At 37.8% G+C, this 72,089-nt stretch overlaps 4 protein-coding genes across 4 annotated transcripts; 2 read left to right on the top strand and 2 right to left on the bottom strand.

The window, feature by feature from the left end:
* The first annotated feature begins 46,677 nt into the window (after positions 1 to 46,677).
* Positions 46,678 to 49,936, top strand: LOC114280761 (GTP-binding nuclear protein Ran-3). The gene is made up of 8 exons (XM_028223141.2): positions 46,678 to 46,928; positions 47,172 to 47,241; positions 48,154 to 48,210; positions 48,335 to 48,452; positions 48,788 to 48,877; positions 48,986 to 49,165; positions 49,244 to 49,321; positions 49,612 to 49,936. Exons 1-8 carry the CDS (start codon positions 46,860 to 46,862, stop codon positions 49,679 to 49,681), a joined length of 732 nt encoding a protein of 243 aa, XP_028078942.2. The 5' UTR covers positions 46,678 to 46,859; the 3' UTR covers positions 49,682 to 49,936.
* Positions 49,937 to 50,368: 432 nt separating this feature from the next.
* LOC114280759 (uncharacterized) lies at positions 50,369 to 61,325 on the bottom strand. Its single transcript, XM_028223136.2, has 5 exons — positions 61,180 to 61,325; positions 59,952 to 60,374; positions 59,408 to 59,672; positions 52,522 to 52,606; positions 50,369 to 52,005 (listed from the first exon to the last, which is right to left on the bottom strand). The coding sequence occupies exons 2-5, from the start codon at positions 60,345 to 60,347 to the stop codon at positions 51,807 to 51,809; spliced, it is 945 nt and encodes a 314-aa protein (XP_028078937.2). The 5' UTR covers positions 60,348 to 60,374; positions 61,180 to 61,325; the 3' UTR covers positions 50,369 to 51,806.
* Positions 61,326 to 62,567: 1,242 nt separating this feature from the next.
* LOC114306160 (uncharacterized) lies at positions 62,568 to 65,555 on the top strand. Its single transcript, XM_082901566.1, has 3 exons — positions 62,568 to 63,926; positions 64,215 to 64,611; positions 64,737 to 65,555. The coding sequence occupies exons 1-3, from the start codon at positions 62,654 to 62,656 to the stop codon at positions 65,398 to 65,400; spliced, it is 2,334 nt and encodes a 777-aa protein (XP_082757692.1). The 5' UTR covers positions 62,568 to 62,653; the 3' UTR covers positions 65,401 to 65,555.
* A 2,090-nt stretch (positions 65,556 to 67,645) lies between these two features.
* Positions 67,646 to 70,563, bottom strand: LOC114317952 (uncharacterized). The gene is made up of 6 exons (XM_082900290.1): positions 70,482 to 70,563; positions 69,606 to 70,402; positions 69,371 to 69,505; positions 67,969 to 69,278; positions 67,783 to 67,873; positions 67,646 to 67,669 (listed from the first exon to the last, which is right to left on the bottom strand). Exons 1-6 carry the CDS (start codon positions 70,561 to 70,563, stop codon positions 67,646 to 67,648), a joined length of 2,439 nt encoding a protein of 812 aa, XP_082756416.1.
* Positions 70,564 to 72,089: the final 1,526 nt, after the last annotated feature.

The following is a 72,089-nucleotide window of genomic DNA, read 5'->3' as shown; positions in this document are numbered from 1 at the left end:
GGGAGGTTGGCCGACCACCTAGGGATGTCACCAACCACTGGCCGACCACTTTCTGTGTTGAAAACTAGAAAAAGTGGTCGGCCAGCTAGTTTTTCTGGCTGGCCGACCAGTTGTTGCTGTATTTCTCCAGTTTGCCACAACAGAGAGCAAGAAAGGGCATGGCAATGTATTTGCAAGATATGTGTGTACAACCACCCTCCCTATCATTTCATGAGTTCAAAGGAGTGTAGTTCTCGACCCTCGGGCCACAAATCGCGCATTTCAATGCGTGATGGCCGAGAAGCCAAATTGCACAATTCAATATGAAAATGAATGCACAAGTAAACACATAAGGCCTAAAACTCTATCACGTATGATCAAGAGCGTCAGCGACCAAGAATTGAGGCACATTTCATCACTTCAAGTATGAAACGTCCCTCGTTTCTCGTGTTTGGACTAACACCTACTCCAAACACAATGCAACACATAACATGGCATGCACAATGCTATGTAACATGGAGTATGCAAAAATGCAATGCAACATAAGCATGCAATATGCAATACAACTTAAGCATGTAAACATGGAATGCAAGGTATGCAAAACACAATGCAACTATATGGCATACACAATGCGAAGAATAACATAGCATACTCAATGCAATGAACAATATGGCATACTTAATGCTATATAAGATGGCATACTCAATGCGATGAACTACATGACATACACAATGCTCAATGGACTTAAACCAAAATGGACAGACCTTCGCCATGTCCAAATCAGTGGCCATTAATGCTAAGAAAGATGGCATGAAATGTGAAACAAAGCATGCACATGCAAGGGCCCATCAACTAGGCCTAAGAGCGCAACTCTCAAGAGTGCCCAAGGAGTGACAAATGTGGAAGTGTAACAACACTAAGAGCACTGAAATTAAGTAAGAAATGATGCCAAATCATTCAAACAAAGCAAGTAAGGCATGCAAGAGTCCTTAAGCATTAAAGCTAGCAAAGAGGACTACAAAGGGGGCATACAATACATGGCACAAATGCATGAACCAATCATGGACAGAGCTTAAGTAGGTCAAAACAAATACCTAAACTTGTTGAGATGAGGGCTCAAAGACCTAGGCATGTAAGCATACAAGCTAAGCCATAAACTAGGCAACAATGTACAACACTCAAAGACACTTAAAGAGTGAATGAAGTGGGAACATGGCAATGCTAAAAGCTCTGAAATATCATGTTAGATGATGCCAAATCATATACATGATGCAAATGAAGCAGGCCATGGTGCCCAAAGCTTGAGGCTAGCAAGAGCACTTGTACTACAACTATGCAAAACATGAAGCATATGGAAAAGGCAACCTAAAACAGTCCTAGAACATGTCAAAATGATGCTAAAACATGCATGAAAGGAAGCCAAAATAAGCTAGCATAAAGGGCATAAGACATGATGAATGCAAGGCAAATAAGGTGGATTACACTATACCTATTAAAACCAAGCATGGAATGACTTAAGCAACAAAAATCAAAGTTATATCATGGCATAATAACCCCAAATACACACTGAAATGATAGCTCACAAGCTTAGGCATGAAGGCATACGCAATGACCTATTCTTAAGGCATAAATGATCAACCCTCCAACGCATTGAATAAGTGACAAATGTAAGTGTATGGCCACTAAACATGTACTAAAATCACATAACAAATGATGCCAAATCATTCAAATAGGCCAAGCAAAGCATGCTAGTGGACTTGATGCATAAAGCTAACAAGCTAGAATGCATTATAGCTATACAAAGCATGGCATGCATGACCAAAACAACACAAATCAGAGCTAGAGCATGGTAAAACATGGATAAAATCTTCTTGAAGTTAATCCAAAAGCATGCTAAAATGACATGTTAAAGCATGAGACATAATAGATTAATTCATGGAATTACACTACAAGTGTATGGAGCATGCAAGGGCCAACCAAGCCAAACCTTAACAGAGGTATGACATGGCAAAACATCACCAAAATATGCTGAAATGGACTGAAAACAAGCTAGAAAGACATGCTACTTCATGAAGCATACAAGACTAGTTTATGAAATTTACACTACAAGTGTACAAGGCATGCAAGAGCCAACTAAACCAACCCAAAACAGATCTAAGGTATGTTAAAAAAAACACCAAAAATCCACTAAGATGGCTCCAAAACAAGCTAGAAAGACATGCTTAAACATGAGGCACACAAAGCTAGTTTGTAAGATTTACACTACAAGTGTATAAGGCATGCATGGAATGACCAAACCAAGTCAAAACAGATCTGAGGCATGCTGAAATAATCCCAAATACATGCGAAGAACAAGCCAAAACAAGCTTAATAAACATGCTCAAACATGAGGCATATGAAGCAAATATACAAAACACAAGAAGAGGGAATGACCCTCTCCTATTAGGGACCTCAAAACCACCTTTCCACCACTGAAATTCTCTGAATTTCAGTGGTAGAAAGGTCATGCAAAGGCTACAACAAGAGCCTAAAGTGATGGCTCAAAAAAAGGCCTAACAAGGCCTAAGAGGGGGTAGACAACCCTCAATGCAAAAGTGACCTTAAACAAAGATCTTAAGGACTGAAAAACAGAACTTTTTGTAGTTGAAAGTTAAGCTTAAATCCGCATGAAAATAGGTCTAAAATCTTAAGGAAAATCAAGGGATTTAAGGGTTAGAAGCTCACCCTTGATGTACACCTTCAAAACCTCAACTCCAGCAGGTTTTCCAAGCTCAAACCAAACCAATAACACCAAAACTAGCTCCTAAGCACCTCAGCAACAAAAGGATGGTGTTTGAGTGTGTGTTTGTGTGTTAAAGTAAGACAAAATGACACTTCAAGGCACAAAAATGAAGAAGAAGAGCAATATAGAGACAAAGCTATATGTATAACTCTCAAGCCAATTTTCTGAACCTGGAGGAGGGAGAAGGAGCCTCCCTCTTATAGAGAACCAAAAGCTAAAGCTTCTCAAGGAAGCTAAGCTTCAAGGCCATCCCTCCATACACGTATGGAGGATGGTTCTAGTGCTCTCCAGCTGTGCCAGCTAGCCAAAAATATCTCTAAAAAGGTGACAAAAAGCAGCCGACCACTTGAAGTGGTCAGCCAACTACTTAAAGTGGTCGGCCAACCACTTTAAGTGGTCTCCCACAACAAAAACTGGTTGGCCAGGGGTAGGAGAAGTCTACACACTAAAAATAAGCAAGTGGTGTGGTGGCCGACCAGAAAATATGGCCCAAAGACCAAGAAAGCCAGTTATCCGACCAAAAAATTGGCTAGCAGGAGGAAAAATGGTCTCCAAGGGGAAAAACTGGTCTCCCACCCTTGTACCACCTTCCAAACAAGGAAAATAAGGTTTGTACCAAAAACAAACCAAAACGGATGCAAGACGAGAGATCGAGAGGCAAAGCACGCGGCCGAAAGCCTCGAAAACTAGTCTATTGGCATCAAAAGTGGTATACGACCACAAAAGTGGTCTCCCAAATCACAGTGTTCCTCTAGGCAGAGGCAACAAGGCATAGTTCAAAAATCACGCCAAACGGAGAACGTTAAGCGGTCCTGAGACAAAGCACGCGGCCGAAGGCTCCAAAAATTGAAAACTAGTTTCCAAACGGGAAAAGTGGCCCACGACCACAAAGAGATGGTCTATAAGACCCCTCCCTCCCTCCGGGAAGAGAAAACAAGATTCGGTCCACAGCCAAAGCACAAAGAGTTCAGAGGCCTGGAGGCAAGGCTCTCAGCCAAAACTCCGAAACCTTGAAACGAGCGCAACATGCACTATCACCGAGCGCTCAATCGATAACGTCTAAGTCTTAAGGTCGGTAAAAAATGGAGTGTCTACAAAGATGTGAACATTCACACAAACTTCAACATAAGAAAATAGATGTGAATGTTCACAGTTTATATTGTTTAGCACACGCAACACATCAACACCAAACACATAGGTGTGTGAGAAGTATATCATTGATTTATATATATATTGTCACGTATTTTCAACTACAAGTTATCAAAGTTACATTAAAAAAAAAAAAAAAAAAAAACTAGCACTGTATTCTGGTATAGTTAGTGTATGGTGGACAACCCCAAACATCGAACAACAGAGTTTGCCTCAAGTAGTCCAGCTGAAGATCCGAGAACTCGGTGCTTCTCATAAGTTTTACTAAACCTGTAATGTTTGATCAATAATTAACATGTCGCATGTCGATGTGGGTGTTGTTCTCTAGAGGCATGCTCTCTTATTTGACATGATACTCGTCCCTCTTCCTATTTGTGCAAAATTTAGATGCAACATCTGTTACATGGGCATGCACAAATAGTGAGTGGTTATATGAACATTAAATTTGATTTTAATAGAATTGGTAGGGTAGGCATGCACATTGACATCAGTGCATCATTAGTTAGTGTGGATGTTCATATTCAACGATATTCATATAAAAAAAAGCAACGAAGTGCTATTTAGGTAACAAACATAGTAATGCGAACATTCACATCATTGGAGATGTGAATATTCACATTACTGCTAGGGTACAAATAGTAGTGGTCACACCGAATGTTAATATTTACACATTCATATAATATTAGGTATGTCTATGTGTATAGAAGGGAATGTTAAAGTTCACATCAACATTTGGTTACAACAATTCACAGTAAGACAATAATTATATGTACACATTTATAAGCAAATAGCACCAATGTGAATATTCATAATAGCTATAAACAACCAAACAACATGACAACATCACCCATTCATTAACCACAAACCACATATTTTCAGTGTATATAACTGTGATGTAAATATTAAGTGGATAAATATGAACAACATTAATATTTACAATGTTAAGATGCATATCAAAATCAAACTATAAGTAGAAATAACGTTTTTATTTGGGGATTTGCTTCACACTATGTTCACAATCATATAACAAATTTATTCAGGACATTTTCCCCATGTGAATGTTGACATCATGCGAACAACAACAACAACATCCGAAATAACGACAATTTTCTGTTTTCTAGGAAAAACAACAAATTTGGGAGTTTACATCCTTTCAACAATACCAACAACAACAAAAAGAGGAAAAATAACAGTAAAATCATGAACAACAAGGACCAAAAATAATAATGGTAACATATGAAAAAGTATGCATTAGGACAAAAAAATAAATAAATGTAATTTGATTACACAAAAAAGGGAAAAAAAGTGCTTACATTTGGTTCTCATGTCGTGTTGATACACTCGGATATATGTGAATATTCACAGCGTTGTTTTTTTTTCGTTGGAGTATGGTTCTAGTAGTCGACAACGCTTCGATGACGGTGGAACGGTGGGACAACGGAAAGACACAAACGGTAGATTGATTTCGCGATGGTAGCGGTGAATCCATGTGAACTTCTAATTGCCAACGACGGTGGGAGGATGGTAGGATGGTGGGCGAAGCAATGTGAAACCTAGGATTAAGACGAGGTTCATGTGATTAAAATAGTGGCACAAATATGAACATTCACAACATTGGCATAGATGTGAATGTTCACAGTTGTGTGCATGGGTGTGAATGTCCACAGTTGTGTGCATGGATGTGAATATCCACATCTGTCCATGGATGTGGATGTTCAGTATGTCAGCAAAAACACAATGTGATAGATTTCAACACAATATAATGGCAATTGTAATGTTTTTGCATAGATGTCAACACAAAGACACAATGTGCATAGATTTCATGTGAATGTTCGCTATGGTTAATAACAACAATTAAATTGACCAAACATTTTCAATCCATGTGAATGTTCACAGCTTTCAACAATAATAATAATAACATCTATATAATAAGACACAATAGTTTTTGAAAATGTATAAAATGTATGAGAGATACATTTGGTATTAATGGTATAGATCTTTCCAAACAAAAATAAATGGATGAGATCAATTTTTTTCCCTTCCGTCTCTCTGTCTCCCCTCTTTCATCTCTGCCTAAATCCATCCTCTTTCATACGCTATTCTCTCTCTACCTCTCCTCTCACGATGACACTACCACTCACTGACTACCGATCATCTCTCCTCGCCTCTTGCTGTCCTTTCTCTCGACCACCGACTATCTTTTCTCACCCTCCTCTTTCGTCATTTTGGCGAAGGAATTAAAAAAAAATCTTCAATTAAGTGAAAAAAGAGAAAGAGGAGGACGTCGTCATCCTGCCCAGTCGACGCTGATGTTGATGCCTTGTCCCGTCGCCGCCGACAACGAAGCTGTTCTTCATAAGGTAAAAAGCCCCAATGATAGATTTGAAATAAATAGTTGTGCCAGAGAAGATGTCGCAGGAATCTGTGATGTTATGGGTTTCAATGGGTTTCATTTTTTAAATGGGTTTCCATGGGTTTCATTAGTTAAATCTGAAGATGCCCTAATTTAGATTCAGTTTAAATCAGTTTCATTTTTTAAATGGGTGTTTATTTCAGTTTGATTTCTGACATGGTTTTGATTCATGAAATGTTTGATTCTTTAATGGGAAATGGGTGCTAATTCATGAAATGGGTCCTAAATACTTTTGATTTTGCTAAATACTCTTGAAATACTGATATGGGAGTGACGATACACTCAATTTTCCTACTATTTTGAACAAATTACACCCACAACAAATTTAATGGGTGTTTGGACCATATGAACAAAGATCAGAATTTTTTAGGATTAAATAGATGAAATTGATAGTTTAGAGATGAAGTAGAAAAATAGTGATATTGTAAGGGGGATAAAAGTGAAATTAACCCTTGTATTATATTGATATTATTATTGGTTGCTAAATGTTGTTTCTTTTTGTTTGTTGAAATTGAAATGAATGTGATGACAGACAACTACGAGGGGGTGGAGGACTTGTGATGTGGAATTTCAACCATACTTCGTGCTCGGTGATTTGTGGAAGTCATTTAAGGAGTGGAGCGCTTATAGTGCATAAGTGCCATTAGTTTTGAATGACAGTGATGGTGTGGTTCAGTACTATCCAAATATATGGTGATCCTTCAAAGGGTTTGACAAAGTCAAGGTAATTATAATGCTGCACTAAGTTCTACTTGGAAATTAACTGAAGTAATAATACAGTGCCAATTGTATTTTAGCTTACTGTGTAATTATTGTTATGGTTTTCTTTGGTTCAGTTGAAATGTTTTACAAAGGCCCAACCTGTATTTTATGACCGTGATTTCTTTATAAAGTTGCTTCATGCTCTTTGGTTATTTCCAGACTAGGTGATTTTTCCATCTAATGTAATTGTGTTTTTATAGAAGGTCTTGCAAAAGATGGCCTTAGGGCTGTCAATAACGAGCACAAAATGCCAAATAATTTATAATTTCAACCCAATACACTTTTCACATATCCCAAAACATGTTCACATATTTATTTTTTGAGTTTGCTAATTCATGAAATAAATACTAATTTGAGTTTGCTAATTCATGAAATGTTTGATTCTTTGTGTTTTTCTATTCTTTCGTTCTTTTTTTTTTCTTTATTTGGGAGTGGGGATTGGTAAGCTGTGATAAAAAATAAATATAATTTCAGCATTGCCTATTACGTTTTTAAGACCCTGTAAACAATTGTCCCCTTACTGTATGTCGCTCATTTGTTGTTTTATCCATTGAATTTTATTGCATCAGTTTAGTCTTATAGTTTATTTAGTTTAAATCAAAATTTTGTTTTTGTTGTGGCAGGGGGTTGGCTACTGCCCATGAGCTAACCAAATGGATTCAAAATGGGGTTGATTTGATATTTTGCTTATTGGTCATGTATTGCTTAACAAATATTCCAAATTTTTTTAAGGTTGGAAGCAAAATGAATCTGAATGGGTGTAGGTGAAGATTGAAGAAGATGATGGAGTGTTACATACACAAAACTAATGGGACTAAACTGATATAATAAATGGGTTTAAAGTTCCAAGAAGAAAGAGTTGAAAAAAATAAAACCCTAGAAGAATATGGATTATTTTTGTAAATTAATGTTTTTATGAGTTATTAATTTGTATCTGTGTTGACAATGTGTTGTGTTTGTTGGTAGTGTTTGCATTGGGTAACCTATTATCATTGTGCAACAATGTTTATGTTTAGTTTGAATTAGTGTGACAATGCGTGTATTTGTTTTGAATTGGGTAGTCTATTTTAATTTTCATATCTTTTCTGTATTTTACGGGTGGATGAAGACTAGAAGCAAATTGTAATATCAGCTCCCTTTTTACAGGTCTACATTATTTTAAGTTTTTTTCTTATCTCTCTAAAGATTTTGTATTTATTGTTGTGGGAGTTAAAATATTGTTAGAGATGTCTAAACTAAACGTGCACTTTGTGCATTCTTTGTCTAAAATATTGAAAGAGTGGCAATCTTGAGTGAGCAATAAATTGTGCATACTTTGTTCAATTTGTTTGAAAGATATGATAATGTCTGAAAGTACATTTCTCTTTCATCTTTATCCTAAATAGCATTCTAAGTGGCACAGTTGTCTTAGAAGTTTAAATGAATTTTAATGTCTACTATTTGGGTGTTGTTTTTATATATTTTTGAAGAGTGACATTTTTGCCAAGTAAATTTTAAACTTTCTACTTTTTTCTAAGAAAATATGTCATGTTCCTTAATACTTCTATCTAGACTTTATATTCTTAAGTAATTTTTTGAAATATGTCATGTACCTAAAGTAATTTTGCTTTTTTAATCTTCTTCCTTATTCATGCTAAATACTTAACCACTATTGGTTGGATATGCTCATTTTCTTTGGAAAAATTCACATTGATTGAAGTTTGTAAATTTTTATTTACCAGTGTCGGCACTTCCAAATTGAGGCATGAGTTATGCTTATAAAGGTAAATTCATTATTTAATTATTAAGCTTCGTTGGAGAGTTTATTTAATATGATTTGAATTAGGACCATAAAATGATTACTGCTGTCCTATAGCTAAATTTAATTTTACAGTTTAGATTGATGGCAGTTAATTTGTGTATTGCGTTTGTTCCATATGTGGATTGATGGATTTAGTGTTAATACATTTACATTGATGAAAGTTTAGATTGATGGATTTAGTGTATGCCTGTGCTTGAAGGCACGGTGTAAATAATGTTAGGATTAGAGTATAATTGTAATCTCAACACTAAATTAAATTTACTTTTTAATTTGATAAATTCACAAATTTATTATAAAATTTTGGAGTTCTCACAAAACTCCTCACGAAAACTCGTTTTTGCTTATATAATATATAGCTAGATAGATGTTTTTGAGTTTGTTTCATGGTAGGTCACCAAAGCTCGGCAATCGTTGTTTGCCTATGCCATTTTCTTGGTATAGAAACAGGGATTTTAAAAAAATAAAATAATAGTATAATGATTAATAGTATAATGATGTTGGCTGGTTTTGTTTTTGATTAAATAGTATAATGATGTTTAATAGTGTTGCTTTTGATTGCAGCGGTTCCTATTGTAATATTTTTTTTTCATTTAAATTTCTTTTGATTAAAGGCATTGCAGTTTGGTTTCACATTCTGCTTATGGGTGGATTTGAATAGTTTGAGCTATTTGATTGTTTTATTTATTTATTTTTTTTTTATGTAGCTGTTGTTCTTAGGGAAGAGGTTGCAGTCCACCTGATGAATTTAGATTAAGTTTTGGAACTAAAATTTGACAATATTATATGTTATGTTATGTGATGTGTGTGTGTGTGTCTTTGACAGTATGTGATGGTTTCGATGGCTTCTACTGGGAATAAAAAAAAAAATTCAATCTATTTTTTTTTTTTTTTTTTGGTATTGTGTGGCAATGGTTTGGCTTGGCTGCTTCCCATGAGCAAATTAAATGGATTCAAAAGGTTGGTTTCATATTTTGCTTATGGGTGGATTTCAATAGTTTGAGCTATTTAATTATTTTATTTATTTATTTATTTTGCAACTGCTGTTCTTAGCATTTCAATGCACAATGTTATCCCATTAAATGTATCGTAATTATTTAATAGAATGCTTGGCTTTCATTGGGAATTAAATTGTTCAATATTTTTTAGTTTATGATTTTTTTTTAAAATTTAATATTGTTATCTGTAAGTTACTGAAATAAATTTACTCATTTCTAATATTGTTAAATTTATTCATTTCTTATAGCAGGTTTGTTTATGTAGTGTTGATTAATTTTTTTTCCTTCAATTTCTTTATGGATAACTGAAAGAGGAGTGCAGAGAAGTTGGGCATAATTGTTTGTGTTTCTTTATGGTTTTGATTTCATTTATATGAATATGAAATAGGTTACTATGAGATGACATAAATCTTTTTCAATTAAATGAGTTTCTATGATGAGATAGGTCTTTTTTTATGAATGGATCTTTCATGTTCAAAAATTGCCACTCAGTATGGAAGGTTGAAACAGTGATTGTGCTTAATTGCTATTTACTACCTTTAGCTTGGTTTTCTTCTTCATATGTTCATTGAAATGATTTTTCATGCTTTTTGGCACTCACATTTGTTTGGTTACTAATTGATAGTTGTAAAGAGCATGCATTTGTCTATTCTCTCTCAAATTGGCTCCTCTATAAAAACATGTATATTCAAATTGGTGAATCAAACAGTGGGAGTTGGATCTTATTTTTAACAACAAACAATGGGCAATTTTTAAGGGGTTGATTTTGGATAATGGAGCTTGCTTACTTATAATTTCTATTCTTCCTTTTGTTTCAGGTACATATGCCTTGGCTTGAAGGAGTGTTTGATTAGCTCATAAAAAGTTGTTGTGACTTTGTTTGCCGCAATGGTTGATTAGGTAATTGGTCTACCTTCCATTGATGGATTTGTCAATAATTTGCTGCTTATCTATTGTTCAACTTGGCTTCATTTTACATGTGAAAATTAAGAATCTTAAATTTTTATTAGATAGGCTTCATTTTACATGTTGCCGTGTATTTCATGTAATGATTTTTTTGAAATGGTTTAGATTTTAGAAACTCATCTTCATGTAATGATTTTTTAAAATGGGTTAGATTTAAATGTGTATATAAATGGTTTTGATTCCAAAAATATTAAAATGATAAATGAACCAACACAATTATTAAAATGAGTTTTTCAATGGATTTCTAAAATCAATTTTCATGTATTGATTTTCGAAAACTTATCTTTATTTTGTTTAATTTAGTTCCCCTATGTAACTATTTTGTTTATATCATTTGGAGTATTAATTATTTGTTTCTCATTCTCTTTTTAACTGTTCCGTTTCTCTACTTAATTATGTTTAATTCAGTTTCATTCTCTCTTTCGTTTTCAGTTGTGGTAAGTATTTTTTATAAGTATTTGGTTGTAATCTTTGTTTAAAAAAATAGTACACTTAATTTTATTTAATTAACCTTGGGTTTAATTTTAGTTAGATTTTCCCATTAACATTGATTTCAAGTTTGATTCTTTTTTTGTTGCCTACTAATTGTTATACATAATGCTTCAACTAGAAAATGAGTTATGCATTATCACAGGGATGGAAACTTAAAGGAGCATAATCATCCAAAAATGGATACTTTACACAAGGTAAGCTTTAATTGTTTAAAATTTTAATTTTGTTTGGTTTTATAGCCTTCAAAAATTCTTCTTCCTTATAACAAGACTCTCTTAGTCTTAATAGAGAAAATTATTCGCCCCCCTTACAAAATTTGAGTTTAATTCTATTTGGAGGTTTGTATGATTTATCAGCATTCTCAATTGATCTATCTATATTATTATTTGTTTTTCTATTCATTTGTTTAATTTAGTAATGCATACATGTCTATTCTCACTTCGCCATTGAATGACATAATTCAATTGACCATAATAGTTATATTCAATTCTTCTTAATTCATAGCTATTGATTTTCTTATTTCTCATATGTATTTTGATGCGATTTTTCATATTACAGTTTCTTTTGATGTAATTATTCTTTATTACAATTTCTTCTGATTTCTCATATGCATTTTGATGTGATTTTTCATAGCTATTGGTTTTTTGAAGCGAATTTAAGCGAGTGATTTTGTTACAGGTCATTGATCCATATTAGAAACATTGGGTTACGTTGCTTCTACCGGTGTCATTGGTTGGCTCTTTCATGTTAAATTATTTATTTATTTATTTTTGGGTTAGCTAGAATGATTCTTTTGTATCAAAATGTTCATTAAACTTTATTTGAAGGAATTTAAACCTGATAAAGCGAAAGGGTTACCAGTTATGATACTAATTCAATAACATTCTTTTATTGAAAGTTATCCCATTCTAACTTGCTATAGTGTATAGATGTGTCATTTTGACGTAGATAAAAATCTAAAATTTTCTATTTAGACTTTAAGTTTAGCAAATATTTCTAGATTCTTTGCATATGCTACATTCAAATATATAATTCATTTTTTGGACTTTTATTTTGAAATTTGCTATTTGAAATTTATAAATGCTTTCGTTAATTCAATGTGTAGAAGCAATTTCAGTTTCTTATATGTGAAGTTTTAAGTCGGAGTGATATTACCATTTTGAATTGATTTATTACCATTGAGTTTCGTAGTACGTGATACCAAAAAAATTGTTGGCAGTGCCTTCAGGCACGGGTCATCCCTAGTCTTAAACAATTTGATTGGCCAAACATTTTTCAATCCATGTGAATGTTCACATCTTTCAACAACAACAACAACAACTGAAACAATTTGCTTGCCCAACAATTTTCAATTTCATGTGAATGTTCACAGTTGTGTGCATGGGTGTGAATGTCCACATTTGTGTGCATGGATGTGAATATCCACATCTATCCATGGATGTGGATGTTCACTATGTCAGCAAAAACACAATGTGAATAGATTTCAACACAACATAATGGTAACTGTAATGTTTTTGCATAGATGTCAACACAAAAACACAATGTGCATAGGTTTCATGTGAATGTTCACTACGGTTAACAACAATAACTTGATTGGCCAAACATTTTCAATCCATGTGAATGTTCATAGCTTTCAATAGCAACAACAATAACATCTTAAACAATTTGGTGGCCCAACATTTTTTAATCCATGTGAATGTTCACATCTTTCAACAACAACAACAACAACAACTGAAACAATTTGCTTGCCTAACAATTTTCATTTTCATGTGAATGTTCACATCTTTCAACAACAACAACAATAACATCTGAAACAATTTGATTGGCCCAACATTTTTCAGTCCAAGTGAATGTTCACATCTTTGAATGACAATAACTGGAACAATTCTCTTGCCCAATAATTTTCAATTTCATGTGAATGTTCACATCTTTCAACAACAACAACATCCATCTGAAATAATTTGATTGCTCCAATATCTTTCAATCCATTTGAATGTTCATAGATTTCAACACAACATAATGGCAACTAAAATGTTTTTGAGTAAAAAATCCATATAATTGGGGTTTGGGATTGAGGGGTTCAGATTAACAATTAGGGCATGAACAATAACAATATGAAGTTTCATATATTGTACGAATAGAAATAGGGGATATTTGTGAAAGTTCACATTGTTGTTTGTTGAAGAAGAGATTTAGGGTTTACATGCAAGAATGATTAGATTACTTACATTTTTTGCCCATTTCGACAGTTGCGTTGTCACAAATGGTCGTTGATGGTGATTTTGAGGAAGATGGAACTTACAGATGTTCTACATGGTGATTTCCACGATTTCAGCGGCCAACGACGTAAGGATGACGAAAAAGACGATGAGATGATGCGACAATGAGAGTCTTCTGGGCTTTGAGATGATATGGAATACAACTTTGGATTTTTGGAATGGTGGAGATACTAATTCTCTGCAAGAAGAGAGGGGAAGAGAGATGGTTATTTGATTCAAAGGATAGGCGTGTGTTTGTTTAAGGGTCTTTTGGTCTTTTAGTATGAAATGGGACCTGATGGAATATTACAAAACACTATGGGTCTAATGGAATAGGACTCTTAGAGAGTGGATTTACTAAAAAAGCTCCCAAAAATAAACAAAGAAAAACGCATTTGAGATAGAATAATTAAAAATAATTATATTTTTATAGAGGTATAAGTTAGAGTTATTTCTTATGCCATGATTTTCACTTGTGTCAAACACAAATTTATTTATAATTTTATAAAGGGTATAGTTATCTTAAATTATTCCTGTCATCATTTCAAATTAGGGACCTTTTTCCCTAATGAATGTGTGTAATCATCACCATGTTCAGTTCAATTTCACCAGTGGCAGAGTGCCTCATTGAAGCATTTTTCATTTTTACTTATCTCCACTGATTTTAAAATTTTAAAATTAATGATCGAGTAAAATTTTGGTGATGTATTAAAGTGATTTGGACCAATCTCTTAGAATTACATCATTGAAGTATTGACTACCAAATGATTCAAACCACAAACATTATTATATCCCAACATTTCCATATGCGGTTTTGCATATTGCTATTAAATTTTGAGAAAATATCATATCATTGAGAAATGAGATAAAATAAAAATAAAAAATAAAAAAAAATTGAGGTGATGTTTTTTCGATGCAAGTCAACTGAGTCCTATACCCAAAAATATTTTCATTAATTTATAATTATTTAACATTACACTAACATTGTATTTCCTCATAATTTTTCATGGTGACTGGCTCATTGTCTGCGAGTGTTACAATATCAATTTTTTGACTTACACATAATCACAAAATTAGTTTCAATTTTCTCATTTGAGTATGTACCCACAAAAAATGGAATATATTATTATATCTGATTTTGTACAACTTTTTCATCACAAAATCCATACAAGGCCTTTGAAGTTAGAATCATGTAACCCAAGCCCAAGTCCAAACCCAAAAATAAAAAAGATAGGGTGGTATTGGGAGATTTTATTTACACCTAAAAGATTATTAAGTATTCTCAATTTTTAAGTACACCTTGTTTAATTATTTAAAATTTTATTTTACTCTCATTACACTATTATTTTTTTCAAATTATTCTCAAGGTAAATCCAAATAATAAATAATAAACAAACTAAAAAAATTAAATTATTTCAAAAAAAATTCAATATAGAAAATAATTCTCAAATACAGGAAAAAAAAAACCAAACTTATAAGCACATAAGCATTATAAATATAGAAAAAACAAACTTTTACATAAGTATAAATTATTCATAAAAATGCTCGTGCAAAAGTAAAACCAAACTTATAAGCATATAAGCAACAGGTACTAAGAGCATCTCCAATGATTTAGCCATTTTTTCACCAAATCTGAGTAAAAAAAAAGGCAAGTTTCTCAATCTGATACGAGCGGCTCCAACAGTTTTCATCAAAAGATAAGGGACGTCCGGCGGGACGACCGGCCGGTTGACCAGACAAGCGAATTTTTTTTTTCTTTCATTTTTGTTTCCCAATTCGTTTCTAGATTCATCTGGTTCGAGCAATTCATCAAACAACTGGCGTGCATCTTTTGATTCATAACATGATTTGAATCAAACCCACCACTAAAAACAACTCCATGAACATTTCCGAGAGTAAACCCATTTGGAGCCCTTATAGCCCTTACAGTTCCATGTTCGAAGCAACCCATTGATCAATAAACCTCTATTCCATTTTCATAGGTTTTGCAGAAACTTTCTGCATCAATGGCAGAGAAGAAGAAGAATCATTCACTCAGCTTGAACCAGCGCCACAGTTGTCTCCTCCTTAACCTCTCATCTTCCCAATCTCGTCCCCATTCCAAACCCCCTTCCTCCCCACCTCGTACCCTTCTCTCTCTCTATATATATATGTGTGTGTGTGTGTGTGTGTGTAACTGATTTGCATCTATATTGGGGTTTGATTGTTGTGCAGAAGTGTACGGGGAAGAAATAATTCTCCTCGTATAATCCTGTTGACTAAGTCCACGCTCCTCCGTATGACGTCGCTTTGTTACCTGAAAATACAAACGTGAGCTAGCCGGCGGGTGTGTGCCGAAAACCTCTCCGATGCCTAAGTCAGAAAATTTGACAAATAGACAAAGCTCAATGTATTCAGGAAGCAAAACGACGTCGTACGGAGGAGCGTGGACTTAGTCAACAGGATTATATGAGGAGAATTATTTCTTCCCCGTACAATTGGCGCCGTCTGTGGGAAAGAACAGACAGAACAAAACCTCTTGATTAAAGCTTCTCCCCTTTACATTCAATGGCACACATTGAAGAATTGCCGCAGTCCGCCGTCGACGGACTAACTCCAGAAAGGGGCGCAAGGCGTGAAGGATTACCTTCTGTCCCTCCCATGGCGGACTTGGAGCCCTAAAGACATACCTCCATGAGGGATGCTAGGGGAAGGCGGAATAACAGCCCCCATCGCTCTCATTCACAAAGTCCAGACAAGCAAAGACGGAGGATTGACCCTCAAGCTCTGGAAGACCACGTGAAAGAATAAGATGAATTGATAAGAAAGATGGTGGCGGACATGGAGACCTTGAAACGCCAGATGAAGAAAAAAGAAGTGGCGACAGGAGAGGGGCGCAAAAACAAGACGCCTCCTCGCCACTCAGAAAATCGTAGTAGGAATACTACACCCTCGCAAGGAGAGAGCAGAAGCCTCAGAACAGGCGACACTCAATCCTGGTCTTCCAGAACTCGTTACTCCAGGTCTGAGAGGACGAGATCTGAAAGGTCATACACTGAAGGAAGCACATATTGGCCCTCACATTCGCACCAAACCAGATCTAAACAGACGGAATTACCCAGATCATCCGACTTACGAACCGTGCTCGAAAAGAAAGCACGATGCAAGGAGGATGCCAGGGCAAGGGATCCACATAGAGTTTCAGCCTTGCAGCGGTTGGCTCCTCGGACGCATGGAAGCGTCGAGGTGGGAATGCCAATACCGCGCCCCGCCTATGAACCGATGGACAAGGCATTAGCAAGACTGCAGACTTCACCGTTTGTTCCAGCGATCGAAAACGCGCCCCTACCATCAGGCTTCCTTCAGCCGAAATTCACCACATATAAAGGGAAGACGGACCCGTACTCACACTTGAGCCACTTTCGCCAAGTCATGGCTGTATACAGGCGAAACGAGGCCTTGATGTGCATACTCTTCCCATCAAGTCTTGGCGACCTAGGCTTGACTTGGTTCGAGAAACTTCCTGAGGGCAGTATAGCCTCTTGGGCGCAATTAGCAGAAGCGTTCGTAACAAGGTTCCGAACGAACACTAAAACCCCGGAGGAGATCGACCAGCTTCTCTCCATCGACATGGGCGAAAAAGAGACCCTCAGATCTTACAACAGTCGCTACTGGGAGACATTCAATCAGATAGGGGACTGCCCCACCAATCTCGCCATTGCGCAATATAAAAGAGGCCTTCCAGTTGGGAACAGACTGAGGGACTCGATTACCATGACACCACCCCTCACTATGGAAGCCCTGATGGAAAGAGTGCATCAGCACATCAGGGTAGAAGAGGATGGCGCACGTGCCAAAGCAAAATCTAGTGCGACCGCAGTACCGGAAAAGAAGACCTCAGCGAAGGTCAATACAATAGATCGTCAAAGCAAAAACGGGCGTGGCAGACGAGATAACGGAGAAGACTCGGATAAAAGATGGTTGAGAATCCGCACTGCCATAACCACAGTGTTCAAGAAACCGATATATCGGATTCTTAGCGAAATAAGAGATGAGCCTTTCGTCAAGTGGCCAGCCAAGCTAGGAGAAGCCCAGAAGGACTATGACGAAAAATCGCGGTGCACCTTCCACAAAGAAAAAGGACACCGCACGGAGAATTGCACACCATTGAGACAACACTTGGAAGAGTTGGTGGCAGCAGGCCACTTGGACAAATATATTGAAGGAGGGATGCAACTAGCCCCCCAAGATCACAATAACCCCAACGGAATGCCAATCGACGCCCCACCTCAAGGCATTATCAATGTAATACATGGAGTCTTTGAACCTGAGCGTGTATGCGAGCTCAGGGGATCAATCAAGAAGGCTGAGCACTTTAGAGAAGTGTTAAGTGCACAACCAACCATCAAGAAGGGGAAGACAGAGGCAACAAATGTTATGTCTTTTTCGGATAAAGACTTGGATCGAATATACTGTCCTCACAATGATGCCCTAGTCGTCACTCTCCGAGTCAAGGATTTTGACGTCAAGCGGATTCTGATTGACCAGGGTAGTTCATGTGAAATCGTGTACTACGACACATTTAAACAACTGAAGCTACAAGACAAAGACTTGGCGCCTGCAGTCTCTTCCCTAATTGGATTCAACTCCATGCCAGAGTGGCCCGTCGGCAAAATAATTCTTCCAGTCAGAGCACGAAGCGTATCAAAACAAGTGGAGTTCTAGGTATTAAAGGTCCCCTCCACTTACAACATCATCTTGGGCAGAACATGGCTGCACGCCATGCGTTCGGTAGCGTCATCCTACCATCAGGTAATGCGGTTCCCCAACGACACCGGTATAATTGAAGAAGTATATGGAGATCAGATCACGTCAAAACAATGTTTCGCCACGGTAAATGGCAGCCGCGCTGCCAAAGGATACGTTCATTCGGTGGAGGAACCTGAAAGTAATGAACTATTTGCGGACGTCGGTAAAAAGGCTGATCAGAAAGCGGTGGAGGACTTGGTGGAGGTAAAAATAGATAAGAAGAACCCGGATATGTTCTTCTTGCTTGGCTCATCGTTGTCCAACGCTGAAAGATTAGAGGTCTTGGAATTCTTGACCTCTAACATCGAAGTGTTTGCCTGGACGCCCTACGACATGCCAGGCATTGATCCAAACTTCATCAGTCACCAACTCAATGTCCACCCATCCGCCAGACCAGTCATTCAACGCACACGCAGATCGGCACTCCACCACGTCGAAATAGTGGCAGAAGAAGTAGGCAACCTGCTGGAGGCAAGAGCAATTAGAGAAGTGCACTACCCGAGATGGATCTCCAACACAGTCGTAGTGCCAAAGAAAAATGGCAAATGGCGAGTCTGCGTCGACTACAAAACAGTCAACAAGGCGTGCCCAAAAGACAGCTTTCCTCTACCGCGGATAGATCAACTAGTGGACCTAACGGCGGGGCACAACCGACTTAGCTTTCTGGATGCATACAGAGGCTATCACCAAATCGTCATGCATGAACCAGACCAGGAGGTCACATCTTTTACAACTCCAAGAGGATTATACTGTTACAAGGTCATGCCCTTTGGCCTAAAGAACGCAGGGGCAACATTCCAACGGATGGTCACCAAAATGTTTGAACCATTGTTAGGCAGAACAATGGAAGCTTACATCGACGACATGGTGGTCAAAAGCAAGGATGAGAATGACCATCTTAAGGACCTAGGCGAGATGTTCCAGATCCTGAAGAAGCACAAGTTGCGCCTCAATGCGTCCAAGTGTGCATTCGGAGTAGGATCTGGCAAATTCCTGGGCTTCCTCGTGACCAACCGAGGTATAGAGGCAGACCCCTCTCAAATCAAGGCAATCCAAGATCTGGAGAGACCGAACTCAGTAAAAGAAGTACAGCATCTCACCGGCATGGCAGCTGCACTCAACCGGTTCATAAGCAGGTCGTCAGATAGACTGCGACCATTTTTCCATGCCTTAAAAGCCAAGTTTGAGTGAGACGAAGAATGCGACCAAGCTCTGGAAAGCTTGAAGGAGTATATGTCTTCCCCACCACTGCTCGTTACCCTAGTACCTGGTGAAGAACTCTTCTTGTACCTGGCAGTCTCTCAGTACGCCGTTAGCGCAGTATTGGTTCGTACAGAAGGAATTCAACACTTGCCCATCTATTATGTCAGCAAGACATTGCTGGGAACCGAAACAAGGTATTTGCCACTGGAAAAACTGACACTAGCCTTGATGATGGCCTCCAGAAAATTGACACACTACTTTCACGCCCACACCATAGTCGTCCTCACAGCTTTCCCACTAAAAGCTTTGTTTGAAAGGGCAAACTTTTCTGGGGCGAATTTTGAAGTGGGCAGTAGAGTTGGGACAATTCGACATCAAGTTCCAACCCAGGACCGCAATAAAAGCCCAATCTTTGGCAGACTTCATCGCAGAGTTTACTCCTGGAAGTCATCATATCTGCCCAGTCGACCTAACTGACACAGCCGAACTAGGGACGGAAGTTGACGCCGGAATAGCGCAACCCCTAGTAGAAGGTACTCAATCAAACTCCAAGGCAAACCAGACTAAGGACAACAAGGAAGAAACAAACAAAGGCTAACCAACAGTACAATCAGATGACGAAGGACAAACAGCAAGCATGGACCTTGAAGAAAACACCATTCTTGACCCCACGACATCATCTGACCCCTCCACGTACTGGAAGTTATTCGTTGGAGAGATGTGGAAGCTCTTTGTGGATGGAGCATCCAACCGGCATGGTGCAGGGCTTGGCATAGTCCTCATCTCCCCAGACGGCCTGGTTGTAGAGCAAGCAATCAACCTTGGCTTCCCAGCATCAAACAACGAAGCGGAGTATGAAGCGCTTCTCGCAGGACTCAAATCAGCATGCTACATGAAGGCCACCGAACTAATGGTTTACAGCGACTCACAGCTGGTAGTAAATCAAATTTCTGGCGACTATGAAGCGAAGGATGATAGGATGGCCAAGTACCAAGAGTTGGTCAGAACAGAGATCAAGAAATTTGAAGTAGTAAGGATAGAGCAAATCGGTAGGGAGGAAAACAACAGAGCAGACGAACTAGCAGGCTTCGCCTCAATGGCAGATTCCTCCATACCTCATCCACTACTAATCGACTACCTACCTAGACCAAGCATAGAAGATCCCGAAGCAGAAGAAGTATGTTGCACAGAACTAGACCCCTCTTGGATGGATCCCATCATCCTGTTCCTAAAAGACGGCATCCTACCAGAAGAGAAAAAAGAAGCCAACAGAATACGAGCGAAGTCGCAGCGATTTTGGCTATCTCCATCTTTGGCATTATACAAGAAGTCATTCTCAGGGCCTTACCTAAAGTGCGTCCATCCCAACAAAGTGGAAGCATTCTTGTTCGAGATACATGAAGGGGTGTGCGGAAGCCATCAAGGTGGAAGATCGCTAGCTTACAGGGCCATTTCACAAGGTTACTGGTGGCCATACATGCAGGCAGACTCAGAGAAATATGTCAAGAAGTGTGAAAAATGCCAAAAATTCGCACACCAAATTCACCAACCAGCAAGAGAACTCCTACCATTGACCAGCCCATGGCCTTTCGCAATGTGGGGCTTGGACATAGTAGGACCACTTCCAACAGCACCCGGCAACAGGAAGTTCTTTATCGCAGCAACAGACTACTTCACAAAGTGGGTGGAAGCAGAAGCATTGGCATCAATCAAAGAAAAAGATGTGAAGAAGTTCGTTTGGCAGAATATCATCACTCGGTTTGGCATACCAAAAGCCCTAATCTCAGACAATGGCACTCAGTTCGACGGCAGAATCTTCAGAAGCTTTTGTGAAGAATACAAGATAGAGTTCTACAATTCTACACCGGCATATCCTCAAGCAAATGGCCAAACAGAAGCATCAAAGAAAGTCGTCTTGGATGGACTTAAGAAAAGACTAGAGAAGGCAAAAGGCAAGTGGGCAGACGAACTTCTTCATGTTTTATGGGCTTACCGCACCACACCTCGACGATCAACAGGAGAGACACCATTCTCCTTAGCCTATGGAATAGAAGCAGTAATCCCACTGGAAGTTGGCCTCCCCACAATCCGAAGCGAAAATTTTGATCCAGACTTAAATGGAGAAGCCATAACATTGGAACTCGACCTTGCAGAAGAAAGAAGAGAAAGGGCACTGGTTCACATTGCTTCATACCAACGAGAGTTAATTAGAAAATACAACAAAAAGGTGCATCCAAGACAATTCAAGATCGGCGATTGGGTACTGCGCAAAGTAATGGGAAACACCTTGGTACCAGGAGATGGCAAGTTGGGGCCAAACTGGGAAGGTCCTTACAAAGTGGTTGGGTTAGCAGGCAAAGGGGCATACCACCTAGAAGACAAGGACGACAAAGCAATCCCTAGGCCATGGAACACGGCCAATCTTAAGTTGTTTTATTTTTAACTTTTTTTCTTGCAAACATGTAATTTCTTCTTTTTTCTCAATAAAACAACCAAATTCTTTTTCAGCATGAGTTGTTCTTAATAAAACTAACTTAGAGGTTGGCTGGAATAAACCAACACCCTTCCTAGGCCCAGGATAAGGATCCAGGCTGCAGGACGTTTGGTCGGAATAACCAAACAGTGTTCTAAGTTAGCTGGAAAAAACTAACTTAGAGGTTGGCTGGAATAAACCAACACCCTTCCTAAGCCCAGGATAAGGATCCAGGCTGCAGGACGTTTGGTCGGAATAACCAAACAGTGTTCTAAGTTAGCTGGAAAAAAAAAACTAACTTAGAGGTTGGCTGGATTAAACCAACTCTTAGTACTCTTCAGCCGAAGTATGAGAATGGCTGAAGAGTGGTTGGCTGGATTAAACCAACTCTTAGTACTCTTCAGCCGAAGTAAGGGTATGGCTGAAGAGTTGTTGGCTGGATTAAACCAACTCTTAGTACTCTTCAGCCGAAGTAAGGGTATGGCTGAAGAGTGGTTGGCTGGAATAAACCAACTCTTAGTACCCTTCAGCCGAAGTAAGGGTATGGCTGAAGAGTGGTTGGCTAAAATAAACCAACTCTTAGTACTCTTCAGCCGAAGTAAGGGTATGGCTGAAGAGTGGTTCGCTGGAATAAACCAACTCTTAGTACTCTTCAGCCGAAGTAAGGGTATGGCTGAAGAGTGGTTGGCTGGAATAAACCAACTCTTTGTACTCTTCAGCCGAAGTAAGGGTATGGCTGAAGAGTGGTTGGCTGGAATAAACTAACTCTTTGTACTCTTCAGCCGAAGAATGGGAATGGCCAAAGAATGGTTGGCTGGAATAAAACCAACTCTGAGTACTCCTCAGCCGAAGTAATTATTTCGGCTAAGGAGTGGTTGGCTGATAAGCATAGTTCAACCATTTAAAACCGGAATAGCAGTTGGAACAATAGAAGACATTACAAGTGCAAGCACACATGAAAACCGGAATAAGAGTCCAACAAAATTTTCATTCATTGAAAATCAATTACAAAGAGGCATAGCCCGATTACAAAGACAAAAGGTAACAAAAAAGAGAAAAAAATGCAAAATCAAGAAAAAAGATCTTCAATTTTGGCGTCAAAGGTAGCGTCGGCATCAACTTGAAGACCGGTTTCAGCAGGAAGGACGTTTTCAGTCGCAAGAGTGGTTTCGGTCGGAACCACGGTTTCACCTAGTTGTTCAATAGTTAGATCTTCCACCGTGGGCTCCGACCGAACTAACTGATCTACATTCGCAACCGGAGTATCCTCAGGGGTAGAGTCTTCATCAGAGTCTGAGCCCTCAAGAAACTGCTACTGCATGGCATTTGCATATTCTGTGAGGGAGTTCGGTATAAAGTAGGCTGGAGGGTTGAAAACCTCAGTCTGTGGATCGTGACCGAGCTTCTCAACGGCTCCCCTCCAGCCGCACTTAAAGAACAGATCCTTGGCCGCCCCACACTGTTTGACATATATATCCTCTGCCTCCTTAAAGCCTTTCTTTTCGGCTTCTTTTGCGCACCCCTTCGCCTGGGATATTTCGGCATCCTTCTTCCTCTCAAGCTTTACCAGCTCACGCAGGTACTTGTCTTTCAGAGCAATGGCAGCCTTCTGTTTTTCGGCTTCAGCCGAACTAACCAGTCCGGTCAGTCTGCCGATCTCACCTCGTAGCTCGACCATTTCCTTTCTGGCCTCCTCCAGCTCGGCCGCTTTTGCCTCAGCCTCTGCCGCTGCTTGCCTTGTTACTTTCCTGAGCTCCAGCACTTTCCGATGAGTAATTTGGTTTTTCTGAATGGCCTGACAAAGCAAAGATTTCCCTTTAGCCGAAGTAAAAGTTGAAAAAAGAAAAGTAGACAGAGAGGCGACCGAAGTCACTTACCAGAATCATGGATTTTGTCGTTGACCGGATGGCCTTTAGTTCGGTGTTCAGTTGTTTTTGGTGGTGCTCCATGTCTTTGGGGAGGCACACACCCTTGGCCAGATTGATGGCCAACAAGTGGTCTTTTTCAGCAACAACCGAGTCTGTATCTCGGATGTCTCGGTCGTTGAAAGTAAGTTTTGGGGCCCAGCTGCCGGTAGTTCGGTCAGAAGGTTCCGGTTGGGGGCTCGGTGGCAAGCTCGGTGGAAGTGCGGGTTCTGCTTCATCAACCAAAATTTGTTCGGTTTCAGCAGTCCGGGCGTACTTGGTTCGGCGGGAAGAGGACGGCTGTTGAGAAGGGAGGGCCACAACAGCAGGTTGCGACTGGCTGGGTGGCGTTACTTCGGGCCTGGTTGTCTCGGTTAAAAGTGCCCTGACTCTGTTCCTTTTCGCTATCTCTTCTCCGGCTGTCAGTGGGATCAGTCTGATCTCAAGCAAGGATGGGTCCGGTTCTGGGGCGTCTTCAAGAAGGAAGTCAGTTACCCTGGCTTTCCGACGACCGCTGTATCGATAGGTCGGCTCAAATTGCAGCAACTTGACCCAACTACGTTCAAGATACCGTAGTGCGGCTCGCAAAGCTGCAAGATTTGGATAACTGTACAAGGAATGAAGGTGAGCAGAATCTGAAAAAAAAAAAAAAAAAAAAAAAGACAACTGTTAGTTCGGTTGATAGACTAGCAAAACCGAAATAAAAAAATACAAGGAACAAGACCGAAGTTAAATTACTGGGCTCCCCTTTTTTCCAATTTATAGGTCGGCCAGGAATTTGGGCTTGAAAATCCTCAAAGTTCCCAGAGACCCAGAAAAAGTCGTCGTCATTTACGTCTTTGTCCGGTGTATATTTTATTATCTTTTCTCGGCGGCGACGTATTCTAAGATAATAAACCCACCCATCTTCTTTTGAGCCGATAGAATATTGATGGAAGATTTCGGCCACGCCTAGGTTTAGTCCGGCTTGGCGGTTCAGTTCGGCTATTCGCATAATGATGCGGTAGGAGTTAGTGGACAGTTGGGAAGGGCATAATCTGGTCTGCCTAAGAAATTCACAGATCAACGGTTGAACTGGAAACCGTAGTCCGGTTTCTATGATGGATAAAAGGGTGAACGGGACGAAGCCTTCATTGTCCCAGGGAATGACGTCTTTTTCGGCCAAAACAGCTGGACGTCGTCAGGTATTTGGTAGTCTTTCCTGAATTCGGCTAGGCCGCCCGGAGTATTTACTAAGTATCTATACTTTCCCATCTATCGTATAATTTAAGAATAAGTTATTTCGGTGCAAATATTGTGCTCAGTAGCTCGGTTGAGTGCACGCAGGAGTGCCTGGGCAACCTAAGTCTGCAAAGTAGAAAACACAGGGGTTAAGCACAGATCATTGGACCGTGCTACAAATTAAAAGCGAGGTAAAAAAGTCCTACTTCGGCTTAATGGACGGGCTCTATCTCGGTTCAGCAAAATGTTCGGTAGCTCGGTTTGAGCAAAGTTCTTATTGATCAAATCTTGGAAGGCATATCGGCATACAGGCTTTGGAAACAATTTTGTTAGACCGGTTCATCGTCTAGGGGCAGCTTTCTGAGTTCGGTCTAAAAAACTAAGAAAGCTGATTCAGCCCCAAAGGCCTAAATCGGTTGAGCTAGGAGTTTTGTTATTTCGGTTGAGCCTCTAGGGGCAGCTTTCTGAGTTTGGTTTAGAAACTAGGAAAGCTGGCTTAGCCCCAAAGGCTTAGCTCGGTTTAAAACTGAGGCTCCGTAATCAATAAAGTCAAACCTCATTCGGTGGGCTTATCTCGGCTAGAGTTGTTCAGGAGTTGATAACCTACTAGAACTACTGATTTTTGGAGTTCTAGTTCGGTTATTGTCGAAAGTAATCTGCCTATAAAGGACAAACAGTGTCCTAGTTCGGTTGCTACATGATTTTGGATCTAAGACTAGTTTTCTACAGAATAATTCATACACATGCGTTCTACTGATAAAGTTCTTTTCATGAAAAAACAGAAGCGAAGCAGAAATGGAGGAAAATATTTTGCGGAAATACAGCAAACAAGATGCATAAAGCAAATATGAAAGCAAAAACATGATGGGAAAGTAAATATTGCTTACCAGGATTGAAGAAAAGAGGACTGGAGACGAGAACAGTGACAGCAAAAGAAGAACACGAGCTTAGTAGTTGGAAAAGCAGAGGCACGAAGAGAGGAGGGTGAAAAATGTGGGTGAATGATTCAAGGATGGAAAGGATGTTTTGTGAAAAAAACGAGCGGCAAAAAGGGGCGGGACTGTTCAAAATTTTCGGGGTACGAGGGCGGCGTGACAGCTGCTCACAGCCTATCAGAACCCACCACGTGTCTTTGGAAAGGGAAGCGTTACAGTCATGATTGAAGAGACGTTTTGACCGGACAAAATAGAGCCCGGAGTAAAATTAGCTCGGCTTAAAAGGCTTAGGAGTTTTTAGCTCGGCTGGAGAGGTTAAAGAGTTTTTAGCTCGGCTGGAAAAACTTTGAAAATCCAGCACGGCTAGTAGACTGGTAATCCCAATCATGTTTTGCAGATGGAATTAAGGGGCAATTGAAAGGGTAATTTTTGGTGAAAATTGGGCCGAGCTGTGAGATGGACTTTGTGGCCCAAAATACGAAGGACTGTGTAAAAAGGCCGTAATGTTACTTCGGCCCAAGAAAGGTAAAATTACTCCAGCCCAAGAGATAAAGTTACTTCAGTCCAAGATGATGAAAAGTTACTCCGGTCCGGAGGCAACTTGGAGTTAGGCCGGTCTCAGAGATAGTCCGGTCACTACGTAGTATGGTTAGAATGGTTAAAACCTTGCTACTCGGTAGTTCGGTTTAAACACACCATGGTTGAACGAGAGGGAACCGAGATAAGGAGTGGATGGAGAACCGAGCTAAGGATAGTTCGGCCTACTCTGTGGCTCGGCATAGCCAGTATTATCTCGGTCATGTGGTAGTTTGGTCGTAGTAAAAACCATCCCACTTGGTTTAAGCAGTGGGGGGGGTGTAAAAGGATAAGCATTATCCTTTAGGAATATGAATCCTAGGAGGACTCTGCATGGAGGAATAAAAGTAATACTAGGATTGGGCCACTCGAAACCTATAAAAGCTCACAAGCATTACCTTGGAGGAGGTAACATAACACCACATACAATTTTGCTTCCTGAATACATTGAGCTTTGTCTATTTGTCAAATTTTCTGACTTAGGCATCAGAGAGGTTTCCGGCACACACCCGCCGGCTAGCTCACGTTTGTGTTTTCAGGTAACAAAGCGACGTCGTATGGAGGAGCGTGGACTTAGTCAACAGGATTATACGAGGAGAATTATTTCTTCCCCCTACAAGAAGAATATGAGTGATCAAAGGTGAAGCTGGATTCATATGACGATGCAGTAGAAGAATTAGTTTCTTAGATGAATTGTTCTGTTTGATTTTTGGTTTCTTCGATGAATTAGTGGTTAAACTAATTGCAGTAGAAGAAAAGCCATCTAGGAGTTTTAGAAGCATGGACGACCGGTGGGACGACCCATGGGACGACCGGTGGGACATCCGACCGGCAGTCCGGTGGGCCCACTTCCAACGTAAACGCACAGTGTTTTGGTGAAATCTGCTCCACTTCTCATTTTGGTGAAACTTTTGGTACATTCTCAATTTGATATCCATTTGGTGAAACCGTTGCAGTCATAAAAGTGACATTTTTTCACCAAATTCAAATCTGATGATGAATTTGGTTCACCATTGGAGATGGTCTAACAAGAAATAATAGTTCTCAACTCATGTACTATTTAAATGATAAAATAAGAACAACTTGAATAATATGTTATTGTTAATCTAACTACCGGGCTCTTTAATTTTTGTCAAAAAACTATATAGAAAAACTGTGAAACCCCTTTACATGAATACTTACCTTATTTTTGATGGGTTGCTTCAAAAAACTATTTTGATTATTACTCTCATCCATTATGTGATTTTGTTCAAACTCTCTTCTAGGGTTTAGGGATTCAAAATAATAAAAAACAATGACATTGATGATGATGGTGAGCTTTGATAGGGTGGATTAGAGTTTTGGAGGGAGGATGAAAAAGAAGAAGAAGAAATAACTTTATCTCTTAGGGAAAAAAATACAGAGATTTGAATAGGAATAATTAATTAGGGTGTACCACGAGAAAGAAAAAAAATTATTTTAGAGTTTAATATGTATTGTCCATATTAATAAATTTATATTAAGATATAATAAAAATTAAAATTTAGGAATTTTTATTGATAAATCCATTTTGGAGTTGTTATAACCCATTAGGTCCACAGAGGAATATTATAACCTTATTAGTCCCATATACTTTTCTTTTTATTCCATAAGGTCTATTTTACTAAGTTTATATTTTTACCTGGACTATTATGCCCACATATATATATATATATATATATATACAGTGTTAATATATAACACCTTGCCTGTTTTTTCGTTGATTCAGTTTTGGCAGTTTCTATCTTTACGCTTTTCATCATCATTCTAATTCAGATGGATACGTTTCTATTTTGCATGCTTGTTCCAAGGCTTTGATGTGCTAGGGTTTCATTGTTGCTGTTGTAATATGGTTCGGTGATTTTCGAGTGAAGAAGACGAATTAGAAGGAGTTCGGTTGTCACATTTTCTGGAGTATAACTAGTTCAAATCAGTTGTTTTCGAGTTACTGGACGATTGTAGGATTGCATGATTAAGGTTAGTATCATTTTGGTTATGAATACATGTTCAGTTTATGTTTTCATTTGTATGATGGATCAGATGCTCTGTTTTTGGATTAATATGGATCGGATGCTCTGTTTTTCAATTATATGCATTTCGCGTGGTCCTGTGTAGGGGAGGTCATTCAGATTATGTGAAGAATATGTAGTTCTCATTTTATTTTGATGTATCCATAATGAGGCTCTGTGTGGGTGATATAATTCAGAGTATATGTATCAATGTGAATGTTTAAATCTTGTTAATATTTTGTGAAGCATATGAATGTTCTCATTTTACTTTGATGTTTGCTTAATGAGGCTCTGTGTGGGTGTTATAATTCAGAGTATATGTATTAATGTAAATGTTTACATTTTGTTAATATTATGTGAAGAATGTGGATGTTCTCATTTTACTTTGATGTTTACTTAATAAGGCTCTGTGTGGGTGATATAATTCAGAGTATATGTGTCAATGTAAATGTTGACATTTTGTTAATATTATGTGAAGAATATGGATGTTCTCATTTTAATTTGATATTTGTTTAATGAGGCTCTGTGATTGTGATATAATTCAGAGTATATGTATCAATGTAAATGTTTACATCTTTTTAATATTATGTGAAGAATGTGGATGTTCTCATTTTACTTTGATGTTTGCTTAATGAGGCTTTATGTGGGTGATATAATTCAAAGTATATGTTTCAATGTGAATGTTCACATCTTGTAAATGTGAATTATGAATTTAGCACTTGAACTGTACATATAGGGGTGTTTTGAAAAATTGGTAAAAAGCTGGCTTTTGACTTTTTTGTAGGTGATTTGGGAAGTTGGTAAAAAACTGGCTTTTTTGATTTTTGATTTGATATTTTTTTAAAGTGTCGCATCACTATAGAATGACCAAAATACCCTTAGGCAAATTTACAATTTTGCCCTTGTGTATGTGAACACCTTTTTTAATGTAATTACAATTTTCCAACAAATTTTATTTCATTTTTATTATTATCACAATTTGCAAATTTTACCAAATATTTTTTATGATTACAAATTTATTATTTTCATTTTTACGAATTTAATTTTTTTATTATTACAAATTTATTAGTAAATGTATTCTTTTTATTATTATTACAATTAGCAAATTTTCCAAACAATTATTACAAATGACCAAAAAACCCTTAGCAAATTTTTTTCTATTATTATTACAGTGTTGTTAATTATTTTTATTATTATAATTGAATGTCATATTTATTTTCTTAATTTTTGCCAACAAATTGTGCTCTTACATTAAATAATTTTTTTATTACAAACTGGTGAACGCCCTTCACAACCTGCAACTTAGAAATACAACCGTACATTTTTTTGACACTTTAAATAGTTTCACACATTCATTTCGTTTTCCATTAACTCGTACAGACCGAACAGGATTATAACCCAAGTTGACGCTGATGTCGCACTAATTCATTCCGTATTGATTTCCTTACTTCGTTCATATGTACGTCATCGTCGCCCTCTGGTTCACCATCATCATCGTCACCAAGACCGTCAACATTTGGTATGTCGTTGAACGTAAAATTCTCTACATTCGCAACCTTGTTGAATGCTTCATCGTCGCTCGAGTTGCGGCGTATAAAATTATGTATTGCCATTGAAGTCCCGACCAATGGCACCTGCACTTTCTTGAAATCATATCGTGGCATGTTATGTAGGAATCCCCATCGCATTTTCCATACTCCGAATGTACGTTCAATTGCACTCTGTAAGGAGGAATGCACCGTGTTGAAAATTTCGTTTGCATTTTTTGGTTGCCCAGTTGCGCGAAACTCTTCCTGGTGGTAGCGGCATCCCTTAAACGGCGCCAAAAACCCTTTTTGGTTCTTGTACCCCGCATCAACAAGGTAATATTTTCCTGCTTGTATTTTGGTAATTTTGCATTAGTGCGTAGCATCATTACAAATATTAAATGCACACAACTAATACAAACAAAAAAACCAGTCATTATTCATCTAACCTTCCTCTAGTATGGGGAATTGTTTGACTAGGTCCAGTGTTACTTTGTTAAAAACTCTGCTGTCATGCATACTACCGTCCCATCCGCAAGATATAAAAGTAAAACACAAAGCGAAATCACACACTGCAAGTATGTTTTGTGTGTGTCGTCCTTTACGGCCAAAATGTGGCGCTGCCTCTTGAGGCGGGAGATGTGTCTCCACATGTGTGCCGTCAAGTGTGCCAATACAGTCTTGCAGAAGCACAAAAAAAATGTAAAAGAGAAATGCTACTACCCGAAAAATAGTTCGCCTTTAGTTTTTTAAAGTGGCTACTGTTCATAATTAAATGTGTGACAAATAAATACACTCACTTTGAATGAGAAATATTTCCGTCGGGACTTTAAGTACGGATGTCTACTGTGTTGTGACCTTGTCGGTCGGGATTGTGCTTTCGTGAACAACTTCATCGCTTTAAAAACTCGCATTACATGACGCCATGTTGTTTCCCCTGAGTGTTGAAAACGGTCTTCTATGTCCCAACTCTTGAAGCCCCGTAACACGAATATGAACATGCCAACACTCTCAACTACGTCTACACCATGGGGACGTTGTGGTACTGGGAGGCCGCAATCCTCAACTAATGTCTTGCACAATATCAAGAACACATCATGTGACATCCGAAAATTTCGCTGAAATGCTTCATTCCTTCTTCGAAGCATCTCCTGCATCCACATGCTACCAGTCAATGCGGATGTGTGAAATGGAGTCCTGTCAACATACGCGTAGTCGTTGGCAACAAGAGCAATTTCCACCCAAATCATTGATGTTGTCAATTCCATTTCTCCGATCGTCTCTCGTATCCAGGCATTTATTTGGCTATTGCGTACGACTCCCGAGCTAGTACCCTCTTGTGCATCCATAGACGTTGCAAAGTATATGACATAAAAACTACAAGCTGTAGTGATTAATTGGAGAAATGAGTTGCTCAACTCCATGATATATAACACTCTTGTTACTGTGGCCATGTGATTGCCCAAAGCTGAACACCATGACACTACCATGTGAATGGTAGTACATTTCCAAGTTTGTACAATTTCTACTTTGCATGCTTCCATATAAGTACAAAGTTTCATGTGCTTCTGATTGACGTAAGGCACATCAAAATTTTTCAATATTTGATGTAATTTTTTTTATGTAAAATAAAGTAAATAAAGAAATGTAAATAAATAAAATAATGGAACACAAAAATATGTTTGCATAAAATAAATAAAAACCACACAGTAAATAAATATTTTTTTTTAAATAAAGGAATGTAACTACTTTGCATCCTATATTAAATAAAATAAATAAATAATTAAAATAACTAAAATAAATATAAATAAATAAATAAAATAAAGAAATGTAACTACCTTGCATCCTTTTTTTTTTTTTTCCTTCACAAAAATTAATTTCAACATAGTTAAAAAAAACCGATCATTTTTATTTATTTTTTTAACCTTCCTGGGACTACATTATCTAATTTTTAATTTTCTACCAAATTAGTGTTTGCTTTTGTAACTCCAATTTTCGTTTTGTCAATTATAAAATAAATTTAACAAATTCAATCCAAATAGACTATAAAATATACTACTTTGCTTTTCCCATCAAACTAATGTCTGCCCCACAACTCACCATCTTCCTGTGACAATGAGCACCTAAAATAAATAATTACACAACAAACAAAAAAGAGCCTGCAAAGACATGCATGTAGATTCCCTGGCCATGACATTTTGCATAACATAACAAGCATGTGACACAACAGTGCCACCTTGCGGCGTGTATACTCCCATATTGGTTGCCAAGTCCTGTAGAATCATACATACACGTCCACACCAAAATAAAAGGAATGCGAATAGTCTCTCATGTGCACCATCCCCCCCCCCTCCAAAAAAAAAAAAAAGAAGCTAAAACAAACACACAAAATATACTATAATCTCATGATAACCAAATACTAAAATGACAATCCAACCACAAAGGCCTAGTCCAAGTCAACAGCACCACCACTCCCAAACAACTGTGTCTGCCCTTCACGATCCCTGCCAACATTGGCCGGCGTGCAGGCACGCTTCTCTGTCAACCAGTTGACAATGTAATTCTGGGGGAGGGCCATGATGATGTCCCGATTATCGGGTGAATCCATTATGCTGCATGTGAATGAAAACAACTTACCGTCGGGCTCTAATCTAGGCATGCTCATAAGCCTTGCAAGACAGTCCCCAACAGTGCTGTCACTTTTACCAGTGACAAAGTATTGCGTAATTTTCAGCTCCTTGCTTTGTTTGCTCACTACTTCCATGAGATTGTCCATGCTACTAGCGACAGTACCAGGCGCTGCCCGCTTGCGACGTTTTGCATTGGCTGATCCATCAACGGCTGACTGGGGGGAGCATCATCAAAGAGGCTACTATCAACCACGTTCTTCCCGACAGCGTCATGGCTTGGCTGTGGTGGTGTGCCTACACTGAGAGGTCCCATCCCGCTATCCTCGTTGGCATTAGTCGCAGTAGCAGCAGCATCGCACACTTCTGTTGGAGTCCATGCATGTTTCCCAGTCGCTGCTGCGCCAGAGTACACCCGCTCCATGAGGTCCACGTGCTCTAGAGGCTTACTCTTGAATTTAGCACATCGATTGTTCATCTAAGACAGGAGAAAACACCTATGTAAGTAAAGCTTCAAATTTATTTGATGCCCTTAAAGTGTACCACCAATGACAGTAATAAAGGCAAATCACATGAAGGGATTTAGTGTTGTAATTAGAAAACAATAAATGTAACTCTTGAATTAAGTGTACACATGGCACATTGTGGGTTGCCCAACATATGTGAAAGTTGTATGTTAAACAAGTGCTTTGATTTGCAAAAGTAATTATGTGAACAAAATATGGCACCACAAATCAGCAATACTAGTACAACAGTAATGAGGAACATAAATGTTTTGTCAAAACATATCGCTTGCATTTTGGCCTACCAATGGTCAGGTGCAGTGAACAAGCCACAAGCCCGTCTCATGGTCGTACCCAAGTCCTGTCAAGCTGTGGCTGGCATTCTCCAACTTCTTCCATACTACCCAATCTTTTTTCAAGTTGTCAAACTTGTTTTTCATTAGTTTGCCTGAATGTAGTAGGCTGGTTTTCTCTAGAAATTTGTTCGCTACGTTCTTATACCCTGCCATGGACAATCTGCACGGTTGTCGATTACCACCTTCTATTTCAGCGATGGCGAGTTGAAGAAACAGCTTTGTATTGTCACTGTCGAATTGGCCTTTGTGGACTGGCTGGGGTTGGGTTGATGTGACAACGTTACCTTAAAACTTTGAAGGGTACAGGGTGATGATCGATTTGTTACCATGAGTAGTGTTATCCTGCTTGTAAAATTAATGCAATATCAGTGGCAAATGAAGTAGAGTACATATTTTTTGCATGCCCAAAAGTGAAATAAAAGTGTAAACACAATTACTGCAGAAACAACAACAACTAGTATAACACTTTGCAAAAAAAGTGCAATTTGAATTTAGGTTAACTATTAAAAATGCTACTTTACTGGTGTGTCCTGCTTAGTCATTTTCTTGTCTACATTTTTCCGTACTGTAGTTGTCCTGAGCTGTCATGTATTGGTAAACTACTTCAAGAATACACAAGATATATGTTGTATGAATTTCTGTAGTCTAGGAAGTAAACTAAAACATCAAATTAACATGAAAATGACAACCTCCATAATACTATACACAATCCTCCCCATCCCAACAATACAATACACAATCCATAATTTTATCTTTTATCATGTTGATGGTAACTACTAAGTAGGTAAATGATAATAGTTGCTTCTCATTTGTTCATGTGTGTCAGCTTAATGGTTAAGGTAAAACAAAAAAACAGAGCACGCACATAACAGATTACACAAAACCTACAATTTCAAATGATGCATGCACATAACAACCTGTTATCATTCATTTCGTAAAACAAAAAATTGTGAAAGAGGGCAAGTAGATTGTTATTGAAGACTAAAAAATATCCCCTATTACAACCACTCCATAATAATCAATTTTTGGTCTGTCAACCATATGTTTAAAGAAAGAAAAATTCTACTAGCACAGAATTTGTTGCCCTCTTCATTCTTCACATTTTATATAAATTTTGTTGAATTAGTTTCACCTACCAAAAGCATTTTGGGTTCTTAATGTTTGTGGTGTACAACGAACTTGTTCCTTAGTATATTGTAATCCCCTAATAGGTTGTTTTTGGATATTTCATAATAAATTTGGACTCAAGATTTGTTTGTTTTCAACAGATATCATATCACCAACCTTTTATACTTGAGGCATATCTCTATTATAACTTTTCTATAACTAAACCTTATTTTATTGCAGTTAGCCTCGTAACACTGCCATCAGAACAGCAAGTGGTTCTCACATCGACACCAAAATGATCATAGTATTATTTTATTCACATAAAACATTGATATGGAAGTGTTTCAGGCGAGATTAACAAAAACAAATAATTAAAAAAAATGTAATAATAATGGCCTGCTTGGTTGAATGTCGATCATATCCATAGCAAATATATATATATATATATATCAGATTCCACTAAACATGCAAGGCACCAGGGCACAATGCTTTAAAAGAACACAAGTGACCCCATATCTAATTGTTGTATGTGAACACTACTAACAAACAAGAATTAATTAATTAAGTCACTATAAACAAACTCCTGCAACCCAATTTGGAAACTATAGAAACAATTGCATGATCAAAATCTCTTCCCAACAATATCATAAGAGTCATTTCAAGCAACAGAGTACAGTGTCGAATACACTTAATGGGATTCATTAGGATTCTTGGAAATTTGTCATTGATCTAATCTGTAGCTGTTCTAAGTACACAGAACACCTTGCCATTGAAGATTAGAAATACAAACATTTTTTGACATCCGAAATCACAAGTGTAAACCAATATGGAGCAACCATTATCAATGTTATATATCATACAGCAGGTCGTCCATCAGTCGTGAACAACTGCTGCCATGGTTTGGGTCTGTCACTACTTGCGAGAAGACAACAATGGAAAACGGTTTCCGGCTTATCTGATGGTATAGATTCGGCGAAAACAAGGACATGGATGACGAATCCGGTGACAGCTTTGGCGAAGGAAGACAAGGTCGTGGGTTGTTTCAGGGAGTTAAACGGCGCAGCTTCAAGGAGGACGAAGCAATCGCTACCAGAGGTGGGAGGAGGCAAATCTGACCTCGTTTTGCCTTAGGCCCCAATTTACATAAGATGAGGGTAGTTTGGTAAATGGCCGAGTTGCGTTTTTAGATCTTCCCAAATGGTATCTTCAGCATTTTTTTACGCTTCAGCGTTTTTTGCCTAGGCTGAAAATGCTGCTTTTTATCAAGGTTCCCAAAACGGCACATAGTCATCTAATTTTTGCACAATGTGAATTTTCATATCGTTTTGGATTATTGTTGATTGTTGATTGTTGTATTGTTGTGTTTTTATAGGAGATGGATACCTTTATGATGTTGATGTGTACATATGGTTGCAGTACAACTGTAATAAATGTTGCCTGCGCATTGTGTTATTCGCGTTTGGTGGAGTGTTTGTGTGAAAAATGGGATGAGTTGTCTACTAGTTCTATTTCATTGTTCTGTCAGCTACCTGGCATTAATAAGTGATTTGAACAATGAGAAAGAATTTCAGATCATGTTACTGCTTGCTAAATCAATGGGGGTACAACATGTAGAAGTTGATATTGAGTTGAAAAGTGATATTGGTCAGGCAAGTAGCTTTGGGTCGCTGCGTGTGGGGCTTGAGGAAGAAATTGATGCACCACGAAGATTTTGCCACCATAAGGAGAAGGTGTTGTTGTCAGCCCCTTGGGCAAATGGTATTACGCATGTGGGACAACAGTTTGTTGGAGATACACAAGAATTTCGTGATGTTTTGTGTAAGTATGCTATCCAATGTGGGTTTCAATTTAAGTATGTCAAGAACGAGACAACAAGAGTTACTGTTGTATATGCGATGTGAGGAGAGAAGCTGTTTGTGGGCTATACATTGTAGAGCACAACGAGTAAATGGCTTTTTCTACATCAAGAGGTTTAATGATGTGCATAGTTGTGGTACGAATGTCCAAACATCGAAGAATCCGCGAGTTAGTTCGGATTTGGTGTCGAGTACCATATTTGAAATTGTGAAGGACAAGCCGTTGACTCGGCCTTGTGATGTGGTGACTATTTTGAAGAGGGATTATGGGGTAGATGTGAGTTACCACGTGGTATGGTTGGGCGTGGAGAAAGCAAAGGCTGTTATTTATGGAGGTCATTCATTATCGTTTGACCAGCTGCGGTAGTATTCGGATGCTGTGATACGTTACAATCCGGGGAGTTATGTCAATATTGACTATGATGCGAGTAGTCAACAGGTTTGTCGTTTCTTTGTGTCATTCGCTGCGTGTATTTCTGGGTTCAATTCTTTTCGGCCTTTATTATTCCTGAATGGAACATTCCTCAAAGGAAAGTACAAAGGTCAGCTACTTGCGGCAACAGCGAAAGATGGAAATAATGGTTAGTATTTTTTTTAGTTGTCTATTCATGTAAATATTCACATTGAACAGCATAGTCTGGACATATGACAAACGATTACACAGTATGTTCCACATTTACAATGGTGTCATGTTTAGATCAATACACATTGATGTGAACAACAACAAAATATGAGTGATTGAGAAATTATCAGTAATGTGAACATTCACATTAGTATACACTGATGTGAATGTTCATACCTGTGTTTGCTAATGACAGTAATGTGAACATTCACACTATTATACACTGATGTGAATGTTCACATCAGTGTCTACTAATGTCAGTTTATCCATTAATGAGCAGTACTGTGAATGTTCACATCATCAATGACATCAACAATCAACAATGACATTATTAATGCACGTTAATGTGAATGTTTACATCATTGATGTTTACGAACCCAAATCCAAAAATAACAATAATAATAGGGATGGTGTAAACATTCACATTAACGTGCATTAATAATGGTGTTGTGTTATAGGTCTATTTCTTGTGTAATGGTGTTGTGTTATAGGTCTATTTCTTGTTGCATTTGCGATTGTTGATTCAGAAACCACGACCAATTGGTCGTAGTTCTTGCATGAACTTGGAAAACTTGTTGATGGTAAGCATCAGATTACTTTTATTTCGGATCGTAATCTTGGTCTGTTAGAAGCTATGCCAAAGGTGTTCCCATCGGCTCACCACGGTTATTGCTTATAACACTTGAAGAGCAATTCAAGAGACCGGATGAAAGGAATTGATAATGGATTTAGGGATCACCTAGTAACTAGTTTGGGTGACTGTGCTTACGAGCCAACTGTGGTAGGCTTCTATGAAAAGCTTGCAAAATTAAAAAAGAAAGATAAACAACGAGCACATAATTTTTTCAAGAACTTGGCACCTGTGTACTGAGCAAATTCATACTTCAGGTAATAATAGTTTCCTAAAGTATTCCATTTGTCAAGTTTAGAATGGTACCGATGTGAATTTTCTGTTATGTTTTGTGGCAATGTAAAACTTCACATTTAGTTTCAAAGAAATTAAATTCCGTATTGTACAATGTTTGTGATGTTGTGCAGGGGCATGCGTTACGGGGAGATGACATCCAATGCGGCAGAGTCATTTAATAACTGAATTAAAAAAGCACGTAATCTTCCTATCACTCAAATGGTGGACACAATTCGTACTCAGTTGATGCGACAAATATCTACATAGCGTGACCAAGCAAACAAATGGAATGAGCTTATTTGTCCTACATTCGAAACAATGCTTATGGATTCGTTCAATGACAGCAGGTCTTGGCAAGTTAGCAAAGCCAGTGAGGATGTGTTTAAAGTTCATTCGATACCATCTGTTACAGTTGATGTTACAAGGCGTACATGTTCTTGCTTCAAATGGCAAATCAACGGATTCCTATGTGACCATGCTGTTATTGCTATTCAGAAGAGCCGCTACAATCTCAATGATTGTGTGGAACATTACTTTCATGTACAGACATATCGTGCAGCCTATTCGGGTGCTATACTCTCTATATCATCGGTGGAAAAGCTGTCTTTCGATCCCACGGACTTCACTATATACCCACCAACTGTGAAAAGACCACCCGAAAAATCAAAAAAGAATAGAATCTCATCAAGGAGTGAGGCATTGAAACAAATAAGGTGCGAGAGATGTGATAAGTTGGGAAGCCACAATCGGAAATCATGCAAGAAGCCAATATAAGGTGTATGTTTTTCATTTCAACATTGTGTTTTACATGGGATTCTTGTATTGATTTTTGAAATAAGATTGTGTTATGTTGGCAAATATTGTGTTGCAATAAGATTACGTTGCATTGGCAAACATAATAATGCATTAGTATTTGATTTGTGTTTTATTTTTAATTTTTTAAGGTACCAATCTGACAATTTTGTCGTTGTGTTTTGGATGAATACATGATGTTAACATTCACATTTGTGTAAGATAATCACATTATGTGAATAATTGCAAGTGGGTTGAACTTTTAAATATTTTCGTGGTGTAAATATTCACATTCTTGTTACCGTTGACAGCATCAAAGTAGATGACATGAACGTTTACATCAATGTAACCATTCACATCATCAACTCAGAAGATATGAATATTCATATATGTATTACGAAATATAATTATCAATGTTTGTTGCTAGCAAAAATTAGATATTCTTGTGTATATTATGATGCATGCATGGACGTGGTGTGAATATTCACATCGTTGCTGCCATTCAAATAATCAAAAGTTATGATGTGAATATTCACATCATCAAATTATTAGCTGTGAATATTGACTTATGTGTTAAGAAATATCATATTCACACCTGTCATATTGTGTTACAATAACACTTTAAGCAAATTTTACATCCATGTAGTAGGGCTTTAAAACATAAGAATGTGTATGATCATTCTATGATGTGGAAATTCACATTATGTCATGTGTCAAAAAAAAAAATACAATCTCAATGTACGTGACCAACACAAAATAGGTCTCAAAATGCATATACATATATTGACTGAAAAATAGCAGTACAAGTAGTGATATAGAATTGATTTACAATTAAGCTAGTCTTCTCCAATATGTCATATCTATCGACATTAAATTGTCTTAAATGTGGATAACAGTTTTGGGTAACAGTGATAGGTGGACACCCCCCACCTATAGGTTTTCACATTGCACTGTCTTTCTGTGATTCAGAAAAAAGTGTACTAATGAGTCTCTTCTTTGACACCATTCAAAGCGATTTAGGCTGTCAATAATTTCTTCACAGTATACATGCGCCCTCATGATGTAACAAACTGCAGGCACGCAATCTACCCTGAAAATGCAAACTTCTTGTTAGATTTTGAAATTTAGGTGTGTAATGGTTGTGAAAGATGTGTACAAATTGATTTTAGGCTTTCGAATCTAATGTTTACTAAGGACAGATGTCTACTGATATGATTGGTTGCGAAGTATTTTAGCCTGATAATTTGGTCCATAATGGTGATGATGGTCCGATATTGCGCACCACAGCCTCGATGTAGTCCCTCTGCCAACAATGAAATTTCATATTAGGCACCAAGCAACATACTGCATACGTTCAAGTTCAAATATTACACATCATAACAAGTATTATATGTGTCAGCCACTTACCACTATTTGTGCTTTGTCAATATATGGGTCATGTATGCTGGGTCTTGGTCGTAGCGAGTTATAATGCCTCCATACATTGTCTTTCACGTTGTACACAACAATCGTCCAGTGGAAGTTGTCGAGTATTGGGAAAATGAAGTATCTCTGGCCTTGATAGTCCTTGATATGTGCATCAATCAGTTTATTTCTTGTGTGGAGGAGGTACTCTTGCATGACTTTCTGCACACAAAGGGCATACAATGATATACCAAGTATCTATATCAATGTTCAATGTGAATGATGTGAATGTTCACACCTATCATGTTATATTGTTATTAACATTCACATCTGTCTATCATTTAAGTTGACAATATAATGTTCACTTTGAATGATGTTAATGTTCACATCTATCAATATGGATGTTTAGACTTGTCATTTTATGTTGTTGTTAACATTCACATATGTCTATAATTTAAGATAACAATATAAGCATTTAATGTTCACTGTAAATGATGTGAATGTTCACATCTGTCAAAGTCAATGTTCACACCTGTCATATAATGTTATTGTTAACATTCACATTTGCCTATCATTAAGTGAACAATATAAGCATATAATGTTAAGATGAAAATTGGCATCTATTGAACATGCGAATCAAATACTGTTCATATGAACATTCTCATCAACATCAAACATAAACAAACCAAAAGTGTAGTGGTTACCAAACATGTGCTTGCAAAGATGAATGCTGAATCCTCCAAACTTGAGTTGACTAGCCCTTGTAGTTCGAGTAGAATTTCACCATATGCATCTATCACCTGCACAAACAGAGGGGTGACAGTACATTATTTACAGTGTCTTTACAGTGTGTGTGTGTGTGTGTGTGTGTGTGTGTGTGTGTGTGTGTGTGTGTTTTGTACACATTTACGATTGCCATACATTGTTGTGTATTGATTATTCCTTGATGATGTGTATGATGTCATCAAAATACACGTCTCTAGTCTTTGAGTCCTCTCGCCACACAAGCAACCTGTGCATTGTGATTATAGAGAACGTTAATGTCAACATTGCACATTTGTGAACTGATCTAATCTATTAAATACATATGTGAAGCTTAACATCAGCATAAAAATAAATTCAGTCTGAATATGTATGATCACTTACTCATCACCGCCGTTCTTGTGCAAATTTTGGACCTTCTGCTTGTTGAGTTTGCTCATGTTGGCTCAAACCTTCAGTTTGTTGTTCAAGGTTAACTTCTTGTACTTTGTTAGGTGCTTTTTTTGTGGATGCTTGTCTAAATCTTGTACAATTCAGACTGCATGGGATTACTCTTCAGCTCCCTCTTTCCCTTTTTTTTGACCAGGCAAGTTGGGGTATTCAAACTTATCCAACCGGTGCTCTTTCCTTACCTTCTACTTGATGCGCTTTACCCTCGATAGTGGGCTGATAATGTGTTCCAATGCTGCAATGGGATGCTTCTTAAGGCTGTAATGAGCCTTTTGTGCTTTAACTTGAGTGATAATGTGGACAGATTGATCATCAAAAAGGTCTTCAAGAATTGTTTTTTCACATTCTAGGTTGATGACCAATTTTTTCAACCGCTGAATTTCTGTATCTTTCCACTCCATGGAATTCTTGATGTCCATGTCCATATTGGATGGGTTCGATTGGTCAAATAATTTGGCTTCAATGGCAGCAATCACCCTTGCCCTCAACTCCCACGATTCTTCCAACTGTTTGTATTTTGCTTCCTATTGCCGTACAAGACCCCAAGCTTTTTGGTTTTCTTTTATAAGTACATCCACAATATCCGGCTCATTTGGTTGTGCTATGATGATACCTCTCTCAGCATTGGGGGTGTTAAAGCTGGTGTTGATGTCATGTTCAACTTCAGTTAAGTCCATTGCATCGCCAGAAATTCCATCGCTGTCGTCACTGCCTTGACTGTCTTTGCTTTTATCATCATTGCTTTCATCTTGCTTTGGTGGTGCACTGGACAAAACCTCAGGTTTGGGCTCTACATTCAATTTGGTATGATGGTATATGTTTGCTTCAGTTGGGGATGCCATCGGCTCACCGCCATATACCTGGAGTTAGAGACATTATGTTAGTTACATAATTCCTTGTCTCACTATGTGAATGGGCACAATATCTTTGGTTGTACTTCTACCTCATTTAAATCAAGCTTCGCCAAAGATATGGACTTCATGTTGGTATATAAGGCTATGAGGTCCCACTTCACACATCGCGGAATGGCATTAGGGTTACGGGGTTATATGATTGTTGTATGCTTACACAACAAGTACTGAAACAAATAACAAACATCAGTAATGTGAATGTTCACATCAAATAACATTGATGTGAATGTTTACACCAGTGTCTACTAATGTGTGTTTATCCATTACTGAACAGTAATGTGAATGTTCACATCACTAATGTCAACTTCCGCACCATTGCCTAGTAATGTGAATGTTCACATTAATTAACACTGATGTGAATGTTTACACCAGTGGCTAGTAATGTGTGTTTATTCATTACTGAGCAGTAATGTGAATGTTCACATCACTAATGTCAACTTCCACACCATTGCCTAGTAATGTGTGTTCCACATTTGTTTGGGTGCTAACATGAGGAAAACACTAGCGTCAATGTTTACATCAATACACATTGATGTGAACAATAACATAATATGGCTTATTGATAAATTAACAGTAATGTGAACATTTACATCAATCTACACTGATGTGAATGTTTACACCAGTGTCTACTAATGTGTGTTTATCCATTACTGAACAGTAATGTAAATGTTCACATCACTGATGTCAACTTCTGCACCATTGCCTAGTAATGTGAACATTCACATCGGTGTGTACTTATGCCAACCTTGCCACCAGTGCATACCGATGTGTATGTCACATTTGTTTTGCTGACAATATAAGTGGGCAGACCCCATAAATGTTCATATTAAATATAGAATAAGTTTTATAAGATTTACCATTAACAACATAACACATCCAGTGACTCATCTTGGTTTTTCCCAGTTTTGGCCCACTGAACCCATTAGGGTTGCCCGGATGCTCTCAGCCCAGTCATACTCGATCATGTTGTCTAATGGGTCCATGTATGAGTAGAAAACACATCCAATTGTTTCTCCGGACGTAGAAAATAACAGTTTGACGCATGCATACATGCAAACTAATCTTGCAACCTCTTCATTGTCTTGTTTCTTTGTGCCCTTTAATGTTGCGTTCAGAATTTCTTGTATTTTGGCAGCACTTAAACCGACTAACATCCTTACACATTCGGTGTATGATGCCGGCTGTTGGTTTTGCACCATAAGAGAGGTCCATTGGCTTGGTGCTGCAGTCCACCCCAAAAATAAGTGAAACATCACTTCTAAAAATCTGAATGCTCTTGTCCCCGATGTAAAACCTCTCACTAGATGGCTTGAATGTCTGCACTATACGTACAATGACATCATTGTATTTCATGCAATGGTTGAGTTCGACTTCATTACTGATCAAACAATCAAATAAAGGCCAAAATGGTGTTTTTCTAAGGCACTTCAATTGACCATTTGTAAATTTTGTATCCTTCAACAATTTCACCAATCCAGTGATATTTGATCGGCAGTTGACCTTTTTCATGTTCACTTGTTCAGGACTAGCTGTTTGATCGGGTTTGTCGTTGGCACGCGATTCCTCTCTCTTTCGTTTGCCATCAAATCTACGGGGAAGGCCTGTTTGTTCAAATAAAAACATATAATTGGCTGAAAAACAGAGGGTGGAACCAACAACACCAAACAACACCCAGCAACACCAACAAGTCTGACATTGATGTCATAATATGAATATTTACATCATATTCCATCTCATTGTTGAATGAAGATTGGGGGTTTTATGAATATCAACAATTAACAATATAAACAATGACAATAATGTGAACATTTACATTATTATATACTGATGTGAATGTTCACATCAGTGTCTACTAATGTCAGTTTATCCAGTAATGAACAGTAATGTGAATGTTCACATCATCTATGTTTACAAAATCGATTCCAAAAACAATAATAGTTATAGGGCAAATGTAAATGTATACATTGGTGATCACATTATGTTATAATTGGCTAAAAAACAGAGGGTGGAACCAACAACACCCAACAACACCAACAAGTCTGACATTGATGTTATAATGTGAATATTTATATCGTATTTCATCACATTGTTGAGTGAAGAGTGGGGGTTCTATGGACATCAATAATCAACAATATCAACAATGCGGTTTGGTTAATGGATTTTATGAAAAAACCGCGGTTCGAACCGAACCGAACAGAATTTTAAAATATATATATATAATATCAAGTTTTATTTTTATTAATTGGTTTTTTAAAATTTTAATGATATTAGGATGGTATAGATATGTCATATTAAGTAATGCCTTAATATTATTAGTTTTTATCATGATTTAAATGTAACTAGTTTGAGTAATTATTTTGCTAATATTAGCAATTTATTCTTGTAAATAGAAATTTTTGGAACCGTAAACCAAACCGAAACCGAACCGTTTTTTCGGTTTGGTTCTGGTCCAATTTTACAAGTGTAATGGTCTGGTCTGGTCCTCAAAATCACAGAACCGTTAGGATCGGTTCGATTCTTGGATTTTCTCAGAACCGAACCAATCCGGACCGTGTACACCCCTAACAGTAATGTGAACATTAACATTATTATACACTGATGTGAATGTTCACATCAGTGTCTACTAATGGTAGTTTATCCAGAAATTAACAGTAATGTGAGTGTCCACATCATCTATGTTTACAAAATCAATTTCAAAAACAACAATAGTTATAGGGCAATGTAAATGTATACATTGGTGATCACATTATGTTATAATTGGCTGAAAAACAGATGGTGGAACCAACAACACCCAACAATACCAAGAAGTCTGACATTGATGTCACAATGTGAATATTTACATCATATTTCATCACATTGTTGAGTGAAGATTGGGGGTTCTATGGACATCAACAATCAACAATATTGACATGACAGTAATGTGAACATTCACATTACTATGTACTGATGTGAATGTTCACACCAATGTCTACTACTGTGAGTTTATTCATTAATGAACAGTAATGTGAATGCTCACATCATCGATGTTTACAAAATCAAATTCAAAAACAACAACAGTAATGCGGAAATGTAAATATATACATCAGTGATCACATTATGATTGAAAAACAGAAGGTGGAACGGTATTGCTTACTTTTGTTCATCATGGTGGGTGGATACGGAAATCTATGGACCACACTCAGTCAATGAAATACACTCAGTCCACCGACAGGAATTTTGGAACAACGAAGCACCCTCATTCCAATATAAACCTTCGCAGCGGTGAGATGAAGAGAAATAGCAGTGACCAACGACAGTGGACGATGGACGACAACGATGGTGAGGCGATGTGAATCTAGGGTTATGATGAGGCAATGTGAATCTGGGGTCGATGATGAGATTTTGTTTGGGAAATTTTGTGGATTGAATAGATGGAATCGGAATGGATTTGTTTTTAGAATCGATTAGACGCGGGAGAAGCAGAGGGAGGGTTATTTCGTCCTTTTACAATTAATGAACCTAATGAGATATTCAAAAATAGTTTGAATTTTATAAAATAAAACAGTTACAAATAGGATTTATCAAAAAAGGAACCCTAAAATTTATAAATTTAGGCCAAGTTTGGGAAGACTAAGGCCTCGTTTGGGAACAGGCTAATTTAGTAACTTTTTGGCTATTTGACTAAAATATGAGCTAAAAAAAACTAGTATGTTTGGGATGACTTTTTGGCTTTTTACGAAAAGATGTGCAAAAAGTAGAGAGAAAAGAGAATCTTTGACTTTTTGATATGGAGTGTTGGCTTTTTGGCTAATTTAGTAACTTTTTGGCTTTTTGACTAAAAAATTCGGTTGCCAAACGAGGCCTAAATAAGTGCACTTTTTGACTTTTTATAAAATATGGGTTGGGTTTGAAGTGATGTGTTAGAGAGGTGATATGACTTAAATAAGATGATATGATTTAAATAGGATAGTGACTTTTTGATTTTTTAAATTTTTTAAGAATTGTCAAATTTGACCTTAAATATATTTTGAGTACAAATTGAATCCCCCGGTTGTATTGGACTGGGACGTGCTTTATGGGCTACCGATATTCAAGCCCATATTCCAAATTCAAAAAAATTGAAATATCCGGAGGATTCGATTCATGCATATACCCATCTATAAGTACCCGAGGAAGAAAGGGAGTCGGGATGCGAATCACGTGAGTGGCACTGGCTTGTGATTATCATCACATCACATCAGTGAATTCTTTTGATCGGACGGTCCGGAGAGTCGCGTCAGCTTAAAGCTACCCCCGTGAAGTTCACAACCCCACTCACTTTTTGCTCCCCTATATGAACCAAACCAAACCCCCAAAACACTCTCTCTCTCTCTCTCTCTCTCTCCAGGTCTGCGTTTCTATGGTGAGTTTTCATGCCTTTTCTCCACAATTTTTCTCTGTTTCGATCTCATTTTCTCGCACATTCTTTGCATTCATTTCTCTCACTCTACATTCGATTGTTTTTGGAAAGTAAAAATGTTGCCTCGAAACAAAAGAACGCCTAGGGTTTTAGTTTTCATTTTCTTCTTCTTTTTTGGTTTCAATTGATGGTAGATATATATATATATATATATATTTATATGTGTGTGTGTGTGTGTGGTTGCAGGCATTGCCGAATCAGCAAACTGTTGATTATCCGAGTTTCAAACTTGTAATTGTTGGCGATGGTGGAACAGGTTTACTTTTCTTGTTGATTATCCGAGTTGTTTCTTATTTGTACTTTTCTTAATTTCTTTTGGCTTGTCATTGTTGGGGACTTGGGACTAAAATTTACATAAAATAAAATGAATAAATAAATAAAAAATCAACTGACGGACCTTCTATTAGACTGTGTGTGTATTTTATATCGTTTTGGAAGCTGAAATGACATTAATGATAGCTCTTATTCCCTCTTTTTGTGTTGGGAAAACATTAAATTTTAATGGAATTTTAGTAGTTTTATGTCTCATTACATTGGTTTAATATGTCATTTCTAGGGTTTTCATATTGCTGTTTTTTAGTGTCTGAATTTTTTAAGCTACCTATGGGCCCTAGACTTGTTATGGAATAAAGGTGATATTTCCATTTTACAACTTCATGATAAATTCTATGGTCTATGAGATACTTCCACAAAGCATTAGAGATGAATTCTCCTCCATTTCACTTTATTTGATAGGGGCGGAGAATTATGATAGGTTTCTCTATCTGAGAATGAAGGGTCAAAGGGGCTGTCATTTCTAGTCACAGGGTTAGGGTCTCCCCCCCCCCCCTCCCCTTTTCTTTTTTTTGGTATTGGAAAAACTTCAAATTTTAATGAAATTTAGTTGTTTTATGTCATGACATTTGTTTAATATGTCATTTCTAGGGTTTTGATATAGGTTTTTTGTAGTGGTCCGTCTGTCATTTCTTATCACTGGGTTAGGATCTTTCTTGCTTATGCCATTTTTGATATTACATGTTTAGGGTTTAAATTTCAGATTTGGTTATCAAATTTGATTTTAGTTAATTTCATGATTGTTAGAGTTAGTGTTTGATTTCTTGCGGCTTTTATGTTATTAGTTTGATTGAAATTGTCTTTTGGCTGAAATCATCGTGTTTGTTTGATGTAGGGAAAACAACATTTGTGAAGAGACATCTTACGGGTGAATTTGAGAAGAAATATGAACGTAAGTCTGCTGAAGAGGGATCCACTGTTTTCTTTCAATTAAAATTTTTATGAGTTTATGCTATCTGCATTTTTATATATGAGACTTATTGGGTTTTTTTTTTTTATTATTAAATCATGAATAGCAACAATTGGTGTGGAAGTTCATCCTCTGGATTTCTTCACAAACTGTGGGAAACTTCGGTTTTATTGCTGGGACACAGCTGGGCAGGAGAAATTTGGTGGCCTTAGGGATGGCTACTAGTAAGTAAATCTATTTGTTTTATTTGTATCATGCTGGATTCCAAGTTCAAAGATAGCCTCAAGTTTTGTTAAGGTGATAAATATTTGTAGCATTTTCTTTTATAAAATATGCTGTGGGTATCCAACTACAGTAAATATTTGGTGCCTAGAGTATTTTATCTATACTAACCCCAACTCATTTAGTTTTGAAGTTCTCCTTCAGATGATTTTTATTTATGGTGCACAATAATTCTTTTGTTGAAAAATGGTAGCAGAGGGTAGAGATCATATTTCTGGAATATCTTTTACGTTGCAGCCTCTTCAAGTATCATGATTAAAGTTTGTATTATGTGCAGTATCCATGGACAATGTGCCATTATCATGTTTGATGTGACTGCCCGATTGACATATAAGAATGTTCCAACATGGCACCGAGATCTTTGCCGGTATATCCAGAAATCTTAATTTCATAGTTTCTGGTTGGATTAGTTTGACTTCGCACAGTATTTAAATATTTTAGTATTTTTTGTTGTCAATGTTGTTGTCAATGCCAGGGTCTGTGAGAATATCCCAATTGTACTTTGTGGGAACAAGGTTGATGTGAAGAACAGGCAAGTGAAGGCAAAACAAGTTACTTTCCATCGGAAAAAGAACTTGCAATACTATGAGATATCAGCAAAGAGCAATTACAACTTTGAGAAGCCTTTCCTGTACCTTGCCAGAAAACTTGCAGGGTAAGGATCAATTTTTTAGAAATGGACATTTTATTTTCTCTTTGCTTATTCTGTACCAACAATATTTTCTGGTTGTAGGGATCCAAACTTGCATTTTGTGGAGTCTCCTGCCCTTGCTCCTCCAGAAGTGCAGATTGACTTGGCTGCACAGCAGCAGTAAGTTTTTTGTACTACAACCACACATCTCTCTCTCTCTCTCTCTGTGCACGTGTAGCAAAATTTCAGTAACTCAACCAATTAAGAATTATCTCATCTCAGTTATATCTTCCCTGTATCTGAAGTCATTGAGTAGTGACTTTTATGGGGAATAATTTTTTCATGGCCTGTGGTGTTACATTACACCTTTCATTACTATTGTTAGTCCCTCCCCTCCCCCTCATGTATTTCTGCACACCATTAGTTTGCTTCTTAACTGTGCACTGTATGGTGATTGATGGTTTCTGCAGGCACGAGGCAGAGCTTGCTGCAGCTGCAAGTCAGCCCCTTCCGGATGATGATGATGATGCATTTGAATAGATAGGGTTTCCTCCGTGGATATGTCCTCCCAAATAGTGTCTCATTGGATTGGTGTCCCAAATTTTCTATCATACATGACTTACCAATTGAGAATTTTGGATGATGTGTATGGCTTTTTGGTACTATTATTAAATGTGTGTGGTATTTTATTTGTGAAGCTGTTTATAAGGTGTTGTGACTTCTCTGGATATTGAACTTTTTGGTGGAAGTTAATATATGACAAAACAAACTGGATCCATGGCCTGGCAACTTAAACCTGTTTTTGTGTAATCCTTTATTGTTTTTGCTTCACCGTCAGCTCCCTGTTTTGCACTCGCAATACCAATGGGCAAGCAATACTTGTCCTCCTTCATCAAGTTATCAATTGCGAGAATCCTCCAGTGTCCACCCACCTGGGCAAAGACAACAATCATGGAAAGGGATTTGATTTTTCTGCATCACTTATCCATGAAAATCATGAATGGCTTTTCTTCATTCATGATTTTAATTGCTGATATGTTTTTTAAGAAAGTGGATTTATCAAGAGACAGATTCAGAGAATCCATAGAATGGTTAACATTAGCAATGAAATATTCAAATGCAACTGGAATGGAACAACTATAACCGCCAGAAGAAGACATAAAACCAGTTATTCAACTAAGAAGGTGGTACCTTATTATTCATTGCATATCCTGGTGCGATGATGAGTAACAAGAACGAGACTTTTTTAATGCCATAATAACTTCAAATTCAACATTCATGCCAGAACAATTTCAAATTAACAAAATAATAACCAATTTTTTTGTGAGACTACAAATAGATGGTGAGATTGCTCCTCTATAGCAAAGAAAGTTCACAAACAAATCTCTCACCCAACTTCACATCCACAAGAACCATGTTTTTACCCCACATGTCATTGCTCTGAAATTTCCCTTGTCAGTTTCTTTAACAGATTATTTATAAGCACCTCGTGTTGATCTGGCACTGTGAGCAGACCTTGATGGAGGAACGAGACAGCCAAGACCAATACCTTTGTCTTCTCTGCTGCAATCTCTCTCACTCAAATTATGCCTACACTACTTTGCACAAAGAATCACAAGGATGTCGATGACTTCACCGTGTTTTCTCTTCCGCTTCTTTTTTCAGCTGTGTTTGGAAATCGGTAGAGCTTGGTTGACACCTTGCACTACTGCATTTGCAGGCATACCATCTAATAGTTCATCTTATTTGTTGCTGTTTTATGCCTCTTCTAAATGAAGAAAAAAAAGTTTTCCCTGGCTTACATGCACGAAATAAAATAAAGGTCAACATTTTGATACAACATTTGACTCAACAAAAATGTGCCCATTTGAATTGATAGAAGTTAAAGGTCCACCTAATAAGAATAAGTTCACTAGGAGTTCTAAACATCAGTATGACAAGCTACTGAAAGGGCAGTCACCAGTCACCGGGCATGACGCTCCGGCCACTGTTGGGTTCAGGTTGAGTATGTATGCAGCCTTACCCCCGTGTGTGGTGAAAGGCTGTTTCCGTGATTTGAATCCGTGATGCCCAGCTATTCAATATCATCATTATATTAACCATCATCCTTGAACTCAATCAGTTGGTGGTAACAATACAAATTTGGTCATAATAATGTTTTACGCATAGGAGGGAGGAAAACTGTACCTCCTGATATCAGTAGCATGGCCATGAACTTGAGGACCCAGCAACTACTGAGCCCCAAGCCTCAACTGATGATCCTTTAATGTTTGCTCAATCAACAACTAAAACTGAATCTGCTACAAAAAGGAGACAGTGAAGCATGGCAAAACCCAAGTTTCATAATTCATACATCTCTATAATGTGTTTTACTTAAAGCTTTTATCATGAAAGTTAAATCGTTTAATCATGCTTTTTAAGGCATCCAACATGGGCCTATTATGATTTAACTACAGCGGCGGGGATGCGCCTTCAGTAAACTCCTAAATTTCAAAGAATGAAGGTTTATATATTTTATTTCCATTTCTAATAAAGTCAATTCAATTCAAAGGGAGTTGTTTGGAGCTTAGTATATACTTTTGATAAGAATGAAAGTCGTCTCAGAGATTCAATTTTTCAAAACACGGGACTATGTTACGAACCATTTTCAATTGCAGCAAAGGCTTTAAAGCTGATCCAATGACCCAGAAGATGCACCTATAAGCACCACATGAACCCATGAAGGTCCAGGCTGGTCAAATAAGAGGGCCCACAAACTTTTTGGTGGCTTATTGGAGACATTGTGCCCCACAAACAAAGGTCTAGGAGATTGGAACACTCCCAACAAATGAAACCATAAGAGCCACAACCAGGGAGCACGAACCCTATCATTTTACAACCATAAACACATGAATTCCTATCATAAAAGAGGGCTTTATATTTCTAATGCATCTCCTTATAAAAATATTGCCCTCAAACAAAAAGGCAACTAACTAACCCATATGACGGACAGTCAAGGTTATCTAATAAAACACAGCTCTGAAAAAATGAAGTATAAGGCATGTAGAAAGCAATGATTACAATAAAAGAGCATGAAGCATAGCAAGAGAGACAATTTCATTGTAAGTGCTCTCTCAATAATAGTCTCTTTTCAAAGATAAGAAAGTGGTTTGATCAAGCATAGAAATTCAATGTGAAAGAAAAGTCCAGCAGATATGAAACTTCTTAAAGGTGCTAGTGCTGCCCCCGTCCCCCTTCTCCCGAGCATCGATATAAAAAAAAAAATTCCCCTACCCGCACATTAATTTATTTGTGTTTGTTTAGTTGAACAAAATAGAAATCACAAATATCTCCAAAATGACCATAATAATACAGTACAAGTTTCAAGAGACCTTTCTCACCAATGATCCTGCAGTACCAGTCCCACTCCTGGGAAAATAAACTGTCTGGTGAATTGTAGTGCCTCCATCCTAAGAACATACAATCCTGAAAAGAATCACCAGAATAACTGTTATCTTGTCATAGACTTGGAGGGTATAAGAAAAGTTTACACAGCACAATCTAATGAGACATATCAGCTAGATAAAAAAGAAGAAAAAAAGCATACACACATCGTGACGAGAAACTAAATAACAACCAAATATAGGAAACCATGAGAGGTAAATGATGAGAAGAAAATTGTTAACACAAAACACTTGATATTGTTTACGGATATCTTGGTTGCTCTCTTCTTCTTCCTTTTTTATTTTTTTATGATAAATGATATCTTGGTTGCTCTCTTCGGGTTCCAATACCTAAATTTAAACAATTTCACTATTCCTAATAACTTTCAAGCTACGTCCTCTATAAGTACAATCACCTCTCAATTCAGAAAGCAGGAAGTAGCCACAAATCTTACATGCCTCCTACCTTATTTAATCCATTCCTTCTTAAATTTTAATTCTTCTTTGCATTGCATATTTCCTGCCTAATAATTCTTTACTCTGCATATTTCTCTTTGGCGTCCATCTTTCTAGTTGATCTACATACCTTAATGATACTACTCCTAGCAAAACACCTCCAACTTGCTATGCATAACATCCAATGTAAAGGGAACCTTGCACTTGGAGAAAACTTGCAATAACTCATATTCCATTACAAATGATATAACAGAACAGTTCAAATGACTCTGCACTTTATAGGAACATGCTCAATGGGACTCCCTCACTTCCAAAGACGAAAAAGATTACTATATGCCTAGAAAACAATTAGGAAGTACTCAGCAAAATTTAGCTTCAAATCCACATACATATGTATGTGTATATAATGTATATGTATTCAATAATACCTTGAATACTGATGAGAATAAAGGGCCATCCTTACACAACCACAAAGTTCATCAACTAAATATAAACTAAATATCATTGGATTGTGATATTTCTAATCTCCTTTTACCTAAAAGCAAAATTACATGTGCAGGAGTTTCCCAAATGAACAAAGTAAATAAACTATGGAACACTAATGATCTAGTCACAAGTTTGGTCTTTTTGGTTCTCCTTTGTTCTTTCTTGGGGAGATGTAGATCATAACCATAAAGAATGCTTCTGAATCATAAAAACTGGAAATTTTTTTGTTATATAAAAGCATATTCTGTATTGAAAATATATATATATATATATATATATAAATTTAAAAAAAAAATAAAAAAGAAAAAGAAGAAGAAGAAGATCTTTGGCATTACACTACCGCCGTTACAGCAAATTCCTGAATTCATAACTTCGGATGAATATAAATCTTCTTATCTTTCTAGATTGTGAAGAAGACAATGGAAAGGAATAGAGTTTTCTCCATAAATTGCAACAGCCCACTCCAAACAAACATATCCAACTTGATAATATATTATGTTACAAGGGCTAAAAATTTCAGAACTAGACCTGAAGTGAAGGTTGCAGTCATGACATCATAGAATTGACGTAGAAATTTAAAAATTCAAAAGAACACACACCAAAACAGCTCCTGCACTCAAATCTACAAATTGGCTTTACTTAACACCTACATATGACAAAACATCATGTTGCTTTACCACTGGTAATTCAGTCAGGAAAGACATCATTCATTTCTTGCTAGTGATGGTGATGCCAGGCAATAAATCTAAATTTCAAACACTCTAATCCACCCAGATTCTTAAAAACAAAAAGTCTTTATAACTAGAGATTTACTTGTCGGAATTAATTTTGATAAGAGAAATCAGATTTCCTCATGTCTAAGTCCCCAAACTACTCATATGAATGCATTAGTCATAAACTTCAAGAATTTAGTCAAATCAGCAAAATTTAAACCAAAAGGTTTAACACAGATTGGTCTACACACGGGTAGAGTAGAGGGACCTATAAGGCATAAGAACCCTAGTGATCAAAGGTCATATCTCCTAGACCTATAGTCATAATATGAAAGGAATTAAATCCTAACTGAAATTATAAAGAAATGTAGACATACAGAGAAAGTTGACAGAAGCAGAAAAATTCACGACAGGAAAATTGAAGTAATGTCAGCCTCACTGAAGAAACGATCAGTATCAATTTGACATAAGTAGAAGGGACACTTCAAAGAGGAGCCCTTTCGTCACAAGTCAAACACCAACACTTTCATAACACTGCTAGCAACATTTGCACAGGTCGATAATTCAAATTTCGTAATTTTTGGATGCTTGGTGATACTTCACAGACACTGTTCACTGCATGACATCAAACACATGGACTATACTGGGTCAAGCATGCAACAGACAAATAAATTTTGAAGAAAAATACAGTCGCAAAGAAAGTAATAAAATACAAGAGTACATATTTTTTTAGCTTCATTTGCTATGCTACTTTCTCCTTCCTGATTATTATTATCATTATTTTTCTTGATAAGTTCTCCATCCTGAATCCCAACTTCAATGTTCATACTGAGGTCAATTAATGCTTATTACATAATCTCCAAGTCACATATGAGCAAAACTAAAATCTTACACTACAATCTATAAATGTGAATCCATTTAATGCACTATCATAAAACAAGTATACTCATTACCGTCAAAGTGGACAAATAAATTACGCAAGTGGAAGTAAATTTGTCTCTTTGCTTGTACAATTTCGATACTATTTCACCGCCAGGTCCATGTCCTAATTTTGAATTTTCCATATTTAGGATTTAGTGTGTCGGCAATTTATGTAGACAAAACAACGGTTGATGTCCAGGTTAGAGTATAGCTCGAGTTTCCAAGCATTCAAGATTCAAGATCTTCAAAGATAACACAGCGTGTTCCAATATCGTCACAAGTATAATTTCATAAGCATATTGCATTAGTTTACGACACATTTTTAATGCCTAAAATGACCTTAGTTTGCCCACTTTTTAGTCCTTTATGTGTTCAATACTTATTGACATAAGTCTGGACTATTTAGGTAACTGTTGAGGGTTCAGCTTGTCCAAATTCATTTCTTATTCAAGAAAAACCTATACAAACTAGGATCAGACGTTGAAACACAAGAACCTCAATCTTTGAATTTGATCTTCTTGAGTAATAAATTATTTAGAGATTCAAGATTGAGCAGTTTCAAAAAAATTCATGTACACATGCGCACTTAGTTCACTCTAGTGCATTGGTTATTCTTGTCAACTGGCCGATTATAATCAGAGTAGCGAGCTGAAATCTACACAAAATGAAGCTGAAAATGGAGTCAGAGCTGCTGGTCAGTGGAGTCCAAGCCTTTGAACTTGCAAACTTCAAGGTGAACATGTCAAGGCTAACGTATTTGAGGTTTGGATCGTAAGTGGTTTACTTGAGGCTTTGTATTAAATAATTTAAACTCTTGATCTAGTCAATCTTGGCAAGTAAGAGTACATGTGGGTTGTCACCAGTCAGGGATATGGCCCTTTATTTTGTCCTACTATTGTGCATGTCATAGGTGTAGCCATTTTAAGTGCAATGGACCGATAGACAACTCCTGAAGGCCATGTCTGAAAAACCACACTACGTGTCACATATTCAGCAAGCTCAATGGACACAGACTGAACAGCTAAAAGATTTACGAGAGTAAAGGGTTAGAAGTCCTCCCAGTCTAAGAGCATCCGCATCAATCTAGCTAAAATCGTTTTTTAGCTAAATTAGTGATATTGTTCATCAAAAATGGACGTGCATTAGTCTCGCTACTGTTCATCGCTAATTTACGAGTGCTATAGTACCTTGCTACAACAAGCGAGGTACTGTTCATCGCTACAACATGGAAATTAGTGTTACCGAAAGTCTGGCCGGTCAACGGGTTTTTTTTTTTTTTTTTTTTTTTGCATTTTTTAAGAATTATTTGGTTGGTAACTCATCAATTTAATAAAAAAAGAAAGAATAACAAACATAATAAGAAAACAATATTTTAATAAAATTAAGTTATAATAGAGAGTTTGATGCAGTAGGTACTAAAAAGGTGACTAGCTAAAATAATAAAATAGTTTCTTTAGCTATAATTTGACTAAAAATTTGAAGAGGCTGATGCAGATGCTCTAATACCCACAGGACTTAAGATGGATAACAATAAAAGGGGGATACAAACGAGAATTAGGTTAGGTTAGGAACAACTTTTAGTCAAGAGTCAGATTCACTCATGGTCACTCCACAAGTCCAACAAAACTCCACTTCCAAATAAATAGTTCAAGTGTTCAACTATTCTTCTTTTCAACTTGTGGAGCTTATATTACACGCTTGAAATAAAATCATTTGTCAATTATCATTTTAAAAGGTCAAGGATGGGTACAGATGTTTCCTAATAAAAAATAAAAGAAAAAAAAAAGTGAAAAATAGAAGAGGCTGTATTTCGTTAATTTTTTTTCCTTCTGCATTCTTCTATTTATCAATATGTTTGTTCACCTATTATGCAACATGATAATGAAATCTGTGAAATTCCAAAAATAAAATTTAAATACTCCTCCTCCTCCAACTACTATTTTCACCTCTCAAATAATTGGTTAGCAGAACATAAGTGACACAAAATATAACTTCACAAATAAAACTTGATAAGTTTCGGAACACATTTACCATCACTTTAGAATAGTAAACCATACTGATACTGTCATAAAACTAACCAAAAGAAAATAATAAATGATGATGTGTTAATGAAAATTCAAACTCAGGCATCCTATAGGAATTGAACGTTATGCACATTGCACAATAGAATTTTACCTTCGTAAAGTACAAGAGTCATTAAAGAGTGGCCATAAGCTTCTATAACCATGTCATTTAAAAAAAAAAAAAAACTAAAACTGCGTGTTAAATCACGCTAAACCCTATGGAATTCCAATTGCCTGTTCTAGGTCAAATTGATGGATAATGATATGAAATTAATAAATAATATAATTATATGCACTGGCAAAACAACAATATATGAAGAGTAAGAACACAGATCGGCAAGCAAACAGTTTAATAATGGGGGATATCTGAACTAAAAGTATAATGAGAACCTTCCAGATCAGGATATTTATGGCAGCTTTTCCAAATGTTTAGTTTTACTTCCTTCAGCAGAAGATATTACTTCCTTCGGCAGAAGATATCTTGACAAATCTAAAAAGCCAGCCTGAAATGAGAGATACTGGTGAACCAGTATAACCACTGATAACAGAGGCTGGCCATGAATTGGCTTATACGTGGGAAAGTGGATGCAGATATTGCCCCCAATGTTTATGCCAAGAGAAAGGCGGCAACCCCAGCATCAACTTTAGACCTTTGGAAGCAAAAGATGCATGCCTCCAACTGTGGCCCTGGAAAATGCAGGGCATTCATCAATAACAACCTCAATGGGGAACTTGCATATGCTGCCACATCGTATGGAGGAAATCAAAGCTATGCAAATTTGATCAAAACTATGTTCACATTATAGCCAAATAGCATGGAATAGCTGTCATACCATTTAACGTGTCATATGGTTAATGCTATGAATCCACTAGAAAATAATAAAGAAGGTTACTAACTGGAAACTAACAACTTCATTAATAGCTCATTAATAGCATGGTCTTCATCTATCTTTTGAATATTTAATAACTTCATTAATATCCAGAGTGCAAATTCCTTGCAAAAATTCCTGTAGCCAACCAGAAAGCTTCTATGTGCTTCCACAAAGCTCTAGAACCCAAGTAAGCTTCTTTTGGAAGAAGAAAAAGGTTGATACAACAAACTAATTATAAATACGTGCGTATAAACACGAGCAGCTGTCTTTGATGCATGCACAGACATGCAGGAGGTAAACTAGACTTGGAAACTTTCATATCCTTCCAGTGATTCATCAAACAGAAAAGCTTGAAGATTGAATTTCAGAATAACAGAAAGTAATAAGGGATATCTAACACCAAATGGAAACATAGGTTTATCAGTGCATCCCTTAAATGTAACACTTGCAGAGATATAATATAGGTAACTCCGAAATATTTTTGAAATGACATTCAAGGTCATTATTACAAATTGTAACATGTTATAAGCCGCAAAACAAAAACCAAAAGAGCAAACCAGGATGAGACTGAATACATTCATTTCTTGGTGCAAATTTTTATACATAATCTCAGAGTTACAAAATTCAACTGTCTAAAGAAGACTAGATAACCAAGACAGAATCTACAAAATGCAACATATGATCCTGCTTCTTACAACGGCTTTTTGGACATCAAAGACAAGGAGGATCCTATGATGAACGGTAAAAAGGAAATACTTCAACTGTTAACTAATATGAATACCAGTTCCAACAGAAATTAAATTTCTTAGCTCCGTCAAATGTTCATCATTTGAAATATGGAGCATAATACGGAGATTTGTCAACAGTGCTTCTTGGTCCCAACTTAAGGGGCCAGAAGCATACAATGCCTCAAGAGTGCAGCGATATGCATGCAATTCTAGTCTATGGACACTTGCTACCACTTCCTCTTGTAGAGGAAAGAGACAGTTTTCCTGATTTCCTGAGCCAGAAAAAGATTCTGCATCACTACAAAGGGCATCTGTAACTTGAAGACGACCTGCAACAAAATGACTGGGAAACTTAATTGGACTCTCACTAGTAACGCTACAACTACCAACGGAGCATTCATCACTATCAGAATCATTAGGTTCTGAGCTTCTTGCAATAGAACAACCAACCAAACCACTTAGTTTTGCCCTCTCCATTTCATAATATCCATTTGATCTATTGTTAGAGGAAGAATGCATGCATTTTTCACCCAGATTTTCTCGTGGGTAAACAACAGCATCTACCTTTTCTTGTAACGGAGCTGGAGCAAATCTCTGACGCCTACCTTCATTCTCAATTGCTCTTCTTTTCTGAAAATTGGCAGTACATGCATCAAAAAGAGAGGAGCGGTATGGAGATGCTCTCTTCAGTGTTCCAGAAGAGACCATATAAGGTTCCTGCAGTCCTTCATTCTCCTGAGCAGCAAAATGATCATCTCCTGCTTGCAGCTTGATCTTTGTATTGACTTGCAGCTTTTGAAAGCTTGTCTTGCGATGAAAAATTGAAGTTGACAACTTGTTTGCTTTCACATCTTCACAACTTCTAGACCCCTGTTGCAGCAGCCAACATACAATCAGACAATGCAAAGATGAGCATGGCAAATAAAAGCAATGGTACACATTTCCGAGTAAAAAAGTACGGAAAACACCAGAAACCAGAGTGCATTTGATAGAAGTACAAAAGCTACAAACACTTCGTAAACAATGTGAGAAACAAAAAATGCACAAACATTATAAGAGACAAAAAATACAAGTCTTGAAACTCTACCGAGGACAACTTATAAATTACCAGCAAATTTATACAGATGAGAGGCGAAAAATGCAAAGTACCTTTCCAATCACAACCCATTTGTTGTCTTCCCAAGATTGGCGGACCCTGATGTTTGATTTGTGGATTCTGAATTCCTGGGTAACTACAAGTAACCTCACCAAATAATGATCTCTGTCCAAACCCTTCAAGACTGTAGCAATCTTCCACGAAAAATTATCAAAAACATCCACAACATCACCAACCAAAGAAATCTCAACACCTTCCATAGAAGGAGGACAAGGCCTAATAGCATTCCTGGGCACCCTCTCCACAACCTCATTTGTTGAGCCCGGATAACAATCATACTTCACACTGTAAGTATGACCATTACCAGAGATGATTTCAGCACAGCGCCATGAGATCAGCGCCTCCTTTTTGCTCATAACCTCCACTTTACTTCCCCTCTTGAACCTCATGATTATGAAAACCCTGGTCCCTGAAACCTATCAAAACCAAAAATTAAGAACTTGTACACGAAACTAAAACCTAATTCACTCCATGAAAACAATGATCAAACTAAACAATAAGAATAACAGACTCAAGATATGAAAACAATCATCACTGGCTAAAAACTTACAGAAAGGATTATGATTGATAATGATAAACTATATAAACAACTGGTAATTATATATATATATAGGTGTTCATTTTCCATGGAATATCTAGGGTTCCATAAATTCAGACAAAAATGGACACAGAGATCAAGAAGAACCTTATCAATATTCAAACTTTCAAATCTATTTCCCTTCATGACGATCTATGCTGAAACCCCTATAATCCCTTGAAATTTAGGGGAACAACCAGAGATTTAGCAAATGCCAAAACATTTACCAGATAATTGGGAAGCAAGGGCACTGATGATCCCCTCCCCCCTCCCAAAAAAAATAAATAAAATAAAATAAAAAATTACCAAAAAATTTTTTTAAAAAATTTAATAAAACACCAAAATCACATCCTGAGTACAAAAAACTGATCAAATCAAGTCCTAAAAATATTTTATTTACCAACCAAATTGAATTAAACCATAAAAACTAAACCTACTAAGCATAAAAAATTAAGCAAACGAACATTAAATTCCCCAAAAATTCGACAAAAGAACAGAAATTATATCACTTTGACAACAAAATTTGATTGAACTCTTGTACAAAAAGATTGTAAACTACCACAAATTAACACGCAAATACACTAATCATGAAGACATGAAAGCATTGAAAGAGCAGAAATTGAAACCCTAGAATTGAAATTGACCTGTGCAGAAGCCTTAATCTTGAACCTTGAGGAGTTTGTTTGATTTCGATCTCTCAACTTTTGGGATTTGTATGTTTTTATCTCTCTAGGGTTTGTTTGTTGCTGGTGAGAAAAATAAATTTGGGCGAAAAATAAATAAATAAAAATAAAATTGTGAATATATATGTCAGTGAAGGGTATTATGGGAATGTGAGAAAGTTTGGTATTCAGTTCGAAGCCATAAAAGGAGGAGTGCGTAGTGCGCCCACTGCTTGTTGTAGTACGCAACGCCTAATTTGTGTGTTTGTTGGCGTGATCACGCGCCTTCATGGAGACTGTAAAACACGCTCTCGTTGTTTGATTTGAATACTTTAGATTAGATATGATATCAATGGCAAAATGGAGTATCTTTTTTGGGTCCATCATGGCATGGGAGAGGTTTAAATGCACTAGGTTAATAAATTTGAAATAATTACTCCCTCTTTGTTTTTTTTTTTTTTTAATTAGACGGATTTTTTTTTATATTTCATTCAATTTATCATAAAAAAATTCACTGACACAAAACACGTCTAAGAACAATTTTTGAAAAATTAAGGAAAATTTACCCATAAATCCTATTTCCTCAAATGTTGAACCATTTAGTCCTAAATGTTTTCCTATGCTCCATTTAGTCCTATTTGATATGCTGATTTTGGGGGTTTTGATTTAATCCATTGCGTTTTTACGTCAATACCCTTTACCTGAATATTTCCTTCAACAGTTGTTGGTGAATTCAATTGAGTTTCGTAATGTTCAACTTATTGTGGGGATGTTTCTGGGACACCCAAATCGGTGAGCACCATTTTTTCTCTAGCATTTACGATGCATTACAACTGATTTTCTGCAATCAACGTGTTTGTTGTTGTCGTTCACCATTTCGGTTTCATTACCATTGTTTTCCTTCATTTACATTGATTCCACCATTGCTTTCATGGAGGCAGAATACCGTGAGAGGTCTCTTTCCGTTGGTCGGCATCATCTTCCCCAGAGACCATCATTTTTTCTGTAGCATTTACGATGCATTACAACTGATTTTCTGCAATCAACATGTTTTAGTGGGGATGATTTTTATTGGTTAATTTTTTTTTCACCATTTTTGCGATTTCTCATAGACGGTTATTTTCGTTCTGACTCTGTAACTGGTTCTTTCATTATTATGTATTTTGATTGACATTGTTTCTGATTCTTTATTGTTGTTGTCCACCATTTCGGTTTGATTACCATTGTTTTTCCGTCATTTACATTGATTCCACCATTGTTTTTGATGGAGGCAGAATACGGTGAGAGCTTTGTTTCCGTTGGTCGGCATCATCTTCCCCAGAGACCATTGCTGTTCTTCGCACTGTAATTGGATATTTCAAGTTGGTGGCTTTCTGCGGTGGCATTGCTGTGTTCAAGCCCCTGGGTGAAGGTGTGTTTTTTTTCCAGAATTTTTTAAGTTTCCTCTGATCTGTCTATGGGATGGGTGCGCTGGTTTTATCAATGGAGGGATGGGTCGTTGGTGTTTTTTTTATATTTTCCTGCAATGCTGTGTTTAATCAAACAAACGCACACATACTGTTCTGTTATGGTTGTTTCATGGGTATGTTGCAGCCGTAATGGGTTCTTCAAAATGTGTGCAGGTATGGATGGGGGAATTTTGCTAGTTTGTTCGTATGGTTTAGTTAATGTTCTTATTCGGTTGAATCACGATTCGTCGTATGTGAAGATTGTTGATGAAATTTGTGGGAAGTTCGATGGATTGGTACCAGGTGCGGTGTGTTTGTTTTTTGATTTTCCCGGATATAAGAAGTTTAAGGTGGATAGCGACGACGACATTCAAAACATGTTGTGCCTTGCTAAGTCGTTCGGGATAAATCACATTGAGGTCGTCATTCAGGAAAGTAGTGTTGGTGTGGGTGGTAATCGTGTCGTGTTGGATTTCGCGGACGATGGGGGAATGTCACGGCATGTTAGCGGGAATGAGTTCGTGGATGACCAGATGGATTTGTTACCAATGTACTGTCCGAACAAATCGAAGACGTTTCTGTCGGCGCAATGGGCGCATGGTATTACCCATGTGGGACAATGTTTTGATGGTGGAGCAACTGAATTCCGCGAAGTTCTGTGTAAGTATGCTGTTGAACGTGGATTTCAATTTAAGTATGTTAAAAATGACTCCGTGCGAATTACGGTAGTGTGTAAGTTTGCGGCTTCAACAGATTGTCCGTGGTCAGTTCATGCGAGGATGTTACCGTCAAGTGGGGTGTTATGTGTTAAGAGGTTTGATAGTGTGCATACTTGTGGGGCTGCTGTACGTACTTCTAGGAACCCTCGTACGGGGTCTGATTTGGTGTCTACAGTTGTTGCAGATCGACTGCGTGATAAGCCATTGACGCGCCCCACTGATGTCGTGTTTGATTTGAAGAACGATTATGGTTTGGATATTAGCTACCGGGTGGCATGGTTGGGTGTTGAGAAAGCTAGGGGCGAGGTGTACGGGGATCACGCTACGTCCTTTGATCAGCTGAGGTGGTATAGCAATTCTGTTATGCAAAAAAACCCAAATAGTTACATTAATCTTGAGTTTGACCCAAAAACCGGGAGCTTTGTTAGGTATTTCATATCATTTCGCGCTTGTATAGATGGGTTCAAACACTGCCGGCCTATGCTTTTTTTGGATGGAACGTTTTTGAAAGGTAGATTTAAAGGTAATTTGCTCGCAGCTACTGCTAAAGACGCCAATCAAGGTAATGGTGTGTTACTTTACCTATTACTGCTTATTTGCTGAACATACTAGTAAATAGATACTTCAAATTTTTATACATTTCAAATGTTTCTTTCCCATTCAACAACGGAAAAAAAAAATTGAGAACATTGAAATAGGGTCTCCTCAAATAAAACTGAATAGGAATGTAACACACAGTGGCAGGCTTATTCGTTTTAAAATTTTTTAAAATGTGTCGCACTTTTTTATTCGTGGATGGTTGTATAAGTTTTGTCATGCCTAACTTTTTATGTTGCATGTTTGGTCTTAGGATTGTTTCCGGTAGCCTTTGCTATTGTTGATTCCGAGAATTCAGCTAATTGGGAATGGTTCCTTCATAATTTGAAAGAAGTTGTTGGGGGTGGGCGAACATTGACTTTCATATCTGACCGCCATGTCGGATTATTACACTCTATGCCCATTATTTTCCCTTCAGCGCATCATGCATATTGTTTGTTGCATCTGCAAATGAACTTGCGGGATCGAATGAAATATGTTAATGCATCGCACAAAATTGGGTTGATGCGAAAGTTACGGGAATGTGCATATGCGCCCACTGTTGCTTGTTTCAATGAGAAATTGGAGGAATTGAAGAAGGCCAACCCAGCTGTGATTGAAGATTTTATGAAAGACCTGCACCCCAAACACTGGTCTAATGCGTATTTCAGGTAATTCATGGCCTGCACAACGGGTTATGGCATATTTAAAAATTCCCACGTGTTTTTTTTCAGTATATTTTGTTTTGGTCTTTTTAATTTACGCTTTGTAAATGGGTTTCTTTTTTCTAAAAAAGGGGCCAACGGTATGGGGAGATGTGCTCAAATGCTGCGGAATCTTTCAACAATTGGGTTGGTGAGGCTCGTCATCTCCCCGTCACGAGATTGGTCGATATGATAAGGGGTCAAATAATGGAGCAGATGTCGGAGCGCAGAGTTAAATGCAGTAAATGGGACGGTGTTATAGTTCCGAAAATGGAGAAAAAATTGGTGGCAGCGTATAACGACAGCAGGGCTTGGTGTGTTAGCCAGGCTAATGATGATGTCTATGAGGTCCACTCCCACCCATCGGTGTTGGTTGATGTCGGCAAGCTGACATGTTCTTGTTTTCAGTGGCAGATCAACGGGTTCCCATGTTCCCATGCTGTGGTTGCATTCCGTAATAGTGGAAGAAACATCTACGATGCCATAGACTCCGCATTTTGCATTGATACATTTCGAGCTACTTATAGCGGAACCATATACCCCATCCCAACAGTGGGGAGGCCACTGTTTAACCCAGCTGAATGTTTGATAGCTCCGCCGACGGCCAAGCGTCCCCCCGGTTGGCCAAAACGGAAGAGAATTCCGTCCAAGGGGGAGGTAGTGCAACGTATACGTTGTGGTCGTTGCGGAAAAGTGGGCAATCACAATAGGAAGACATGCAAAGAGCCATTACAGTTGGGCTGCCATATGATTTAATTTGGTTGTTAAGAAACTGGGTTATTTGGTTTTTTTTTAAAAATTCCTTTTTTTTTTACATCAGTCATTCACTTTCTGTTATTGGTTTAATTTGTTTTGTAGGATATACATTTTAACGTAATCCATCAACCATTTCATTTCCCATGTTTGAACAATTACACTCCACCTTTAAGACCCAACCATTTTAGTGTGAAATATGTTCTGCTTAACACTGTGCAGCCATGAAAGTAGCCAGTGGTTGTTATTTTTCAAATCTGTTTTGAATGACATTGTGTACACACGAAAAGAGTCAGTGGGTGCCGGTTTTTGTTTCAAATCTGTGGACATCATAACAGATTTGGAAACCAGTCATCCACTTTATGTTATTGGTTTAATTTGTTTAGTAGGACATACGTTTTGGGTCCCCGCTACTGAACACTAACACTGCTCCTTTGAAACACAACCATTTAATTCTCAAAGGACGCTTTCATTAACACTGTGAATACATGAAATAAGGAATTGGTGCCGTTTAAGTTTATAAATTTGTTCACATCATACCAGAACATTCGCCCAAAGTGGACTCTGCCAACCTGTATCCGGAACGGCAATGGATTTTTAATGTTTCTGTGGCTGCTTACAATCCATTGTCATTGCACAAAACATGTACCCATTACCAAATGACTTACAATAAATTGAACAGGAAGGTAATTTTATGTTATGCTCAACATGGTATCATCACAATTCTGATTAAGATGGCAATGCGAAATTAATCTTTACTCGTGTCATACTTACCATGTGGTTGACGTGCTCAGTCGTTGCATGTCCACTTCCATATACATCAAACCACGCATACTCCCGTGGTGGAAAACAGGTTTACAAAACTGAGTCTCGTCATGCCCAACTCCTGCATACATCACACCATGTTCACATACCCAGGCCCATCTGCCATTTAAAAACAATGTACTTCACATGACATAAAAGTGTAATGCACTGTGAAACTGTTATTATGCAAAAGGTGAGACAATTTGAATAGCTTACTAAATAATATCAACATTCATATCCACAAAATACTGGATCCTAACCCAAGATTAAACCGTTTGCCACTTCTGCATTACCAAAAAAGTAACGTATATGAAACTAGTTTTTGCGTCCTACTTTTATGTGTTTCCAGACTAACAAAACATTATATACGCCGATACGGGAAAAACAGAAAAAACATCCTAATGCTGTTGTTGCAACTTGCGCACTGGGAAATGTTTTCTCAACTTGTTATAATGTCCTCCCACGGAGTCCACTGCCCGGGTCACTTAAGAACATTTCCACCATTGCAGCTCGTAGCCCAGTTGGGGTCAGCCCATCCATCGAAGTATTCACTTCTGCACCACGAATGTACTGCCTGATTATGAAGCACACGAAAATCCCACAATCCGACCTGCACTAACAAACACCGGTGTCAATGTCACAGACGTGATACATCATCAAAACAGTACGCTCAAAATAAAATGAACATTTCTTACGACTCTGGAACTTGTTGTGGGCAATCCACAACAGATACAAAACTGCCATCAAACAGCTGTGCGCCAACAGCTGTAGGTGTAACTCGAGGCTTCACAAATTTGTTGTGGTGATCAGCCACCCATTGTTTCTGTCCATTTTTCAAATGTCAGTGCAGTTTTGTCCACAGTAACATTAACATTTTCCACATTGCAATCTGCCCATAATGCACATTGTAAACTGAAATTTGTAAACAGCACTTACCACTTCTAGAGCCTCATTGTAGTGCTCATCGCGCACTCCACGTCTTGGCCGCATCGAGTTGTAATGTTTCCAATTCCCACTTTCTGAATCGCACGCCATGACTGTCCAATGGTTGGCATTGTAGATTGGGATTACTGTGTATCTGCAACCTCGTGCAGCCTTCATGTGAACATTCAAATACTTCGCTCGGGAAACAGCACTACTGTTTCGCATCATATCCTGCACAATTGTCCAAAACCACCATCGGCGTACCAGGTTTCATTATGCAAATATTTTCCAGATTTCAAGGAATCAAATAAAACTGAAGATACATACCGAACAAACACTAGTGTAAATGTACGATGCCCCAACATATTCTGCCCTTCCAGATACCATCTTATGCATTTCAGTCAACATTGCAGCGTATGCATCGATTACCTGCAACATATGTCACCCATTACAACTCCACCACAATAGTAATAACAACTTTGTAAATTTACATTTCCATTTACATATTCTTCACTGTGTTTTAAAATTCATTTGCCGTTTCCGACTGCCACATCACTCAATTCACAAAGGAAGCAACGGTCAGATTTGCATATGTTTTTTAAAAATAATTAAAGAATCACTAAATACTGAACGATTCGTTACACGGAACCAGCTTACATTGCTGTGTATGGAGTTCTGCTGCACCAAATCTTTGATGTCCGTGAAATGGACTTGTATTCCATTGTGTCCACCATCCCACACTATTAACCTGCACACCGTGCACCAAAATTAAGAACCACCATAGAGCATAGTTTTACAAGTTGTACATGTTAAACAATAGAACATTTCATCCGAACAACGTACCCGTCCCCCTCTAAAGTGTACATTCTTTGTAGTAGTTCCCTGTCTTCATCATTCACCATGTTCCACACAGTGTGCCGCCTATTCAGACTGAATCCATTCCATGTTTTACGCTCCACCTCGACGTCCTCAACACTGTAAATCACCCCGGGTTCAACTGATTTACCAAGTCTGACATTGGTGTTTACCTGTGGACGCCCAAATATGCCGGGATATTCGTAGTCTGATAACCTAAATTCCCGTCTTGCCTTGTTCTTCACCCTTTTGAAAAGTGATGTAATTTTCGGCCCTGAACTTGCTGCACCTGCTGTGTGTTCACTATGACCTTCTACAACAACGACAACTGCGCCATCCTTTACATTGCCATCAGCTACTGTCTCTGCATTTATGGGGCTGCAGCTACCCTCTCCCCTTGCCACAGTTGTACGTACAATCCCATCTGCAAAGTCATCTGTCAAATCTTCAATCCCAGGGTCATTGTCAACAAGTTGTAATTCGTTGATCTGCACGTCTTCGGGTTGGCCTCTACGACATGCAGACCGCTGCGCACTTTCGCAACTCGTCACATTGGCAGACCCACTCACTTTGCCTGACAGACTATTACTTGGTGTTCGCTGATTGGATCCAGCATTCACAGCTAATTGTGTGACCTCGTGAACCTCAAGGTCATCAAGACTATCTTCCAAATTGCTTACTTTTTTGTCCAATCGATCAACCTGCTTGGTGAGCCGTGCAATTTCTGCATCCTTATCCACAATCACAGTATTTAAGTTTGCAAACAAATTACCAGCATGCCGCCCGAGCAGTTTTTCCAGTGTTTCCACACGCTGTTCCAGTTCACATATCTGTACATCTTTCATATTGATCTCACTCTCTAATTCAGTAATTCTTGCTTTACAAGTTATCAGCTCATCGCGCACCCCTCTTTGTTCCCCACCCACGTCTTCACCGTCTGGAGTGTTGGATAGTTCCAGAAGATCTGGGAACAATACCGGCCAAACCTCTCCACGTGACACCAGCTTCCCAGCTACTTTTTCCTTGCTGGTCGGTGTTCCAGTATTTTTATTGTCATCGTCATTGGCCCCCTCTATTTTCATGTCACCCTTTGTTTTTTTGGCCGGCTGCCAACAATTGAAGCTCGGCTCCACGCTGCCAACATCATCTGTCTCAATCACAGCCCTGCGTTCATCGCACACTCCAGGCGGTTCCACATCCGCCCTAATTCTACTACATTCTTTTGGTTCAATAGCAGCAGCAGGCACCTTCAGAATATGACATTCATTAATCGTCCCAACAAGTTTGCCACACTGGACCTAATGAAAGTTACCAGCAAAACGTAGCACAATTTCAATGTTTTGGTATTGGAAAAATTTGCAAAACAATTAAAAGGGTTCTAATTGCATACCTCAAAGCAACCTTCTGACGACAAATTTATTACTCTTAGTTTCCCCACAGCGGCTGCAATGTTCCATCTACAAAAATGTGGTGTCACGTCGGGTCGTTCCGGAGCGACGATGTTTGAATGCTCACAAATAAGGAACTGAAATTAGACCATGAAACATCCGTTAAATTAACACTGAAATGGGTTATATGTTTTACCGCTGAATTTGAACCACCAAACAAGGAAAAAACATACGTACCAGCAATGCTACTACGCAACCAGTGACCTTCTCTGGCTTATTGTGCATCTCATTTAGTGACCCAATCAATGTGTTTCTTATTGTTGCACTCCAGTCATAGTGCCGCAACGTGTCTAGTTTGTCAATCACACGGACAAATGCCCAACCTATATGCTCGCCGGTTGTTGCGAAAAATAACTTGGCGCACACATAAAGACACAACAATTTCGCCACATCTTCTTCGTCACGCTCCGTATGACCACATATGGCTTCTCCCAGCAAGTCCTTTATTAGTTTTGAGGAAATTCGGGTAACATTTGCGCAGCGTCTTTGCATGAAATCAGACGGCCCTTTCCCACCCTGTGTCATATCCAATTTCTCCCTCCCACATTGTACCCCAAAGATCAACCTGATGTCGTTGTTGCGCAATGGTAACTTAGCTCTACCGATGTGGAATTTCTCATCTTCAGGGTTGTAAGTTTGTATTATCCGACATACCGTCGCATCACATTTTTTGAACATTTTAGGATCCAGCTCGTTAGCCCGAATAGCATCAATCATCAGCCAGAATGGCGTTCTCTGCAACTGTCTGACGTGGGCATCGCGTAATTCGAGTTCCAGAACTGTGCTAATCAGCCCGGATATGTTTGAACGGTACATTAATTTCGACGTATCAACAACAGCTCTCTGAACAAGATCACCTGGCCCTTTCTGTTTCTTGAAAGGGAGCTTTGCTTGTCGTTTACTGGGTTGCCTTGTCGATGTGTGTGGTGACCTCAAGCCAATTTTTCGTTTACCAGTCCTACTGCCACTGCTACCTGAACATGTTTTACATTCAAATCAGAAGAAACAAATTAAAACTGCCAACACAAAACATAAAATGTCATGATCCATTACCATGAAAAAATGAATCTTTTACACCACCACATGTTCCGGCATCAGGCAATTTACCAGAAGAACACCAACTTTTATGCCCCATGTCATGCCATCAAATTAAAATCTGAACTCAAACGTTAACATCACACAGGCAAACTCTGATTTTCATCTCATCGCGCACTAGGCAACCAGTACATACTGCATGCATTATATGCAGTACTAACCACTATCACTTCCCAACTAACTAATTATATTGTTCTGTACTAAATTTTGTACAAATGCAACGAGCTGTAGCTATGCATTTCAACAATAACATCCAACAATTAAAGTGACGCTACGTAGATTATGTCAATGGATTGAAGAACATTACAAATGCGTCACCACTTCAATATGATTTTCACAACATCAAACACGCTACATAACATGATTACGACTACGCATTGGGCAGCAAAACGTAAACAAAAAATAAAAAGGGGCCTCGATTTGAAATTTGTGATTACATCACCGACATGATTCTTGCACAACATTATACTTTGCTTCGATGTAAAAAACCAAGGAAAAAATACACACCCCCCCACATGTTAAGATAGTATACACCAACAAACAAATAGGTAAACCATGTTCCCCTCAACCCCCCTATCCCCCCCCCCAACCAAATTCAGGGAAACCCAGTACACACTTGATAATAAAATTGCATTACCATTTCATTTACATTCAACGTAGTAACATTACGACAAAATCACAAAAAAACACCCAACTTAACAGGACAAGAACATTGACAACCTACTTTCCGAGAAGACGCATGAATTTCTCAAAATCGCACCCAAAAAACAACACTAGTTCAGCGTACATTTTTAACAATTTCATGTATTTCACAAATCCCACAACATTAACCACTTCCCATAATATGTCACCCATAACACCACAACTTCGTAATGTAAATGAAATCAAGGGTTTACGTACAGAGGCGCTTAACGTACCTGGAACCATTGTCGAGCGCCTACGAGGACTTTCCGCTCGCTATTTCGAAGCACAGAAGTGTCACAAGCAACTACACCGCAGGGTTTGATGTATCAACAGCGAAGGGGTTTTCGTATTTGATGGGGATTACGGTAAAACACAAAATGCTATTCTGTTGACCTGGAATTCACATCGTCAAGCAACATTCTGCAACTGCAATGCCTGACATGCCGTCATTAACATCGGAGAACTGTTCAACCTTCCATACACGACTCTTCGATTACGGGTTTGTTTGGAGGGAAACAAATTTCTACAGAAGACAGGTTTGGGGCATTCCAGTCATTACGCCGTTGGGGGTTTACTTAATTACCCTTACTAAAACGTGTAAACATTACATTGAGGCGGGTTTAGTTGTCAATAACATTATGTTAGGACTAATTGGAACATAAGATAAAAGATAGGACTAAATGGAGCATAAGATACATATTTGGGATTTATTGGTGCGTCGCCCAAAAATTAAATCAAATAAACATTAAAATTTTTGAAATTACTAGACTTAACAATACAAATTAAAATTGAAGTTTTTTTTTTTTTTTAGTAATGTATTTTTTTACAAATTTTTTTTTTTAAATTGAAGTATTTTACATGGAATTTTTAGTAATGTTTGGT

The sequence above is a fragment of the Camellia sinensis genome, chromosome 13 (assembly GCF_055761805.1).
Source record: "Camellia sinensis isolate YWXY chromosome 13, ASM5576180v1, whole genome shotgun sequence".
Taxonomy (NCBI): Eukaryota; Viridiplantae; Streptophyta; class Magnoliopsida; order Ericales; family Theaceae; genus Camellia; species Camellia sinensis.
Note: the sequence above shows the minus strand (reverse complement) of the source record. Positions and strands in the feature narration are given on the sequence as shown.

Coding starts and splice junctions, on each gene's coding strand:
- LOC114280759 (XM_028223136.2), bottom strand. CDS start 60,347: ATGAGGTTCAAGAGGGGAAGTAAAGTGGAGGTTATGAGCAAAAAGGAG. Junction 59,673..59,951: donor AATGGGTTGTGATTGGAAAG/GTACTTTGCATT, acceptor CTGCTGCAACAG/GGGTCTAGAAGTTGTGAAGA. Junction 52,607..59,407: donor AAGAGCAATTGAGAATGAAG/GTAGGCGTCAGA, acceptor GATTCTTTTCAG/GATTGTATGTTCTTAGGATG.
- LOC114317952 (XM_082900290.1), bottom strand. CDS start 70,563: ATGGGGCATAAAAGTTGGTGTTCTTCTGGTAAATTGCCTGATGCCGGA. Junction 70,403..70,481: donor AAAAGATTCATTTTTTCATG/GTAATGGATCAT, acceptor AAACATGTTCAG/GTAGCAGTGGCAGTAGGACT. Junction 67,874..67,968: donor TACACTTTAGAGGGGGACGG/GTACGTTGTTCG, acceptor CACGGTGTGCAG/GTTAATAGTGTGGGATGGTG.
- LOC114280761 (XM_028223141.2), top strand. CDS start 46,860: ATGAACCAAACCAAACCCCCAAAACACTCTCTCTCTCTCTCTCTCTCT. Junction 46,929..47,171: donor TCCAGGTCTGCGTTTCTATG/GTGAGTTTTCAT, acceptor GTGTGGTTGCAG/GCATTGCCGAATCAGCAAAC. Junction 48,453..48,787: donor GGCCTTAGGGATGGCTACTA/GTAAGTAAATCT, acceptor TATTATGTGCAG/TATCCATGGACAATGTGCCA.
- LOC114306160 (XM_082901566.1), top strand. CDS start 62,654: ATGGGATGGGTGCGCTGGTTTTATCAATGGAGGGATGGGTCGTTGGTG. Junction 63,927..64,214: donor TGCTAAAGACGCCAATCAAG/GTAATGGTGTGT, acceptor GTTTGGTCTTAG/GATTGTTTCCGGTAGCCTTT. Junction 64,612..64,736: donor TGGTCTAATGCGTATTTCAG/GTAATTCATGGC, acceptor TTTCTAAAAAAG/GGGCCAACGGTATGGGGAGA.